The sequence below is a fragment of the Amyelois transitella genome, chromosome 14 (genome assembly GCF_032362555.1).
Source record: "Amyelois transitella isolate CPQ chromosome 14, ilAmyTran1.1, whole genome shotgun sequence".
Classification (NCBI taxonomy): Eukaryota; Metazoa; Arthropoda; class Insecta; order Lepidoptera; family Pyralidae; genus Amyelois; species Amyelois transitella.
The window spans coordinates 10,128,129-10,189,076 of NC_083517.1; the positions used below are offsets into that span (position 1 = coordinate 10,128,129).

The 60,948-nt window shown below is 36.4% G+C and overlaps 3 protein-coding genes across 4 annotated transcripts in view; all 3 read right to left on the reverse strand.

The window, feature by feature from the left end:
- The window catches only part of LOC106132305 (uncharacterized), a 19,963-nt gene extending 18,574 nt beyond the window's left edge, over positions 1-1,389 (reverse strand). Inside the window, exon 1 of the mRNA XM_013331671.2 lies at positions 1,002-1,389. Within this exon, the coding sequence (XP_013187125.1) occupies positions 1,002-1,373 (372 nt within the window). The 5' untranslated portion in view covers positions 1,374-1,389. The remainder of the gene's footprint in view (positions 1-1,001) is intronic.
- Positions 1,390-12,980: 11,591 nt separating this feature from the next.
- Positions 12,981-21,036, reverse strand: LOC106132318 (protein FAM151B). 2 transcript variants are annotated; one of them, XM_013331684.2, is made up of 5 exons: positions 20,862-21,036; positions 18,318-18,422; positions 16,612-16,856; positions 14,066-14,308; positions 12,981-13,255 (listed from the first exon to the last, which is right to left on the reverse strand). In XM_013331684.2, the coding sequence occupies exons 1-5, from the start codon at positions 20,890-20,892 to the stop codon at positions 13,025-13,027; spliced, it is 855 nt and encodes a 284-aa protein (XP_013187138.1). In that variant the 5' UTR covers positions 20,893-21,036; the 3' UTR covers positions 12,981-13,024. The 2 variants fall into 2 exon arrangements, with proteins under 2 accessions (XP_013187138.1, XP_013187139.1); XM_013331685.2 differs by lacking the exon at positions 20,862-21,036 and adding an exon at positions 18,779-18,858.
- A 2,193-nt stretch (positions 21,037-23,229) lies between these two features.
- On the reverse strand, positions 23,230-57,671 carry LOC106132351 (protein peste). The gene is made up of 11 exons (XM_013331722.2): positions 57,514-57,671; positions 43,331-43,467; positions 34,230-34,368; positions 33,616-33,773; positions 31,274-31,492; positions 30,214-30,345; positions 28,362-28,533; positions 27,837-27,915; positions 27,432-27,555; positions 26,507-26,574; positions 23,230-26,176 (listed from the first exon to the last, which is right to left on the reverse strand). The coding sequence occupies exons 2-11, from the start codon at positions 43,451-43,453 to the stop codon at positions 25,903-25,905; spliced, it is 1,488 nt and encodes a 495-aa protein (XP_013187176.1). The 5' UTR covers positions 43,454-43,467; positions 57,514-57,671; the 3' UTR covers positions 23,230-25,902.
- Positions 57,672-60,948: the final 3,277 nt, after the last annotated feature.

Sequence of the window (60,948 nt, forward strand, 5' to 3'; positions counted from 1 at the left end):
TACATATAGTCACGTCTATATCTCTTGCGGGGTAGACAGAGCCAACGGTCTTGAAAAGACTGATAGGCCACGCTCAGCTTCTTGGCTTTATGATAGAATTGAGATTCAAATGGTGACAGGTTGCTAGCCCATCGCCTAAAAAAGAGTCCCAAGTTTGTAAGCATATCCCGTAGTCGCCTTTTACGACATCCATGGGAAAGAGATGGAGTGGTCCTATTCTTTTTTATTGGTGCCGGGAACCACACGGCACTTTTTGGTGTTGGGAACCACACGGCACATAATTATTTATTATTATTTCGTACAGCAAATAATCGACTATAAACAAAATGTTAAACTTAATATTATACATTGTTTACCTTACCTAAACCAGAGTTTAGTTTAAGCCGTGTGCTATACAAAGTAAACAACAAAAACATAGAAACTTTTGTTTACATAATTCAACTTCATATGCCGTATGCATGTCGTAAGAGGCGATTCGGGGACCAAAACAACAATGACTGGTGGATCAGCAAGCGCTGAGGCATGTAGATGTGAATCTAGCAGCCTACCGTAAAAATTTAGTTTTTTGGTAAGGTGTACAGTGAAGAGCCGTGTGGTTCCCGGCACCAATGGAAAAAAGAATAGGACCACTCCATCTCTTTCCCATGGATGTCGTAAATGGCGTTTAAGGGGTAGGCTATTAAATTTGGGATTCTTCTTTTAGGCGATGGGCTAGCAACCCGACACTATTTGAATCTCAATTCTATCATTGAGCCAATTAGCTGAACGTGGCCTACCAGTCTTTTCAAGACTGTTCGTTCTGTCTGCCTCGCAAGGGATATAGACGTGACTATATGTATGTTTGTACAAATAAAACGTAGCATCAGGCTAAAAGAATCCTCATAAAGCAAATTAGGAACAAAGTTAAAAAATAAATTACAGATGTTTCTTAAACTTCACCAAAGAGCCTACATCTCAATAAGTTTTTTTTATAAAAAAAACAAAGTATTCTGCCGACTCACCTCTTCACTCCAATCACCATCACCGTACGGCGAGTACATCATCACAATCCTGTCGTCCTCCTCCCTAACGCTCTGAAGGTCCTTCACCACCCCATCCAGCTGTTCAGCGTTCAGCTTCCCCCAATACTGAATACTGGAAATGAGCTCTTCATCGTCAGCACTAAACCCACCAGGAGTCAAAGAATTCAACTTATCCAATTTCTCATACAACTTTTCACGAGGAGATTTGGTCACTTCGACCGGTGTTACTGTGAATTTCTCCAATTTCTCATAGATTTGGTCCAGTCTATCGGCGAACGACGGCCGGTCCGTCACGTACGCGGTCCGGATACGGTTCGTGAGTAGTATTAGGAGTACGTAGGAACGCAACATGTTGTCTACGCGGCCGGCGGGCGACTGAATCGGCTTGTCAGGCCGCATGGGTGAGACGCGCGTTTATCCCGTTTTTAGTCGTGTGCAAATTATAGAGGCTCACAGATGTGGGACTAGAATAATGTGGGTAGAAAGAATTACCTAAATTAATAAAGATTTTATTCTTATTTTAATTTAATAACAGGATCATTCCATCTTTTTATAAGAACTAACTCATGCAACTTTTAACTTACCTAAAGGATCACCTGACCTTTTTTATTATAAGTGATTCATAACCCTCTTTCATCCGTTTATTAATTATAAATACTTATGTGTCATCACATCCCGCTCTTCCTAGAGGGGTAGACACATTTGTCCGATTTCCTACGACCCCTGTATTCCCCTTTCACTACATCCACATTCATTGCTCCCTTCAAGGGAAGTCATCGGTTTGACCTGACCTTTCATCAGGATGACCTGTCCATTCTTATAAGGGCCATCTTGTTAATTTTATATAATATCTGCATATCGTGAAACTATATTTCTTTATTCCCTCTTTCCACTTTCCTTAACTCATTTAGCCCGTTTTAAACCCCTAAAATAATTTGACCTAAGTACTTCGCTCAAAATTACCATAATGTTATAATCCAAATCCGATTTTTTTTTATAATTAATTGCCAATTATATATAAATTTTTTGATAGCGAATAAGCTAAAATCTAGGTATTGTATTTGGAAAAAATTAATACTCGACTCGACGAAGTCGCGGGCACAGCTAGTAGGTAATATGTTTAGAAAATTTTATAAATAAATAATAACAACGAAATAAATTGCCGTGTAATTCCACGCGGACGAAGTCGCGGGCACAGCTAGTCGTTAATAAATAAGCTCTATTTTGGGTTAATTGTGTAAAATTACACATATTCCTTCATACTTCCATTCCGGCGTGAGCTGAGTCCTATAAATATCGTGGACGTTCCTCGCGACCCATTCATACCCCGCGTCTGCATATTTAGGGTTCCCTGGTGCATTTTACCTGAACATACTGGTTGACTCTTCTTACTCTAGATACGTACATACATATAATCACGTCTATATCCCTTGCAGTGTAGACAAAGCTAATAGTCCCGAAAAGACTAAATGACCACGTTCAGCTGCTCGGCTTAATGATTGAATTAAGATTCAAATAGTGACAGGTTGCATACATACGTATGTATGTGTATTAGTTAAAGAACAGTTGTTCACCCTTGCCTCAATTTTTGTATATGATCCTCTTATTGTCAGGTTGGCTGGAAGAGATCCCACTTAGGGATAAGCCCGCCTTTGTAAATGTACTCCTTTAGTGAACAATAAAGCATTTATTTACTTACTTACTTACATATAATCACGTCTATATCCCTTGCGGGGAAGATAGAGCCAACAGTCTTGAAAAGACTGATACGCCACATTGAGCTATTTGGCTTAATGATAGAATTGAGATTCAAATAATGACAGGTTGCTAGCCCGTCGCCTAATAGAAGAATCCCAAGTTTATTAGCCTCTTACTCTAGATGCTAATAATTAAATAAAATTTATTGCTATTTATAAATTAAACATGGTTTAACCTCACTTTTATTTCGGACATTTAGACCGACAGTCTAAATTTATTACAAAACAATAATTTTTATATTACAAAAATTACAAAACTAACAAAATATTACAATAAATTCATACGGAACCCTTCACAACATATCTCTAGAACGTACCTAAATGTTATTAAATTGATAGGTATTTAAGAATGCGGTTTCTCTGCAAATATTGAGGTCACACACGTCAGTTTTTAATTCCGCTGGGGTTTGTCGTCATCACTCATCATTATTTCTGATTTTTACATCATTAAATAAATTATTGTAAATGCTTCAGGATTTAGGAAGTCTGTTCAGCTCTCTCGTTTACGCGAGTTATTTATCTAAGCTTTTGTTAAATTAATTATATCATAGGTAATTGCTGAAAGGATATTTTTAAAGTATAAACATAACACTTCTATTTACTGTTTTTTTTATTAATTTTATTTAAATATCACCTCGTTCCCACCACCACCACCGTTCGTACCATCTCGTTCCCATGGATGTCGTAAAAGGCGACCAAGGGATAGGCTTTTAAACTTGGGATTCTCCTTTTGGGCGATGGGCTAGCGACCTGTCACTATTTGGGTCTCAATTCTATCATCAAGCCAAAAAGCTGAACGTGGCCTATCAGTCTTTTCGGGACTGTTAGCTCTGTACCCCGCAAGGGATATAGACGTGACTATATCTATGTTGGTATGTTAGATTAATTTCTGATCAAAAATATAGGTAAGTAACTAAGTAATTACGTATGTAAATAAAATAATCAATTGACAATTTATCACAATTAAAGTTCAACATACTACTTTGAAGCGCCGCTTTCAATGCAATCGAGAAATTGGTATGATAAGCGGGATTCTTAGTAATAATGAGTAACATAGTATACTTATTTTAAGATTAATCTGTTATCCATACACCTTATCTTATCTGTACCGTGGAAACCGCAACCAGGTCAGTAAGCTTCAGAGACTCAGATCATTTCAAAATAACGCTATAGTAGGTATATCTATACACTAGCGACCCGCCCCGGCTCCGCACGGATGCACAGCCGATACAAAATATATCTCTATTTAAACTAACTAAAAGACCGCCCGCAAAGCGGCTAAGTCTTGCTCACTTCGCAACGGGCCGTGCAGCAGAAATTGTAATATTTTAATTTTACCACAACTTCAAAACCAAACATCCAATTTTAATCATTCAAAGATATCTACATATTAAACAAATATTATCTACATAAACTGTACTTATTAATGAAATTATTTATTTTGATAAGGATTAATAGCATGAGTAAAAAACGCGTTTAAATGTAGACCAAAAAAAATTCAAGATTTTTAAATAAAAATGTGGTTGTTGTGCCTCACTCGACATAGATAGGTATAGTGTGTCGCGGACTTTTTTGTAGATATTTATAAGATCTACAATTAATTAAAACATTATATGATTCTATCTTTTGTAGTTTAGGCAGCGTACGCAAAATAAGTAACTTTTTGGTTGATTTTTTTCAGTTTGTGTCCGAAAAATCCAAATATATTACGGAACCCTATTTTATTCCAAAATAAAATATAGTCTATGTTACTCGTGGATAATGTAGCTTTCGAATGGTGAAAGAATTTTTAAAATCGGTCCAGTAGTTTTTGAGCCTATTCATTACAACCAAACAAACAAACAAACAAAGTTTTCCTCTTTATAATATTAGTGTAGATATAATAAAACATTAAAAATATTTTGTTTGTACATTAAGTATTTTTGACTGAAATGAATAGAGGGACACTAAGAATGAATAATAGAAAGCAAAAATGTTTTTTTTTTTGTCTGTATGTCTGTATGTATGATCACGCTTATCTCCGAAAGTACTGAACCGATTTACTTAAAACTTTCACTATTTGCTTTGTTTTAACTCAGAAAAACATTTAAAGTTTGTTTCATCAAAATCGGTTCACTAAAAAAGTTATCGTCATTTGAATGAACTCAAGGCATGAGTTTGCCTGCAAATTAGTTACGAAATTTAAAATTCAATATCTTTGTACGACAGCATTATACCTATAACATCTATACTAATATTATAAAGCTGAAGAATTTGTTTGTTTGTTTGAACGCGCTAATCTCAGGAACTACTGGCTCGAATTGAAATATTATTGTTGAGCAGACCATTTATCGGAGAAGGCTTTAGGCTATATTTAACATCACGCTGCAACTATAAGGTGCGAAGAAATAATGGAAAATGTGAAAAAAAAAAACGGGGGAAATTATTCATCCTTGTGGGCTTCAATGATGCTCAAAATAATTATTCCACTCGGACAAAGTCGCGGGCACAGCTAGTAGGTAATATGTGTAGAAAAGTGTATAAATAAATAATAATGACGAAATTAATTACCGTGTGGTTCCCGGCACCAGCAGAAAAATAAAAGGATCACTCCATCTATTTCCCATGGATGTCGTAAAAAGCGACTAAAGGATAAACTTGGAACTTGTCTTTTAGGCGATAGGCTGGCAACCTGTCACTATTTGAATCTCAATTCTATCATTGAGTTAAACAACAGCTGAGTGTGGTATTCCCCGGCTTACGCTCCTAACTTTCACGGCTATGCAGAGTCAGGCATCAGGTCTGCAAAATTCCATATAAAACGTAATATGGGCGACACATACCTCATATTCGAAGAGCTGTCTACCCCATTCCGCCCAGCGTCGACAGCGAGTCCTTTCACTGTTGGCTCTGTCTACCCCGCAAGAGATATAGACGTGACCATATGTATGTATTTATGGGCGACACACACCTCATCTTCGAAGAGCTGTCTACCCCATTCTGCCCACCGTTGACAGCGAGTCTTATCACTGTTGGCTCTGTCTACCCCGCAAGGGATATAGACGTGACCATATGTAGGTATGTATTTATGGGCGACACACACCTCATCTTCGAAGATCTGTCTACCCCATTTCGCCCAGCGTCGACAGCGAGTCTTATCGCTGTTGGCTCTGTCTACCCCGCAAGGGATATAGACGTGACCATATGTATGTATGGGCGGCACACACCGTTCACACACGTCGCCCAGCGTCGACAGCGAGTCTATTCACTGTTGGCTCTGTCTACCCCGCAAGGGATATAAAGGTGATTATATGTATGTATGTAGGTATGTGATAAAACTTTTTTTTTCTTTACTACATATAAAGCATATTTTTAAAGTTCCACTTGATAGAACGCTAGTATTAAATAGGTCGGTATTTTACGAAATCATAACTACTTCCGGAGCTAAGTCGGTTAAACCAATATGTGCCAATAATGTGGCACGGCTAGCTCCTGGTTCCGTGACGTCCAAAAATAATATACGACTCATAGGCCCCTTTGGCAAAGCGGACTGCGAATTCAATTAATTAAATACCGAATCAATTAATTTAGTACAAACTAAAAATTATGATGATCTAGTCGTCAAAAAAGGGGAAGAATAATTTCATAATAATCAGATGAATTTATAGTTTGATTACATGAAATGATTATTTGTTGCATTCAAAGGGTATAATTTTTTGTTTTCCGGTACAAAAACAAAAAAGAATAGGAACACACCATCTGTTTTCCATGGATGTCTTAAAAGGCGACTAAGAGATAAGCTTATAAACTTGAGATTCGTTTTTTGGCGACCTGTCACTATTTGAATCTTAATTCATTTACATTAAACCAAACAGCTGAGCGTAGCCTATCAGCCTATTTTTTTAAGACTATTGGCTCTGTCTACCCTGCAAGGGGTATAGACGTGACAATATGTATGTAATGTATGTATGCCTGCCATGTAAAGTTTATCCACAAGTTTATCACCTGTCTTAGGTGCAAGAAACGTGGTTATTTCGAAAGTACTTCCAAAAAATTAAAAAAAAAAAGGGTTATGTATAATTATTTTTATAGCATAGATTTTGGTCAGCTGAGCGTGGCGTTTCAGTTTTTTGATGACTGTGGTCACTGTCTGCCCCGCAGGGGATATCGTGGGGGGGGGGGGGGGGTCGTGATGATATGTTATGTTATTATAGATTAAGTATTTTCTTTCACATCTTCAATACTATAAATACGTAATTTAATTAGAAAAGTAAACTTAAAGAACACAGTGACGCCTATTTTGTGACTGTTTTTTTTTTGTTTAAGTTCAACACATAAACTTGATAATTTCAAGTACATATTTATTTTTAAACTACCTTATGCTCTGTCCTTAAAACTTTTTTATGAAGAAAACCCAACTTAATTTCGTCCAAAGCCGAATGGCGGCTATCTTCATTCCACTTTGCAAAAGGGCTAGTTAAGTTCCTTCATTTCATAAATACACGACTTTACGTCTACCGGGCGTGTAATAAGGAATTATTAGGTAGTTGAGGAAACAGTAAAATTAACCGGGGTAAGCTAAATTCAGACGTCAAATCGTTTTGCTACGGCCAACTGGCACTTCATTAACCTTAATTAACGTTTGTAAGCAAAGCTAATAAAACCTGAAATAATTTAATGACTTCGAATAATAGATATTATCCATAATACATACAATCACGTCTATATCCCTTGCGGGGTAGACTGAGCCAACAGTCTTGATAAGAAGAATCTCAAGTTTGAAAGCCTATCCCTTAGTCGCCTTTAACGACATCCATGGGAATGAGATGGAGTGGTCCTATTCTTTTTTCTATTCGTGCCGGGAACCACACGTTTTAAGTATAATCATTTTGCGAATATAGTTTCATTAATTTTGATAATTCCCATAACATTTTGTTCATAACTCATTGTATAACGATCTCAGGTATGCAGGTTATAGGCCAAAAGTACATTAATCATGTCATGAGTTCACGAAGCAAGCAATTGTTGGTTGTATTGGTTTTGTATCTTAATTTATGCGGCAAAGGGAATTAACGTTAGTATTACATACTAGCATAATAACTTCTTCCTCCTGACTTTAGTCCCGGTTGCATGCCGTAAAAGGCGACTAAGGGATAGGCTTGTAAGCTTGGGACTCTTCTCGGCGACGGGCTAGCAACCTGTCACTATTTCAATATCAATTCTATCATTAAACCAAACAGCTGAACTTGGCCTAATGGTCTTTACGAGACTGTTGGCTATGTCTACCCCGCAAGGGTTATAGACGTGATTATGTGTATGTAAGTATGTTTCAAGTACTTACTAGCGTCTGCCCGCGACTTCGGCCGCTTAATTTCTTTTTCTTTCTATAAAAATTCTTTCTAAGTGTCAACTCTGTCTCGGTACCGAAATTCATGAAGGTGAGTAAGGCTAGCCCATCGCCTAAAAGAAATCCTAAGTTTATAACCCTATTCCTCAGTCGTCTTTCACGACATCCATGGGAAAGAGGTGGAGTGGTCCTATTCTTTCTTTCCTATTTCAATTGGTGCCGGGAACCACACGGCACTAAGTAGAAACTTACTTGATAAATACGTAAAACATTGTAAGTGCAAAACACTTAAGTGAAAGTAAGTAAGTAGGTATGTAACATTGTTTATACTTACTCAGAAGTGCATATTCCGGGAATAACACAAGAGTTGCAAGTTGCACAAGCCGTGTTTTATTTGTGTAATACTTAGAATCTACTTACCAGTAATGTTTTTGTGCAGACGAACAACTAAAAAAAATTGTCAAAAAAATATAACGTAGGTAATTATATAATATAACAATTAAGCGTCGGCGATCGGATCGAACGCCGTGTGGTTCCCGGCACCAATACAAAAAAGAATAGGACCACTTTATCTCTTTCCCATGGATGTCGTAAAAGGCGACTAAGGGATAGGCTTACAAACTTGGGATTCTTTTTTAAGCGATGAGCTAGCAACCTGTCAATATTTGAATATCAATTCTATCATTAAGCCAAATAGCTGAGCGTGGCCTATCAGTCTTTTCAAGACTGTTGGCTCTGTCTACCCCGCAAGGAATATAGACGTGACCATATGTACGTATAATTCAGAGTCTGGAGAAGTACATGTGATACAATGCATCCCAATAAAAACTGAAACTTCTGTGGAATTTGTGGGGAAAACCTGCATTCTTTTGTAAGTGGCCGCCAAATTTGCGCGGGCGAATCTGCGGATAAAAGTTAGTATTGCAATAAAACCCAGAAAGAAGACAGAAAACACAATCACGAAATCTCATCACACTGTAGAAAGAGACAGGGCTACAACCATTAAATTAATTAGTACGTACGTACAAATTTTTTATGAACTCAAAAAATTTTAGCGTTGCAAAATAGATTTCAGACGCGCCGCGGGTGTCGAATGTCTGTCTGTCGGTGTGTTTGTACAGCTGTAGACATTTTATTAGTAGACATATATATCTATTACATCGGGCTGCCATCTGGTGGAACCCATGGGAATTCGTCTGTCTGCGTTGGGAGCGTACGGGCGAATAATTTGTGCGCGAGTGCCGTGTGGTTCCCGGGACCATGACAAAAAAGAATACGACCTCTCCATCTCTTTCCCATGGACGTCGTAAAAGGCGACTAAGGGATAGGCTTACAAACTTGGGGTTATTATTTTAAGGCGATGGGCTAGTGACCTGTCACTATTTGAATCTCAATTCTATTATTAAGTCAAATAGCTGAACGTGGCCTATCAGACTGTTGGCTCTGTGTGCCCCACGACGGATATAGACGTGACCATATGTATGTGTATGTATTAGACCAAAACGCCTTTACAAAACGCTTCTTAATTATGACGTCACATCTTACCTGAGTTTCTCATTCACGTCATGAACCTATTTGTTGGGCAGCTACCATAATTATCGCGCTTGTGGATATCGTCTTAATAAAAGTTGTTTTACATGTATATTTTTTTAATAACTATGCTATCAGTGAATAAAAAAATATAATACACACATACATATAGTGCCTTGCGGGAAAGACAGAGCCAACAGTCTTGAAAAAACTGATAGGCCTCGTTCAGCTATGAATAATTTTGATTTACGTTTATTATGTATGAATGAATAAATTTTTTTTTAATAAAACTTTCGTATTTTGTATGAATGAATAAAAATTTTAGTAAAAAAAATATGGCGTCAAAATTAAAACTAAAAATTCACGTTATGTAAGTATTCAATTGTTCCATTGTTATTCTATCATGCTTTTACTAATTTATACATATTATTTTCAGACATTGTCATATCCATGTTGGCGTCGTGATTTCTAACCGTATGTTTTCACCGTTACATCATCATTATAACTTGCTGCCCTGTCGTGTCATCCTATGGATAGACAGACTTGCAGTTAATTGTTTTAATATCAAGTATTTACATACATATATTTATTATGTACAGTGACGTGTGGTTCCCGGCACCATTGAAAATAGAATACGACCACTCCATACTCCATATCTATCTCATGGGATGCCGTTAAAGGGGCTGAGGGATAGGCTTATATATACTTAGGATTCTACCTTTAGGCGATAGACTAGCAACCTATCATTATTTGAATCTCAATTATATCATTAATCCAAACAGTCTTTTCAGTTTTAATAGTCTTTTCAAGACCGTTGACTTGCAGTGAATTGTTTCAATATCAAGTATTTACATACATATACAAGGTAAATAGCTGAAGGTGGCCATTCAGTCTTTTCAAGACTGTTGGCTCTGTCCACCCCTCAAGGGATATAGACGTGACCATATGTATGTATGTATTTACATACATATGATCACGTCTGTGTCGAACGGGGTATACAGAGCCAACAGTCTCGAAGAGACTTAAAGGTCGCGTTCAGCTGTATGGTTTTATGATGGAACTGAGATTCAAATAGTGACAGGTTGCTAGCCAATCGCCTACAAGAAGAATCCCTAGTTCATAAGTCTCTCCCTACATGAATGTGCGCATATTCCCTTAGTCGCCTTTTACTACATCCATGGGATAGAGATAAAATGCGGTCGTATTATAAAATGCAGGGACCTCACACGGCAATTAATTTTCAATTGTTTTATTATCACTTTTTTAGGTATACTTATTTCAAAAGCTTAACCCATAATCGACAAGCGTTATTGGCTAAGGTTATGAATTATCAGAGGCAATAAAAAAACATACTTGTCAAATCAAGTGTGCCCTAAATAGAGCTTATATATCTTATCAATATGTACCCAAGCCAATTCCTTTCTATATTTTTTTCCGTCGTGGGCCTACTGGAAGAAATTTCTTTAAATATATGTATGTAGCGCCCTGTACAACATTTCTCCTTAGTCTAAGTTCTGGTTGTATTTTTTATTATTTAATGATGTACAAAATATATACATTAATAAAGGTAAAGTCAAGTATACTAAACATACTGTATAAATTAACCTTAACTGTTGAGCTTGCATGGAGATTTTAAAATATAGATGAAAAAAGAAGTATTATAGTAAAGGATAGTGTCGCAAATGGAACAACAACACCTTACTCGTATTAGGTAAATTGAGAACCGACGCTTTTAAATTTGTAAATGATTTCATTCATTAAAAAATGATACAAATCAATACAGCGGTGACGTTGTTAAGCTGCGCCTGCGCCGATGCAGATCACTGAATGTCAATGCGCATGCGCACGTGTAACACATGTGGCGGGTCGACACCCTCCGCAGACCTGACTTCCTTCTTTATAGATTTACTACAGAGCGTTCAGGGCTCCGTCTGAATGTAACAAAAATTCCCGATAAGTTGCATTCTCGCGGGAATTACAGAAAAATCCTCTCTTAGTACAACCCTAGACTACATAATTATACCTAACCATAGACTATATAGGGCACTGTTCAAAATTTCTTCTTAAACAATTTATATATTATTTATGATACATAAAGAATAAATACATATATATATTCTTTATGTATGGTGACGTGTGGTTCCCGGCACCATAGAAAATAGAATAGGACTACTCCATATCTTTCCCATGGGATGTCGTAAAGGCGACTAAGGGATAAGCTTATATACTTGGGATTCTTCCTTTAGGCGATAGGCCAGCAACCTATCACCATTTCAATCTCAATTCTTTTATTAATCCAAACAGCTGAACGTGGCCTATAACTCTTTTGATAACTGTTGGCTCTGTCTACCCCGCAAGGGAAATAGACGTGATTATATGTTTGTATAATGTATGTATATATTTTTGAAAATCAAAACCTATTAACATACTGTCCCTTGACCTACAGTCATGAGATTTGGCACAAAGTGAGGACATATACCTACCTACTTGCGCTCGGCTTGTTATCTCTGAATTTCTACATTTCCTATTACACACAGATTGTCAATAGCAATAATCGTCGTAAGATTTATTTGCAGTAACACAGAAAGTTTATTCAATTAGCTATCTGCCGTGATAACCAGCGGACCTGTGACCTTTGACCTTATTCACTAGAATGTTAACTGTCCAACTTCATATGCCTACACCGGAATACTCAGAAGGACATTAGTTCCCTTTATTTCGGAGAGATGACAACTCTTATGGGATGTAACTAAGGTTAAGGAAAGGTTTTTTGTACAGAGCACCTATTAATAGATAAATAAAAATTGTGCAATACCAGGTTTAAACAAGTCTAGTTAGATTTAAAATTATAATGTGATACTAAGTAGGTACCTTTATGTATAGGGTAGTATGGCTTGTACTTCGTTTTGACGAATACATACATAATTGTAACACTTACTTACACGTACTGTCTAAGGTGTAGACAGAGCCAATAATCACAGAAAATCTCTATATGGCTAATTTCAGTCATGATTGCTGTATAAAATGAATATCTAAAGCCTTAGATAAAACCAAAAAAATATGTACACCTGGCAAATTACACGGATTGAGTTAGCCTCGAAGCAAGTTCGAAACTTGTGTTACGAGATACTAACTCAACGATACTATATTTTATGATAAATACTTATATACATAGATAAACATCCAAGACCAATCAGAGAAAGTTCGTGTCTCGTCATGCCCTGACCGGGATTCGAACCTGGGACCTCCGGTGTCACAGACAAGCGTCTACCACTGCGCCACAAAGGCCGTCAAAAAGGAGATATAGTGATCTTACACGTGCGACCAAATAACATAAACACAACATCGAAAAACCATCAGATTTATTTAAATAACGAGTCTAAAGTACATCAATTCTTAACCTTATCAGCGGGCGGCAGGTGCAGCCTCGTGGACAGCTCCTCGGGGACGTCCAGGTATGTTCTCTCCAGACCCACGGTCAGGATCAGCGCCCGGAGGCGGTCGGTCTCCACGGCGTCGCCCTCGCTAGACCACACTGTCATTGAGGAGTTGAGGGAGGAAGTCTCCCGAAGGAGGTCTAGCAGGACTGGCTGGCTGTTGGATGCGAGGCCGGCGCGGACCTGGAATATTGATAACATGATGTTATCCCGAATAAGGTATAGAAAAAGACTGGTGACTGATTAATTTCGAGAGAGAGACTCTACCTAATAGCGTCAGAAGTCATAGTACTAACACTATTTACTAAGTACTTACACTAGCACTATTCGACCTAGTGCTCTCCGAGGTCAATGACCTCACATATGACACTACCCATAGCAACATTGACACCAAATTAGTGGAACTTTATAGGCATTTGGAATGAGAGTTGATGACCTCATTTATCCAAAACACACCACATCGGAGGATTCTTTGATGGCCTCACTGCCGCAATCGCCGACGACTAATCCCAGCGGACTCTTACTGGACGTCGGGGCTCCCTGTGAAGAAAAAGGGAGGCAAGGGGGGGCAGGAGCCTGATCAGGTCATACTGTCACTTCGACCCGCAACAATAGGTATCAAATACCCTCGCGACTCAAGAAATACCTGTATACCCGTGATATGAAACTAGATCGATATTATATCGATGTATAGGTATATCTTTGGGGTAAAACTGTTATCACATTGATGTGCCGTGTGGTTCCCGGCACCAATACAAAAAAGAATAGGAGCACTCCATCTCTATCCCTTGGATGCCGTGAAAGGCGACTTAGGGATAGGCTTACAAACTTGGGATTCTTTTTTAGGCGATGGGCTAGCAACCTATTTTTTATTAAGCCAAATAGCTGAACGTGGCCATTCAGTCTTTTCAAGACTGTTGGCTCTGTCTACCCCGCATGGGATATAGACGTGATCATATGTACGTATGTATGCACATTGATGCATTTACTTACAGGAAAAGTGACAGTCTGGTTGACATGGTTCTCGTGTATCATTCTCAGCATTGTCCCTATGTGCTCTCTGCTGTATTCTCCCTCCGTGATGTTCCCCCCAAACCTCGTAGTCCAGCCTATGGACAGCACGGTCCTGGGATGAGTGGCTCCAAGCTTGAGAAACCTCTCGGCGTCTACCGGCTTGGTGGTTGCTTCCACAGGCCCGGGTAAGATGTCGGCGTTCAGCCATATTGGGAAGTTGACCTGGAGAATGAAACAATTGGATACATACATACATATGGTTACGTCTATATCACTTGCGGGGTAGACAGAGCCAACAGTAATTAAAAGACAAACCACGTTTAATCACCAAACCACGAATTGAGATTCAAATAGTGACAGGTTGCTAGTCCATCGCCTAAAAAAAGAATCCCTAGTTGATAAGCCGATCCCTTAGTCGCCTTTTACGACTTCCACGGGAAATAGATGGAGTGGTCCTATCCTTTTTTTGTATTGGTGCCGAAAAATATAACGTTTCGAAAAAAGTCTGTAATGCTCTTTCGCTTGGCGATAAATTATCACCTTTGAAATACTTAATTAAACATACATACATATAATCACGTCTATATCCCTTGCGGGGTAGACAGAGCCAACAGTCCTGAGCGGACTGATAGGCCACGTTCAGCTATTTGGCTTTAAGATAGAATTGAGATTCGAATAGTGACAAGTTGCTAGCCTATCGCCTAAAAAAAGAATCTCAAGTTTGTAAGCCTATCCCTTAGTCGCCTTTTACGACATCCATGGGAAAGAGATGGAGTGGTCCTATTCTTTTTTGTATTGGTGCCGGGAACCACACGGCATTAAACTCAATAAAAATATCATTTTTACCGATCCCGAACACATTAATGCAAATTGCAAATAATGGACGTGTCAGACTGAATGTATTCATTCAAAGATAAGTGCACTTTTGTATTGACAATGTTTTTTACGTTATTGTTATTCGTGCCCGGTACCTCTCGCTTAAAAGTCTGGCAATTTAACCACTGATCCACCTACGCTCTCGAAGAAAGTACTCGTACTATGCATAATTAAAAATCAGTCTATCGTGCCGTGTGGTTCCCGGCGCCAATACAAAAAAAGAATAGGACCACTCCATCTCTTTCCCATGGATGTCGTAAAAGGCGACTAGAAATAGGCTTACAAACTTGGGATTCTTTTTTTAGGCGATGTGCTAGCAACCTATCACTACTTGAATCTCAATTCTATCATTAAACCAAATAGCTGAACGTGGCCATTCAGTCTTTACAAGACTGGTGGCTCTGTCGACCCCGCATGGATAGACGTGACCATATGTATGTATGTTTGTAGTATAAATCTGTATGAGCCATAATGCAATTACGAATGTATCGAGAATGACCAACAATAAGCTGTTTATTTTACTGAAAGCTTAATTCAAACGAAGATTATTCATTAAATTCATTGGCTGACTCAATTAAAGTGATCGTTACACTAAATACCATATGCAAACCACCTATCAATCGATTTTAAACCCTAAATTCGTTATCAATATGGTTAAAATTGTTATTAAAAGGCCTCGTGGAACTCTTCCTGGTTCATTATGTGAGATTGAACTTTCTTTATACAAATGAAGTATTCCTTATTATTATTATTTATTATTAACGGCCTCTGTGGTGCAGTGGTAGTACGCTTGTCTGTGACACCGGAGGTACCGGGTTCGAATCCCGACCGGGGCATGATGAGAACTTTTTCTGATTGGCCTGGCCCTTGGATGTTTATCTATATAAGTATTTATTATAAAATAAAGTATAGTTGAGTAACGTACCTAACACAAGTCTCGAACTTACTTCGAGACTAACTCAGTCTGTGTAATTTGTCCCGTATATATTTATTTTATATTTAATATACATTTAGCAGCCTGTTTGTGGCGCAGTGGTCGGATTCTCGCCTCTGTACCAAAATGTCCCGGGTTCTATACCCGGTCAGGTCAGGGTGGTAAACGAACTTTTTCTGATTGGCCTGGGTCTTAGATGTTTAGCTATATAAGTATTTATTATAGAATATAGCATCGTTGATTTAGTATCTCGTTACACAAGTCTCGAACTTAATTTGACGCTAGCTCAATCTTTGTGATATCACTACATACCTAGTATAAAACGAAGTCGCTATTTTAGTCTGTTTGTCTGTATGCTTAAATCTTAAAAATTACGCAACGGATTTTGATGCGGTTTTTTGTAACAGGTAGAGTGATTCAAGAGGAAGGTTTTACGTATAATAACATTTATAATTTTGCACCCGTGCAAAGCCGGGGCGGGTCGCTAGTCGTACATAAACGATTGGAGTACATTCGCCTATAAGAAGAATCCCAAGTTTATAAGCCTATCCCTTAGTCTTTTTCGACATCCAGTGACACGAAACGAGATGGAGGGATCCTATTCTTTTTTTTTAATGGTGCCGGGAACCGCACGGCTCCAGCCCGCCGGAACAGCATGGTAATTTCAACCGAAGAATAAAATTATCAAGATATCCTGATACTAAAGAACCATCACCTCAGGTTTAGTGTACTGCCCGATAAGCTCCTGAGACTTCTCAAACGCTTCTATCGACTTGAAGTCCAGTTTGACCCCCTTAGGCTTTGACTTCCCCCTGTTGGCTTCCTGGACTGTTGACAGGAACTCTGCCAGAGACAGGTCTGATGAGGTGGCCGGGGGGTGCGCCATGATCGGGATCGGTGGACCTTCAGACCCTGACACATGGCCCAGGACTATGTCCGCTTCCAACATGGAGACGTTGCCTGAAAGAATATAGAAACGAAGAGTTGATACCTACAATCGGAAAATGTTTAGATGCCTAAAGTGTGGGTAAATATCGTGAGGAAATCTCAGCCGTGTGGGGATTCCGGCACAAATAATAAAGAATAGGACCACTCCATCTCTTTCCCGTGGATGTCGTAAAAGGCGACTAAGGGATGCCTATCCCTTATTACAAACTTGGGATTCTCTTTTTGGGCGATGGGCTAGCAACCTGTCGCTATTTGAATCTCAATTCTATCATTAAGGCAAATAGCTAAACGCGGCCGATCAGTCTTTTCAAGACTGTTGGCTCTGTATTGTGTGCTGATACTAGAAAGGAGTTTATAATCTATATATAATGTCACTGAATGTTTTGTCATTAAATCAATCCTTGAATAAAAAGATGTACATTGCACTGCATGTTTATAATATATAGGGAAGAAGTTAATACTACTAACAAACTTCACTCTGTCTACCCCACAAGGGATATAGACGTGACCATATGTATGTATAATTCTATACGTCAAGTTCCAGTACAAAGATGTAGTTCAGTCGGGGTTCGCTATACGTTTTTACTGCCTCACCTAATCAAGATTCATGGTAAAAAACAAACTCTTTACTCTTGAACTGTCTTTTCGAACTGTAGTCGTGGTATTGTGCAAGGCAAGAGACCAATTTTCAGAATTAATATGCACTAGTTGTCGCCTCTTACGCCGATCCTAAATCCGTCAGTGCAATAATTGATATTAATGGCTATTTCTAGGAATGCACATGTTCGCGAACTCGTAATAATTAAGATTGAAGTTTATCGCGCAAATTTATTTTGTAGAAGCTATTATCCGCGGTTAAGCCAGCTATACATACATACATATAATCACGTCTATATCCCTTGCGGGGTAGACAGAGCCAACAGTCTTGAAAAGACTGATAGGCCACGTTCAGCTGTTTGGCTTTATGATGGAATTGAGATTCAAATAGTGACAGGTTGCTAGCCCATCTCCTAAAAGAAGAATCCCAAGTTTTTAAGCCTATCCCTTGGCCGCCTTTTACGACATCCATGGGAACGAGATGGAGTAGTCCTATTCTTTTTTTTTATTGGTGCCGGGAACCACATGGCATCTAGCCAGACAGCTATATACTGAATAACACTAAGTTTAATGCCAAATTATAATTAAAAAAGAAAAAAAATCAGATAAATTAAGTATAACTTTTGAAATATGGCAATACAGATTTTGTAAGGCTTATAGCAGTGGACAGGTTACAAAAAGGAATTTAGAGAAGATAGAAACGTGTGGACTCGCCTTTTACGACATCCGTGGAAAAGAGATGGAGTGATACTATTCTAAAGTTTAGATCAACAGTTAATGAAATCTTAAAACGGGAAATCGTTTTACGGGAATTAAATCTTAAAAAATCCTTGGCTTACAATAATAGGTCGCTGAGTTTTAAATGTGTATGCTTACTAGCTAAAGCTGCCTGTAGATATGTCTTGTTGTTCACGGCATGCGCCCATGTTACTGTGGTTAGATTTTTCATAAGTATATCTTCCTCGCTTCTAACAGCGAACGCTGAAACAAAAAAAAACGAAACAGTAAAATTAAATGGTTAACATTCAATTAATATCGTAATTTTATTGACGTAAATTTAAGTACCCCTACAGATTTTTAACTATAAATTGTACATGTAGTAGAAATCAACTTTACATGGCAACACCTCTATTGTCAAAAAAAATGTCAGTGAATGAACGTCAAACTTAGCTGTCAAAAATGCGTCGGTCACGTCAGGAGTATTGTTTACTATTCAGCTTTATAATAACTAGAAATCTAAGAATTACAGCTAAACAAGGCAATTGAAGATCGAACTATCCATTTATGTCATAACTCATTGGATTTTTACTTAGTAACATTAAATAATAATAACTTACATTTCACGAAGAGAATCTTTGTTTACCACCTGTACTAAAAATAACTTTGACATTGTCAGAACGTTTACGACGAACGCTAGATATTTATGTAAGTTGTTTGTGTGGTTAGCTAATGATAAAAGTTAAAAATTCTGCTTAGTTCCTACCTAACGTAAAGATTTATTTCAACCGTGAACTAAAATGAGTAAACTTTAATTGGATTTGGTTCTTTGATGTTTAATGGTTTTATAGAATTGCATCTTTCAAGGTCAAATCAATTGCGCCTTCTACACTTTAATAGCAATAACGCGCAGATGCACAAAGTTACTTTTAACTACGTAGGAACGAGATAAAATTATATACATTACATGTGGTCACGTCTTTATCCTTCACGGGGTAGAAAGAGCCTTGAAAAAACTGATAGCTCACGTTCCGCTGTTCGGCTAAGTGATAGAATTGAGATTCAAATAGTGACAGGTTGCTAGCCCATCGCCTAAAAGCAGAATTCCTAGTTATCCCTTAATCGCTTTTTACGACATCTGTGGGAGAAAGATGGAGGACCATAATCTTTTTTCTATTGGTGCCGGGAACCACACGGCACTACTATTTATTTATAAGGCTTCTTATCCTTTAATTACATGTGTAATTTGTCCCTAAAAAAAAAATTACCGCCTAAAATATTAACAGAAATATAACATACCTACTAGCTCTCACCCACGGCTCTGCCCTGATATAAAGTAGCATTTGTGTTATTCTGGGTCTTCAGCTACCTACATTCCAAATTCCATCGTAATCGGGTCAGCAGTATACGTATCCATACATAATTACATACTTTTACATTTATAATTAAACTTAAATATACTCACAATTTATTTTTGGACCTAAGGCTTCGTATGCTATGTCCATTTCTAAGGCCTAACCTTATTTTATACTAAGATAACGCTCCTAAATTAATTTATAGGTATTTGAAAATAAAATGAGTGAAATAAATAGTTGGAACTGAGTATTATTACTGCGGCATAATAGATTACAGCTATCTATATAATTAACTAAAATATTTCCTTAATACCTACATTTAAACTAAAGAAACACTCTTTAAATGCTTGTATTTTATTTTTATCAGTCTTAAAAAGATTGAAGGGCCACGTTTTACTGTATAGCTTAGGTAATCTCAATTTCATATTGTGATTCAAATACTGACAGGTTTGCTAGCAGCTCATAAGATCAATATTATGATTATTTGCCCTTCCCTTTATTGTATTTTACGACACCCATCAGATATTCCATGAAATGGTCCTATTCTTAAGTGTTAGGGATCACACGGCACATGTTTTAATTAAACTTAAATAATTAAGCATTAAAAATATTAAAAAATCACGAATAGTGTTGTAGCAAATAAATTGACTTTTTTTACAAATTTTTATAAACTTTTACATGGTAACATTTTAAATTATCACAAAATCAAAAAAAGAATTGAGAATAATATAAGACCATAGATGTGTGTTTTTTTTTGTTAATATTGGCCAATTATTCGTTTCGCCACCATGGGTGATCGAATTTTTTAAATCTTGATTTTAATTTGACAGTTGCACAGAAAACTGCGTGTGTTGGAAGAAGACGACACATTAATTTTTATAATTTTCAATTACAAACATATCGTTTGTCGTATACATTCCTATTTCTTTGTTTGAAAAACATTTATTTACGGCCTCTGTGGCTCAGCGGTAGTACGCTTGTCTGTGACACCGGAGGTCCCGGGTTCGAATCCCGGTCAGGGCATGATGAGAAAAGAACTTTTTCTGATTGTCCTGGGTCTTGGATGTTTATCTATATAAGTATTTATTATAAAATATAGTATCGTTGAGTTAGTATCTCGTAACACAAGTGTCGAACTTACTTCGAGGCTAACTCAATCAGTGTAATTTGTCCCGTATATATTTATTTATTTATATTTATTTATTGGGTAATTTAAATCACATGAAATTAATCAAATTCAGAATTTTCTATCAAATCCATCCTCTGATACTGGCACAAAACAAAATATATTTTTTAATTTGTCTATCCACTGGTAAGGGCAATTTTTTTTTTAAATTTGTTAACATACCTGCAACTGCGATTAACAGAATCCACCGCATATCCGAATACAATTAGGCACGTCTTCCAGTGACGCCGGCCACAGCTCTCTGGCAATAAAGGCAGTGTCCACCTGCAATTGGTAAATTGGCCAATTGCCCTCTCAGGTTTTATTGCAGCAATGAGGATTGTTAGAATCAAGGATAGCGTTTGCAAGTCTGTGTTGCTGGGAGTGCGGGAAACGGGGATATTGGAAAATAACGGCCATTTTTTTTCGCCGCATTTTTTATGTAGTCCATTTTTTAAGGCACTAAAGTAAAGGTTGTCTTCAATCTTGACAAAGCATTTGTGTCGAAAATACATTCATATTAATAATACACACACATAAAATCACGTTTATATCCCTTGCGGGGTAGAGAACCCACTTTCTTGAATAGACTGATAGGCCACGTTCAGCTGTTTGGCTTATAGATAGAATTGATATTGAAATGTTCCTTGTATATGCATAAATCTAAAGCTTACTAACTACCCAGTGACTGACTTATTGACGTGCAACGACTGAGCTTAAGGAGCTAAAAATCAATCCAAATATTCAAGGACTTGATCCAACCGGAGAGAGACGTTTTGGTGGTAAAATAAATTTTTCAAGACTGCTGGCTCTGCCCACCTCGCAAGGAACATAGACGTGATTACATATATGTACAAAAATCTGAAGAATTCAAGCAATAATTATGAACACACTCATAAAATCGTATGTACTCGCGGGCTAGTAATATATAAAATTCTCTGATACAACATATTACTACAACATAAACTTACAATAACAATAAAATCTTCGGATAACGTATGTTTGACGTTATCAACCCAATATTTATATTTTATCCACATGTCTAAGATTATTGGATGCTACAGGTACCTAAGCATTGGATTATTATTGTCATGGAGATAAATCGATTTTTAGGGTTCCGTACCTAAATGATAAAAACGGGACCCTATTAATAAGTCTCCGCTGTCTGTCTGTCCGTCTGTTACTCACCAGGCTGCATCTCATGAACAGTAGGAGCGAGGAAGTTGAAATTTTCACAAATTATGTATTTTCATTGCTGCTATTGTTATAGCAAATTGTTGTTACAAATACTATTAAAAGAACAATAAATTAATAACAGGTAGACGCTTAAATTTTTTACAGAATATATACATGTAATTTTACATTACCTTTCAAAATAAATAATTAAATAATAGGTAATTATTACCATATAACGAAACGTAATTTTTGATCGATTTTTATTAAACAGGTAGAAACGGCAATATAAAAATGAACAATTTAAGTCTTAGTAACAAACGTGACGATGGTATGGAACCCTTCGTGCGCAAGACCGACTCACACTTGGCCGATTTTGTTTTATCAGCTGTAGGTCGTTGGCAAATTCAGTTACATTTGGGGAAAAGTTATTGAAAATTAAGTGTACAATTCCCATGGATGTCAAAAAAGGCGACTCAGGGATAGGCTTATAAACTTGGGATTCTTCTTTTAGGCGATGTGCTAGCAACCTGTCACTATTTGAATCTCAATTTAATCTTACAGTGGCATTTCAGTCTTTGCGAGACTTTTAGCTCTGTCCTCTCCGTAAGGGATAAAGACGTGACTTTATAAATATAGGTATGAATGCATTAAAGAATTTCAAATGTTTTGCATAAATCCATAAATTCCAGATTATCGAGGTAATAAAAGCGTTCACTATTGTAATGAGTGACTTTCGTTCATAAAGGTAGCATATCAGATCTTCTGATCATTCGGGCTCATACCTCAGTGCGATTTCCTTATCAAAGGCGAGACATTAACATATACTATACTGTACTGAAAGGAAACACCCAAGATTGTCACGTTCCCGGCTAAAATGCAGATGGCACAGGATGCCGCGGGAATTGCGCGCGCGCCGACGTCCGGCGGTCCCGTCTCCCCGGCTGTTAGTTGGTTTTTTATAGGAACTATATGTATGTATGTGTCTAGATTTAGCTAGAACTAGGATGCACTGAAAACGCACTAGGAGTAGCTTTGGTTTAGGGAAATACATTGTGGGTAGGAACATGTTTTCTAGCTATTGCTATGCTGTTCTATACGCTTTGCTTTGAAAGAACTAACTTTGGGCACAAAATACACATTCATAGATAGATACATATAATCTATCGTCTAAAAGAGGAATCCCAAGTCTTAGTCGTCGTTTACGATTTTCAAGGGAAAGCGAGGGAGTGATCCTTTTCTTTTTCTTTTCTTTAACACTTTCTACTTTAGGGGTTAAATTTCACAAAATCCTTTTTTATTTCAGCACTACGTGGTAACATAAAGCTACAACGTTATAGGCCTTACCGTATTGTGGAATGGAAAAGAAACAAATCAATATTTTAAGTATATTATTAGTTATTTATTGTCAATACAAAATTAAAAATATATTACACAATACAGGAATGTAATCTTATGAAAATATAATTAAATACAGGAGCTTAATAAGCGGATGAGCGTCATTTTGATTGTACCTAAATGTGATCCGGTAAAAATAAATCTGACTCGTAAGTCGGTAGCGAGCTTAGATATGTAGCTCACTGTACACAAATTTTCATACTGACCGTATAATCTCATTCCCCATTCATTACCATAAGTGCATAACGTCTTTGGTCTTATTAAACTTAATAATACGTAATAACTAATTACTAAATTACCTACCTATAATTATTTTTACATTTTATACCAGGTGACTTTTTAAACGGCCAAATTTTCTGAGCAAAACATTCAAAGGTTTTAATGTTAATTATTTTTCTTTTTTCTAATTTCAAATATAGAAATTAAGCGGTCAGCTGATTCCAATACACTGGAATTCTCTTTTCAAAAACGAATTAAAATTTCTATCGGACATTTTTGGTATGAAAATTTGACTGGTATTTAAAAAGCCATCAGGTGTATTAAATGGTGACCACTTTGTGGACGTAGAGTATTTAGTGATAATGCACAATGATGTACCATGTTTGATCCGATTAAAAAAAATCTAAAAGTTAAAATTATTTTATACAAATTTCTTAATTATTAATGCCATTGTTTTATATCATTTTTATCGGCTTCCTGGTGTTGGTCACGGTGCGTCCTCACCTCTCTGGAGAGGAACCCGAGGTCCGCCTGTCAGTGGGAAATTAGATTTTTAAATAAAGCGAACATTAACGTTTTAGGTAATCTAACTCATATTCGGTATATAGTTTTGCAAAAGTAATTGAAATATATATTGAATATGGTATTGGTACAAACAACCTTTAAAATTATAAGACTTATTTTTATTACTCACTTATTAATTTTTTTTTTAAATACCATAAACATTAATTTATCACATGAAATATAAGACCACATTTAATTTACATATTAAAAAAATATTTTATTACTTCAAATTTACGAATACTCTATTTATATTATGATATACAATCATTTCTATGTATTATTTTTGAAAAACATTTGTTCTGCTTCATTACGTTTATTTAAATAGATATGGTTGTTTTATATTTCCTATTTGTTAAATTTCTTAACTAAGTATATAAAATTTGGATCATAACATTGGCCCCGAGCAAATATTTTTTAAATAAATAAGATGTATAAAAAAATATGACACGTATTTAAATTAACTTATTGCTAATTATATACAATTACTATGTTAAATGTTTTAAATACGAAGTTTGGCAGGAATTTTCACGCGAATGAAAATAATATTATCGTTAATTGAAATAAAATTGTACATATTTATTTTATAACGGGTTAATAATATAAAAATAGTAACTTGAAATTTTTGAAAGAAAAAAAAAAAGAAAAAAATTTAGAATATATTAAATTTCCTGCCATTTTTCGACAAAATTTCCGTCATATGGTTGTTCATTATTTTCAATGTCTAATTATGATAAGTTGGTAACTGTTTACATTAACAAACCTATTTACAAATGAGATTTTTTTTAACAGCCAGATACGAACGACCATCCAATACATACATACTCATTCAACTATTTAGTCATGGAATTTTTTATAGATGTAATACCTTGTTTACTAGACTATTTTTAAGAATATGATAATTGCAACACTGGAATTACACATAGAGACATTGTTTTGTTCCATCAACTTTCGATTCATTCAAACATTCGTTTTGTACAAAAATAATGTATTATTTCGTTTAATAAAAACAGTATTATAATGTACAGTTACGTACATAACGGACACTAGCACCCTCTTTTATACTTTCAGATGCTCCAACGCTTTTTTGTTATAATTATACCATAGACGTAGAAAAAAAGGCAGACGTGGTATGACTTGAAAAAAAGTGAGGCATCGTAATGGCGGCATTGTACGTATGTGTGAGTGAAAGAAACCGAGTTAATCTATGACGCATCTATGACATAATATCGGCCGACTGTTACACTATAGGTGAGAGTGTGTACGTGAGGCTCATACATACATACACATACATATCATCACGTCTATATCCCTTACGGGATAAACAGAGCCAACAGCCTTAAAAAGACTGAAAGGCCACGTTCAGCCATTTGGCTTAATGAAAGAATTGAGATTCAAATAGTGACAGGTTGCTAACCTGTCGCCTAAAAAGAATCCCAAGTTTGAAAACCTATCCCTCAGTCGCCTTTTACGACATCCATCGAAAAGAGATGGAGTGGTCCTATTCTTTTTTTTATTGGTGCCGGGAACCACACGGCACGTGAGGCTCATCTAAATAAAATTTATAAATTATAAATATATAAGGGTCGAATTACACACATTGAGTTAGACTCGAAGTAAGTTCGAGACTTGTGTTACGAGATACTAACTCAACGATACTATATTTTATATTAAATATTTATATAGACATATAGTATTAGTGCTTCATTTTGCCGTACAATAAAACTCCGTCCGCCTTTTTTCCTACGTCAATTTATCTATAATTACCCCCTTTTAACGCTTTAAACGAAGAAGCGACGTCCATGCAAACTATAATTATTATTGTCAAAATAAAAATAAACTATCTGCATACAATGTTCAGTTCTAACTCAAATCAAATAGGATTCAATTTTATTTCGGCATCATCTTTTAATTTCTCACACACATTCTTAGGTTTGATATAATCAGGTTTTTTTCTTCTGCAGCAGTTGCAGGTGGCTACGGCCGCCGCTATGGCGAACGCCAGCGCCGTGCCCACGCAGAAGGTGGCCCCCCAGTCCAGGATGTTGCGCACCATGGCCAGCTCGTCAGCTGTCTTCTCGTCGATCAGCACACGCTGTTGGATCCAGAACACGGGGAACAGCATCTTTGGCACGTTTAAGTACAGTCTGAAAAAAAAAATTACGTACATACATATGGTCACGACTTTATCCCTTCCGGTGTAGACAGAGCTAACAGTCTTGAAAAGACTGTATGGCCACTTTCACTTTTTTGGCTTGATGATAGAATTGAGATTCAAATAGTGACAGGTTCATAGCCTAATCCTAAAAGAAGAATCTCAAATTCAAGCCTATCCCTTAGTCACCTGTTGCGACATCCATGAGAAAGAGAAGGAGTGGTCCTATTCTTTTTTTAATGTTGCCAGGAACCACAAGACTAGTATTTGTTTCAAAACTATAGATAGGTATATCGGGTGAAAAATGAAAGAAGTAACATACCCATTGTCAGGCTCCAAATATATGTTTATTTGAAACCTGGCCGCCACGTCTACGGGAACGCCGAGTCTCTGAAATTGAATATTTTTTGTGCTTGCAGTAAGTGTAGCTATACTATGAACCGTAAACCACTGTCCTTCAACGGATAAGTGAATGAATAGATGAATTAATGAATTATTGAATGCACCTTAACCTTAAGCCAACATATTTATTGGCCTAGGTTTTGGATGTTTGTATCGTATTTGATATGTAAGAAGTTAATATTTTAGTTTTAGTTAAGTTAATAAGTGAACGAGAGCATAAGAGTGAGACGATGGTATGTTACATCAGACTAGAAGAGAGACTTATTCTACGATAACTCTTCTAAATTTATGAAACTAAATAATAAAAAGATAGTGTCCTGGGAGCCTCGGATTCAAGTCCCCACAAGATTGGTGTCAGAAGTGGGATCTTGTATTTATTGTATACTATAATATCGTTGAGTTGGTATCTCGTAACACAAGTCTCGAACTTACTTCGAGGCTAACTCGAACTGTGTTGTTTGTCCCGTATATATTTATATGTAAATTCAGCATTGACGTTTTAAAAACAGCAGTAAACTATTCAACGTCAACCAAAACAAATGATATTTTTATTTTATTTTATTTTGACGGCCTCTGTGGCTCAGCGGTAGTACGCTTGTCTGTGACACCGGAGGTCCCGGGTTCGAATCCCGGCCAGGGAATGATGAGAAAAGAACTTTTTCTGATTGTCCTGGGTCTTGGATGTTTATCTATATAAGTATTTATTATAAAATATAGTATCGTTGAGTTAGTAACACAAGTTTCGAACTTACTTCGAGGCTAACTCAATCAGTGTAATTTGTCCCGTATATATTTATATTTATATTTTTATATCTGTCTTAGGAAGGAAGGATATGGTTACTTACAGGTTCGACAGCAAAGTAGAAGGTATGTTTCTCAGGGTCAGGCTCCAATCCCGTGACCAGCTCTTTGAGACGAGGGTCAGCGTGCAGGAAGTGTGGAAGCGTCACAAATGATGGGGAGTTAAACCTGAAAGAATATCAGAGTATTTTCCTGAAGATTCAAATTCAGATTATGGAAACCTTGTTCAGTTATACGCTCCAATTGTAGCATGGCACGAGCGACGCCATTTTTATCGCTGTTTCGCTCTTTATTATGACGTGAAACGGGACGGCGATAGTTTCTGCTCTCGAAGGACATCGAGATGTTTTCGAACGGATGGCAAAGTTCTGCACGTGAGAGAAAAAGAGGAGGATAAGGAGGCCCAGTAACCTGATATCTGATAGCTTATAAAATAAACAATGTCTCACCTGCATGCAGACACGTTCATGACGCCTCCCCACTCGCAAGGTCCGTTACAGAAGCAAGAGTTATCTGATGACGCTGTCGCTGAAATGAAATGTAAAAACATTGTTGGATAAAACGTGCCGTGTGGTTCCCGGCACCAATTAAAAAAAGAATAGTATCACTCCATCCCTGTTAAAAATTTCTTCTTAAAGAATTTAAATATTCCTTATGATACATAAAGAAAAAATATATGTATATATTCTTTATGTATAGTGACGTGTGGTTCCCGGCACCATAGAAAATAGAATAGGACCACTCCATGTCTTTCCTATGGATGTCGTAAAAGGCGACTAAGGGATAGGCTTATAAACTTGGGATTCTTCTTTTTGGCAATGGGCTAGCAACCTGTCTTTTGACTATTTGAATCATCCTCTCTGACTCCCGTCAGACCTTCGCAGCCTTTGCAGGGTGACCTGACCCATACTGGAGAATCTAACAACCAGTCTTACCACGTTATCTTTCTTTCATTATCTTTATGATGAACTCACAATTATCGAAGCTGCTTGCCGACATTCCGAACTTGTGGTAGTTGAGCCCCAACACCTGGCCGCTGTGGAGGTAGGGCAGTACCACCGTTCGACACAGGTCCGGGAGGAACATCGTCAGCTCCGAATGTTCCGACAGGTTCCTGGGGAGGAACTCGCCGACGCTGCCTGATAGCTGGGGGGACATTAAAGAAAAAATGGATTAAGAAAATTGTAACTGAGGAAAATCATGTATTTTTCGTAAAAATAAACTGCAAATATTTCACTTGCCCCGAAGTAAATTTATTTCATTATATACTAGCTGTGCCCGCGACTAAGTCCGCGTGGAATAGTTATTTTGGGCATCATTGAAGCCCTCAAGGTTGGATAATTTTCCCCGTTTTTTTTCACATTTTCCATAATTTCTTCGCTCTTATAGTTGCAGCGTGATATTATATAGCCTAAAGCCTAACTCGATAAATGGTCTATTCAAAACAAAAAGAATTTTTCAATTCGAACCAGTAGTTCCTGAGATCAGTGCGTTCAAATAAACAAACAAACTCTTCAGCTTTATAATATTAGTATAGACTAGCTGTTCACAGTGAAAGTTAACTGAAAATCTTTCATGTTGCAACTCCTTTCCACTGCAATAAAGTAGCAATATGTTCTTTATTTTTTATTTCATTTATATATTTAGTTGCATCAAGAACAAAAATAAGAATAGAACTTAAACTAAAGAGACATTTAGATCTACGGCATTACTTATTTTTTAGAGAAATTTATTCCAGTAGGCCCACGATATGATAATGGTTACATTAGAAAGGTATTGTCTTGTGTATTCTTAGGTTTGACTATATCTCTGTATCAAATTTCATCAAAATTGGTTCTTAGATTTAGGCGGGAAAGCGTAACAGACAGGCAGAAATACTATCGCATTTGTAATATCAATAGAAAAGGGTATGTTAAGATGGTTCGGTCATATGGAGAAGATGAATGAAAGCAGATATACAAGGAGAGTGTGGAGGGAAAGGTCGGAGTGGGAAGGCCTAGACGAACGTATCTTGATCAAATTAAGGACGTCCTGGCAAAGGGTTAGGTAAGGTTAAGTACCTGAAACCGCCGAGCTTGCATGAAGAGAGTTATGAATGTGGATGAAGCGAAGGAAGTATGCAAAGATCGTGGCAAGTGGAAAGAGGTAGTCTCTACCTACCCATCCGGGAAAGAGGCTTGATATTATGTATATATGTTGTAATAAATAAATAAATATACACGGGACAAATTACACAGATTGAGTTAGACTCGAAGTAAGTTCGAGACTTGTGTTACGAGATACTAACTCAACGATACTATATTTAATAATAAATACTTATATAGATACACATCCAAGATCCAGGCCAATCAGACAAAGTTTGTTTCTCATCATGCCCTGACCGGGATTCGAATCCGGGACCTCCGGTGTCACAGACAAGCGTACTACCGCTGCGCCACTGAGGCCAGCCGCTAATATCATTAGTGACTAGCGGACCCGACAGACTTTGTTCTGTCAAAAAGATATGTAATATGACAGTTTTTTGTACCTATCTATTAGACCTACATTGCTTAGACAACAGTGAACTTTATACATTAGCAATAAAGCTCAAATTGACTGTACGTATTAGTTAGAAAACGTTTGTATGGGATAAAGAAAAGGACTGTTTTTAAGGTTTTTCAGGCAATTATTTGGTATTTTTTCGCCGTAAAAACCATCCTTGAGCTTCGACGAATATAAAAAAAAAAGAATTGGCCAAATTGGTCCAGGCGTTCTTGAGTTATGCGCTTACCAACACATTTAGCACATTCATTTTTATATATAAGATTATTTATACAGTCCACTTACCCGCGAACATTGTCCTTCATAATAAACCAGATGGTCTTCATGGTTCCACCTCACGATTTGTCCAGGGAGAGTACCGCTGACTTCGCCCGTGGTCACCTCCATATAACCCTCAGTCTCCAATGAGTTGTTTCTCTATAACATTAGCAGAAACTGTTGATATCGTAGAATAAGTTAACGATGGTGGAGTTCATGGATGAGTGATTAAGGTTTCCGAATGATTGGGAAAAGGTTGAGGGTTCAATTCCTATTTGGGTGAACTGTCGATGTTTTTATAAAAATACTTTGAATTTTAAATAAGTTAACGATGGTGGAGTTCGCCAAAAGCGTTTTAAAAAAGATTAGGACCACTTCATATCTTTCCCAAACAAACAAAGAAGTTACTTACAGAAACAAACAATTTGAAGAACATAATTAATTATGACCAGAGATCGGAATAGGTAGATTGAATTGGGGTCAATGAACTGAAACGTATATATTAATATGGACATGCCTCCGGGATTGCGGGATTTGTAAGATTTTTTTCGGAGTTTTTACAAGTGTGATGAAGAATATATTAGTGGTAGCTGTTTTCCCGAGTTCGTTCACGTAAATTGTAGTCCTATATTACCCACGGACAATGTAGTTTACTGTAAGTGTAGGTCAGTTCTAAAATGGAATCCCGGAAAAGAGGCTTATTCATGTTATCGTCGGGGATAGTGCAAATCCGCGACTCTACCATACGTAAAAGGTGCGTATCTGCAATAGATCCAGTTTTACAGGGAAAGGTTAAAACTTGATATCTTTATTACTTCAATTAATTTTAAGCTCATTTTTACACAAAAAGTAATGAGTAATTTGTTCTATCTCTCGGTTAAAATGAACTCGTTTCAAGTCGGTGGCAGTCTATCAAGATTTTGCGTGAATTTCCCGCGAAAACTTAAAATGGCTACATTTGTCATATACGCGGAATTATCCAATGCTAGTAACGCGGATTTGAACTATCGCCTACGTTATGGTTTCTATGGTAATTCATGATGCAAGTACATTAAATCAATCCACCTATTCTCTGATTATGAAATACCTGATAGAACCATCCAAACTTATCAAGTTTAGGTGCTCCTGAATCGTCGGGCATGACTTGGGCCAGTGTCAGCAGCCAGTCGCTGTAACCTTCGAACAGCAGCTCCCTGGCGGTCCTGGTGACAGGTACACGGTGGCCCGTGAACGTGTTCTTCAAGAAGAGACTGAACATATACTGCTCGAAGTGGCTCTGGTTGGGACGCTCGCGGTGAACGGCTGACTGGATGAACATATTATGAAAAAGTTTTAAACGACTTTAAAAAAAAAACCACTTAAACAGCTATAAATATTCATAAAATTAATATAATACATACATACCGTGCCGTGCCGTAATAGTGCCGTGTGGTTCCCGGCACCATTACAAAAAAGAATAGGACCACTCCATCTCTTTCCCATGGATGTCGTAAAAGGCGAATAAGGGATAGGTTTATAAACTTAGGATTCCTCTTTTAGGCGATGGGCTAGCAACCTGTCACTATTTGAATCTCAGTTCTATCATTAAGCCAAACAGCTGAATGTGGCCTATCAGTCTTTTTAAGACTGTTGGCTCTGTCTTCCTCGTAAGGGATAAAGACGTGATCATATGTATGTATGTAATATTTTTTCAGCAATTTTAGTTAAAAAGAAATTTAAGGGTGGACGACCCTTGTCAGTAAGGGGTATGAAAAATAGAGGTTGGCCGATTCTCAGACCTACTGAATGTGCTCACATAATTTTATGAGAATCAGTCAAGCCGTTTCGGAGGAGTACGGGAACGAACATTGTGACACGAGAATTTTATATATAAGAATTTTAACCGACTTCAAAGCTTCGTTTAATTCATATAATTAATATAATCACGTCTATATCCCTTGCGGGGTAGACAGAGCCTGCAGTCCTGATAGACACGTTCAGCTATTAGGTTCAACGATAGTATTGCGATTCAAATACTGACAGGTTGCTAGCCCATCGCCCAAAAGAAGAAACCTAAGTTTATAACACAAAATTTTTACCAAGACCTCTGAATGCTAGCTAAAAGATCTACCTATAAATCATAAATCATCTAAATATAAGCCCTTTACTTAAGTATACAAACTTATAAACCGGTAAAAAGAATGGACAAAAACTTTAATTTTATATCTGATATGGACGTAGGTTAATATCTGCTAAGTAATTGAATTATCTTGCGTGATCAAGTTATGAAGTAATTTTCTATCATTCATCCAATAAATTAAAGTGTAATGGACACGCGAGGTTAAGGAAAGGGGTTGCTCTCAACCCCTTTTTTCTATGCAATTTTTAGGGTAAAGTATTTCTGACACTTGACCAAAATTTTAACATGATATAATGATAGGTAATTTAACTTTTAATAAACTCCATGTCCCTCCTATAGATGTAACATAGTTTATGGTATTCTGGGGGGTAAATAGACACATTATAGAATAGAATAGAATAGATTTATTCTCAAAATTGGATACAAGGTATCACTTATTGACATCACTTAAATCTAATTATAAGTACTACCGCTTCCAAAGCGCATGCAGAAGAAGCGGCGGAACAAACTACACTGCAGCATTTTCACTGGACGTCAATTAACAAATATACAAATATATAGAAGAAAATAGGACCACTCCGTTTCACTCCCATGGATGTCGAAAAAGCTACTAAAGGATTGGCTTGTTAACTTTAGATTCTTCTTTTAGGCAACATGTCACTATTTGGATTACAATTCTATCATTAAACCAAACAGCTAAACGTGGACTATCAGTCTCAATATTATTGGCTCTGTCTACCCCGCAAGGAAAACGTGACTGTATGTACGTAAGGTCCAGTCCAAAAGGACAAGTCTTCTGGCTAAATAATCTACTACGAAACATCACACAATTTCCATCAGCTGACTCCAAAGTACAAAATATGGTTATTCATATAATACTAGAGGCCGCCCGCGACTTCATCCTCATAGAAACCCTATCAATCCCGCGGGAACTCCGGGATTAAAAGTAGCCTATATGTTATTCTGAGTCTTCAGCTACCTACATACCAAATTTCATCGTATACGGTTCAGTAGTTTTTGCGTGAAAGAGTAACAAACATCCATACTGTCATCCTGACATACTCACGAACTTTCGCATCACTACATAGTATAAAACAAAGTCGCTATTTTAGTCTGTTTGTCTGTATGCTTAAATCTTTAAAATTACGCAACGGATTTTGATGCGGTTTTTTGTAACAGGTAGAGTGATTCAAGAGGAAGGTTTTTATGTATAATAACATAACATTTATAATATGCACCCGTGCGAAGCCGGGGCGGGTCGCTAGTTTATAATATTAGTAGGATATGAGGATAGTTATCATTATACTTACAGCGGTGATCACATCCACTGTAGTGATGATATCATCAAGGTTTCCCTCGCTGGTCTCGTCGAACACCCAGCTCCTGAAGGTCCGGTAGCCCAGGGTGTGCTCCTCCTGGTTCCAGGTCACGTTGACGTGCTCACGATGCTCCCTGAAGCGATAAGGCCCTGTAAATATACATACATACATACATAAAATCACGCCTCTTTCCCGGAGGGGTAGGCAGAGACTACCTCTTTCCACTTGCCACGATCTCTGCATACTTCCTTCGCTTCATGATATTCATAACTCTCTTCATGCAAGCTCGGTGGTTTCGGGTACTTTTGACTTGACCCTTTACCCTGTAAATATATTGTTTACTAAATATTATTTGCTGGGTAATTTCCTTGGTTGGCAAAAAAAAGTGCAGGTTGCTTGCCCATCGACTTAGTGAAGAATCCCAAGCTTATCATCCTATATCTTTAGTCGCCTTATACGACATCCAGGAAGGAGACACAGTGGTCCAATTGTAAAGTGCCGGTAACCACACGGCTCTAGTTACATTGATTAATTTCGATTTTACGAGTTTGACACGAGCAAAGTCGGAATCCAGTAATAAAAAAACACAAAATAAAATCACTAACCCGTTTGCACCAAATGAGGTTTATCTATAGGGAATGTCTCGGAATTCGTCCAATTGAATAGGTAGATCTCGAAGTACAGGGGGACAGAGGGAGCCAGCCAAATCTGATAAGACCGTGAACCAGGTATCAGCGCCAATTGCTGAAAAAAAAATTGAAACAGATTAAAAAAATAATGGAACAGATTAAATAAAATTCACATCACTTGATCGACATTGTTTTACATGGTGCATGTAATACGCTTACATACATACATATGATCACGTCTTTATCCCTTGCGGGGTAAACAGGGTTAACAGTCTTGAAAAGACTGAAAGGCCACGTTCAGCTGTTAGGCTTAATGATGGAATTGAGATTCAACTAGTGACAGGTTGCTAGCCCATCGCGTATAAGAAGAATACCAAGTTAATAAGCCTATCTATACATTTTCATTTCATTTTCAATATTTTTATCGGTGTAAAATTACTCGTGAAATAATTCTTTTATTGCGACTTCAACTAGCTACAATCATGACACGTCATTATTGTTCTATTGCCAATGATTTGTTGAAGTGGTTATCTAACTCAGCTTAAGATCAACTCCGTGAATGATTCCAATTGTCATTGTCTAAACATTGCGCTCGCAAGAGGCCTTGTGGTTCCTGGATCTTAAAATTTCAATAGACTCTTCCAGTGTGTATGTATGTTTGTATGTACTCTTCCAGTAGACCCATAAGAGGGTGAATGAATATTAGAGTAGGTACATATATGTAATCACGTCTATTCATTGTGGGGTAAACAGGGTTAACAGTCTTTGAAAATACTGAAAGGCCACGTTCAGCTGTTAGGCTTAATGATGGAATTGAGATTCAAATAGTGACAGGTTGCTAGCTTTTTTTTAATAACGAAAAACCACATTCAGCTGAGTCTGCCTTCAATATTAACTACTGCGCAGAAAACCGCATACGATGCAAGACGGCGACAATTATTTCCTCAAGTTATATGTGACATTTAAATATATTGTCTTATATTATTCTGTTTTACATATGTAATCAGGTCTATGTCTGATAGGCTACATTCAACTGTATGACTTAATGGAATTTAGATTCAAATAGAGAAAGCCGCCAGCCAGAGTCGGCTTACAAGAAAAAATTCAAGTTTATTAGCTAGCTAGCTTAGTCGCCTTTTACAACTGTGGCGATATCTATACGCCACAAGTCACAAAAATAAAAAAAAGAATCACGCGACGCTACAGTCATAAACAGCGGAAAACCTAAATCGCGTAAGCAAAGATTTCACGGATGTGAGGCATATATACAACCTCCGACACCACATCGTCGGAGCCGCGGTTCCCCAGGCATCACACCTAGCCTGGCGGAAGATCTTCCCTTTGGTGGCGGTCGAGCCGAATTATCGCTCCCGCTACAATGACATCCAAAGGAATGGTTCATTCTATTTCTATTGGTGCCGGTAACCACAAAGCACTCATCTTAATTATTACGTTCATGACTCAATTGATATGCGCTTTACAAATTCATATTGCGTCAACCAGCTGGTCGTTTGAACCCGGGGCATCTTCGATTAAAGATGATTATCCACATCAAATAGTGCCAAGGTGATGTACTTAACAATTGCCAATCAATTTAGACCAGTTATTGGCATGTTTGATGAGAGCCGACGGCAACATTGTGCACAGAGTGTAGGTACTAGCGACCCGCCCCGGCTTTGCACGGGTAGACTTTGTTCTCCGGGTTTGTAGACTTTGTTCTCTTGAATCACTTTCTTCTTCCTCCTGACTTAATTCCGGTCCCGGTAGCATCCACAATTTTCCCCGTTTTTTTTTCGCATATTCCATTATTTCTTTGCTCCTTGTAGTTGCAGCGTGATGTTATATAGCCTTTCTCGATAAATGGTCTATTCAACGCAAAAAGAATTTTTCAACTCAAACCAGTAGTTCCTGAGATGAGCGCATTCAAACAAACAAACAAACAGAAAACTCTTCAGCTTAAGAATATTAGTATAGATTAGTTGTCGATCAAATCCACTTTTTGGATAAAATATTACATCACAAACAACATGATGTTTGTGTTCCCGCCAAGAAGTCCAATGAAGTTGACGAAAGTTAAACTAATAGGTGTATTTTCTGTTATAATTGGTGTTTTAATGTGATTGTTTAGAAAACGAATATTACGAATCGTACCTATTTTTTGTACTTAGTTGTGCTATTAGGGACATAACTGAGATAGCACAACTAGTTGTGCATATCAGTTGGTCCACGTGAAAACGTAAACGAAATAAGTATAAATTAAAAATATTATATACGTACTCTGAGCCTGCCAGATCTTACCTTGTTTGGTGACGGTTCAGGTCAAAACATCGCTGTAGTTAAATTTATGACCAATATTTATCACTTTATTCACTGTAAACAATACTTCTATTGTCCTTATTGTCTCTCATCAAACGTCGTCGAATTAAAGCTTGTTTATGTGATTAATTATTTTTTTAATAAAAGTCCTATATACAATACTTTGTGCATCATACCTGCTACATGAAATATTGTTGTCAACTGTCATCGAACCTACCAATAATTGCTCTATATTGATTGGTAATTGTTTAGTCTGTCACCTTGGCATTATATAATGTGGATAATCATCTTTAATCGAAGATGCCTCGGATTCAAACAGCAAGATGAGTTAGTAAAGTGCATATCAATTGCTGAATGTGGATTAGGATTATTAAGGTTAGGAATTGTTATTGAAATTTATTGAATAAACAGCTCAGACCACAGATAAAACTACATCTACCTAGTATATGTCATGCCAAGTACTCGAAGAAAGCATTGTTTTTTTCGAAGACTGAGTTTGAAATAAAAAATATATAAGACGTATTTTAGGACTATTCGGCGGGAAACGGAACGTCATTGATTTTTTTATTAGCACCTCGATCAGCTGATCGCGTTCCGCCATTTTCTTTGTTTACTTTCAGAATGCTAAAGGTAGGTAAATAGGTACTGACATTTAATGTATTTTAATCAGAATCCCATGTCATGCCTTCCCCTCTTGGAAAGTCGCGTGATTTTATTTATATGTATCACTCAGACCAAGGAGATACTCTATCTGTAGGATCCTAGCAAAAAGTATAATCAAATGATACAAAACGCTTCTTGTTGCAACCGATCATCAAAAAATGCACGTTTGGTTCTTTCAGTGCACATTTTAATGTACCTACTAACATATACCTATAGGTATCTAAAGGCCTAACAATTGATTGTTGACACAAAAAACGTAACATCCTAATTTAATTCAGTTTTGACAGTCATTGAATGTAATAAAAAAGCAATCCAATATATGACGTCGTTTATGATGTAGTGATGAACGTACATATCTTTATCAAATAAGAGATGTTCCGGCAAAAGGTCAGATTCAAATAGTGAAAGGTTTCTAGCCCATCGCCTAAAATAAGACTCCCACAAATCTATGCCTATCCCTTAGTCGCCTTTTACGACATCCATGAGAACTGCAGTGAACTTTGTTCCACCGCTTCTTCTACACATGCGCTTTGGAAGCGGTAGTAAGTTATAATTAGATTTAAGTAATGTGACGTCAATAAGTGATACCTTGTATCCCTTGTACATTGAAAATAAATCTATTCTTTCCTAAAAAAAAGAAATGGAGTAGTCCTTTACTTTTCTATTGTTGCCGGGAACCACACGGCATATTTAAAACTTATATAATCCACGATTCATTTGAATATTTGATAAGAGGTGTCATTCTGCCGCGCAATTTAAGAACGCAGTAAAGAACACGAGAACAGTTTCGAGAAAAACGCGGTCAAAGTTTTAAACTTATTTTAGGCTACCTAAAATATGTTATGCAAAAATTTTTAAAAATAACTATACTGACTTAAAGAGCATAACTCGAAGATTATCTTGATAGTGGCGTTTGGTGTTTAAATTATTATATAGTGTATAAAATTTAATTAAAACTGTTTATGTTATGGCTTAATTAATTTTTTCATAAGACATTATTTTCATGAATGCAGTAAAATTGATCCTTACGGCATTTATGCTAAAATTCTTTTATTTACAGCACATAGGTTACGTGAATTAATGTTATTTTACATTTTGCAACACAATATATGCGCCGTAACTTTATAATATATGTACTGCATTTATGATAATAAAAAACATGAAAGGAAATGACTTATCACAGATTATATAGCGCAGTAATATTGCATTTACATTGCATTTATCTTAAGTCAGTAACGCTTTCATTTTGAACTATACCAAAATAAAAAATAAAATGAATTAAAGATCTTCTTGGTCATTAAAAAGATATCTCCGTTTGCGTAACATAATAAAATTATAACTAATAATTAAGTATAAAATGGCACCCATTTCGAGGTTCGTAAGGTAACAATCAGTTCAAAAACTTATAAAATAAATAAAAAACCTTCTTGGTCATCAAAAAAATATCTCCACTTGCTTAACAGAATAAAATTATAACTAATAATTAAGTATAAAATGGCACCCATTTTGAGATTCGTAAGGTAACAATCAGTTCAAAAACTTATAAAATAAATTAAAAACCTTCCTGGAACATGTCCATTTGCTTAATAAATAAAATTAATAATTCGATAAGTACGAAATAATAACCTCTGAGGTTCAAAAGTTTGAATAATAATGTAAATGTTTCATTATAAGTTTTATTTAACAATTACTAATCATATTGAAAAAAATAAGAAGTAAAAGTATAAGTAAAAAATAAAAAGTGCCGTGTGGTTCCCGGCACTATTACAAAAAAGAATAGGACCACTCCATCTCTTTCCCATGGATGTCGTAAAAGGCGACTAAGGGATAGGCTTATAAACTTAGGATTCCTCTTTTAGGCGATGGGCTAGCAACCTGTCACTATTTGAATCTCGGTTCTATCATTAAGCCAAATAGCTGAACGTGGCCATTCAGTCTTTTCAAGACTGTTGGCTCTGTCTACCCCGCAAGGGATATAGACGTGATCATATGTATGTATGTATGTATTGAAAAAAATAAATCTATATTTAATTTAATCTATTAAATCTCATATAAGTAATTTTTTTTATGTACTTGAGAGAGATGATTTAACATTTTGAGCATTTTGTTTTCGATGCATTAATTCAAATTCAATTCAAATTCAAAATTTTTATTCATTACTATAGGATACTATATATCGCTTAATAATTGTCAAAACGTATGGTTTAACAACATTGGTTGACGTCAAATAAATTACTTAAAAACTAAGTTTACTGCCGCTTCCAAGGCGTCAGTGCAGAAGAAGCGGTAACAAACTGCACTGCAGCATTTTCTTCAACAACGTCAACTTCACAATATTAATTAAACTTAGAATAGAATGTGGACGAGAGAATACATTGTTCAGATTTATATATTTATGAGATTTAATATTGAAAAAAGAAAATATATATATAATATATATATATATATTATGGATTGCCAATTTTAAAAAGATTTATGTACAGAGTGTACTGAATTTTCATTTAAGTTCAAATCAAACTACAATTAATTACGAGGTTCCTGTGCCAAGCTCAAGCCAGATGTTTTTATCATTAAGGTAATCATCAGTCCTATAATAAGCCTTCTCACAAAGTACTTTCTTTACATACTCTTTGAATTTTCGGTTGGGCATATCAAGAACAGACTCCGGCAACCTATTATAAAATCGTATACAGTTCCCCATAAATTATTTACTGACTTTGCTAAGCCTATGAAACGGCATGACTAATTTATGTTTATTACGTAAATTTCTATCACTTGTGGCACTAACTTTTTGAAAAAAAAAGAGGTATTTTTCCTAACATACATTATAAGATCAAAAATGTACTGGGACGCAACTGTCTGTAGGTTTTTTTCTTAAAGAGTTGTCTTAACGAGTCTCTTGGTCCTAAACCGTAACTTGCGCGAACGGCCCTTTTCACTTAATAGTAGACGTATATTGCTGAAGCATTAATGCAGTAAGTGATCTTAAGACATTAAACTAAATATCGTTCTAGTGATAAACAAATACATGAACGTACAATAAATGCCGTAATTGTCAGTTGCCGCGTTCATGACTTGTTAAACCTAAAAACAATTCCGACGAGCTTTTCGATAAACGCAGTATAATTGTAGTTGCTGCATGAATATTATGTGAGAGTCATTTGCTTTTACCATGGCAACATATAAAAAATGACGTTATTGGTAAATACTGCACTATTGTTGTGTTGCTAATACCATTATGAAATGTTTCTACATAATACTAAATAAGTAAGTGTTTTTACTGCAGTTATATTATGAAAGTGAAATTAAAATCTGCTCATTACTGCATTTATGTTATAACGTATTTCCGTTTCTAAACGAGATAGAAGAAAACGGGTCTTTGATTCTTGTAGATCGCAATGTCAGCATCTCCTACATATAGGACAACCATAAACGCAGTAAGTGGTACTTACTGCGTTCTTAAATTGCGCGGCAGCATTGTACAGATATACGGAGTAACCTGATTGATAAGAGAGGCGATAATGGCATCTTGCTATAGAAATATAATGATGTTCTTTTGAGATTTCTTTTACAATTTACACTCAATCTGTGTGACTGGCCCGTGTAGTATATTTAACTATATTTATATTTAAGATGAAAATAATGTCGTTTTTATTTATGAATAATACAGGTTTTTTATAATTTTATCTCGGACGATCGGACGTTTAAATAGAACGTATAATGCAACGCGAAAGTTTAAAATCAGATGTCGTGTTAATACAGATTTTATTAAGTAAAATAAACAAATGGATTTTTTTTATATGCTTAAGCATTCTGATGGCTATATTTTTCCAAGATTCGGTTTTCATGATTTAAATAAAGTTTAATTAAACTTAAAATAATTTTAGGTTTTCATGGTTTTCATGATTTAAACACAAGTTGCGCCGATGGGCACCTGCTATTTGATACAGGTGAAACAAATAGATTAAAAAAAGCATACATAGGTACGTGTTGCAGTTTTCAAAATCACTAATCACTAATATATATACAGATGTCAGTCTGTATCCCTTGTGGGATAGACAGAGCCAACAGTCTTGAAAATACTGAATGGCCACGTTCAGCTATTTGGCTTAACGATAGAATTGAAATTCAACTAGTGACAGGTTGCTAGCCCATCGCCTAAAAAGAATCCCAAGTTTGTAAGCCTATCCCTTAGTGGCCTTTTACGACATCCATGGGAAAGAGATGGAGTGGTACTAATCTTTTTTGTATTATATATATATTGTAAAATGTCGAAATTATTATTAATATAGTGGTAGTAGTGTAGTTCAAAAACACATGTGCAGCCTTTCGCCATTTTGATTCAACTCATGTTTTAGCTATTGTAATTTCGATAAATTACAAATTCATAGTCACCTAGGTAGATATGTATATAGATATATACGTAAAAACATACGTACACCAACAAGAATTTTTATTATTGATATTGCATAGTTTATTGAAAATTCGCAGTAAATTATATCTTATCGTTTTATCAGATTAGGTAAACTACAATATTATATTAGTGCTGGAAACATGTTTTTTTGTATGTTTTGTATGTTGGTAGGCGGTAGTTTCTTTGTGCTTCCTATTATTCCTCCCGGGGTATGCCCTTGACCAAGGTGGTCAAGGGCATGGAGCCTGGATTTAATTCAGACTTTTACACGAACCGATTCCCGTGTGGTCTCCACAAGCTTTACAGTTTGAAGGAACACGGTTACACATCCAGTCGAGCACGAAATAAATGGACGGTAAAAACCCAAGGGAAAAGTGAAATAATTTAACTAAATGGATTTAGAGAACGACTAAGCAAGCAAGAGTAGTAGAAATTAATAAATTGTATACATCGCAGTTTCGTTTTCTTTTTGATACATACATATAATCGTCTCGTGTACACGTCTATATCCCTTGCGGGGTAGTCAGAGCCAACAGACTTGAAAAGACTGAATGGCCACGTTCAGCTGTATGTCTTACTGATATTGAGATTCAAAGAGCGACAGGTTGCTAGCCCATCGCCTATATTAGGAATCCCATATTTATAGACCTATCCCTTAGTCGCCTTTTACGAAAATCATGGGAAAGATATGGAATAGTTCTATTTTAAAGCGCCGGAAATTACACGACACATTGACCACTGTCTACTCAGGCACAAATAGAGACGTGCGTAATTCTGATAAATTCTTCCTTCCTGGCGTTAATAAATAATTACTTCTTTACCTCTTTTAGCCCTGACCTGGGTGCGCCTTTGACCCTGACCCTAGATTGGGTTAGTCAGGTTTTTACACCAAAAGATGTAGCGGGAGCGATAGTTCGGCTCGACCGACACCAAAGGGAAGATCTTCCGCCAGGCTAGGCGTGATGCCTGGGGAACCGCGCGACAGACGATGATGAGTCGGAAATTGTATTTATGGCAATCTCCAATCCGTGAAATTGTTAGCGCGATTTAGACTCTTCGCTGCGATTGGCTGAGCACGTCAGTTTCTTCATTTTAATTGAAAGTTGGTGTGTGACAAGCGATTTATGTATAACTCTGACGATATTCACACCAAAATGTCCAATCCGATTTATTCACTGGACTTTATAAGGCTTCGTGGCTCAGTGGACGAAGTTTTAACGATTTTCGTGCGTGATGGATTATAGCGATGAAAATGTACATACATACATACATATGGTCACGTCTATATCCCTTGCGGGGTAGACGGAGCCAACAGTCCTGAAAATACTGGATTACCACGTTCAGCTAATTTGGCTTAATGATAGAATTGAGACTCAAATAGTGACACGTTGCTAGCGCATCGACTAAAAAAGAATCCCAAGTTTGTAAGCCTATCCCTTAGTCGCCTTTTACGACATCCATGGGAAAGAGATGGAGTGGCCCTATTCTTTTTTGTATTGGTGCCGGGAACCACGCGGCAGCTTAGCAGCCCACAAAAGTCCACTGGTAGACTAAGGGCTCTCCAGAAATAGGTAAACTTTACAGTCAGCACGCTGGGTAGGCAGTATTAATTTATCGTTCACATTTCTATTCTAAGTTTGGTAAATTGTGAAGTTCACGTTATTGAAGAAGTAAAAAGACTTGCCGACTGCAGTATGGAGTCGAAGATGACGCTCCATAGCAGGGCCGATGCGAGAGTCCCCACTGCCATCATGGCGCTGCCGATGGCGACGAACCAGCGCCATTTCGGTGAGCTGCTCTGCATCATCAGGCCTGGTCACGCTGTAACAAGATGGATGGCAATTTTGATATATATGTTCAAAGAAGTTTGAATTCTATCATTAAGCCAAATAGCTGAACGTGGTCATTCAGTCTTTTCAAGACTATTGGCTCTGTCTACCCCGCAAGGGATATAGACGTGACCATTTGTATGTATGTATGTAAGTTTGAAATGTTATACAAACTCTTTCTTGTTATGTTCTTGTTTATCTGTGGCGCGGCGTCCCATGCGCGCGCATCTTAAATACATGGCATTCGTGTCCAAGCTATCCTGTGGTTTTATTGCATGATTATTTATAAATATATCAAATTCGTGAATTTTTAAAATGCATACATAATTGTCACGTCTATATCCCTTGCGAGGTAGACAGAGCCAACAGTCTTGAAAAGACTGATGATGAACGTGGCCCGTTCAGCTTTTTAGCTTGATGATAGAATTGTGATTCGCATAGTGACAGGTTGCTAGCCCATCGCCTAAAAGAAGAATCCCAAGTTTATAAGCCTACCCCTTAGTCGCCTTTTACGACATCCATGGGAACGAGATGGAGTGGTACTATTCTTTTTTTTTTTATTTAGTGCCGGGAACCACACGGCTATTAAATTTAAATACATAACCAAAATTGTGCCGTGTGGTTAAGAGCACTTTAGAATTGGACCACTTGTGGTGGAATTGGATATTTTTCCCCTTATAAACTTGAGATTCCTTTTGTTGCCCATGGACTAGCAACCACTAATTGACTATTTGAATCTCAATTCCATCATGAAGCCCTATTTATTTCTTTTGGCTCCGCCTACCCCGCAAGGGATATAGATGTGACTATATTATGTATAAGAAAATGATAACAATGCAACTAAGAACTAAAAAAATTAAACCGTGTGGTTCCCGGCACCAATATAAAAAATAATAGGGCCACTCCATCTCATTTCCCGAGGATATCGTAAGAGGCGACAAAGAGAAAGGCTTTTAAACTTGGGATTCTTATTATAGCCGATGGGCTAGCAACCTGTCACTATTTGAATCTCAATTCTATCATAAAGCCAAACAGCTGAACGTGGCCTGTCAGTCTCTTTAGGACTGTTGTCTCTGTCTACCCCGCAAGGGATATAGACGTGACCATATGTATGTATGTATGTAAGAACTAAAACAAAAAATTAAACAATGCCAAATTCATTTAATAATTGACTTTGCCTCCGAATCAGTCAGGTGGCGTTATCAGCGATATCAATATGTTTGGAGGTTATCAGACCATCGCCTGATAAGCTGGTTTCTGTGGGCCACTGTGTGTGAGACACATTGTCGTGACTTATTCCTGGTTGGGTAGGCAGAACCTTGAGTTAACACAGAGACAATATTCAAATAACACCAATGGTTCTGACATCATCATCATCATCTCTTTTTGTTTATCTTAATCATGTTCTTTCTCGTGCATTTTCTCTCTGACAGCACTAACTTTCTTGACTCCCTCCAAAATGTTAGACCTTTTTAGTATACCTAATTCTTAATTACTCACCCCTTATTCTAGGGGATAGTGAAGGAAAACATATTATGTGCGAGCTTCTTTTGTTTCAACGCCGATCTTAAATGTCAATCAAGGGTAAGTAGATATAATTAGATTTAAGTGATGTGATGTCAATAAGTGATACCTTGTATCCATTTTTGAAAGTAAATCTTTTCTATTCTATAGGTAAACTTACAATTCTTATTTTTTATATAGAAATTTATGTGGAGCTTGGTCGCAACTTGTTTTGATAGAAATTAAAACTGCACTTTCATAAATAACTCACTGAACTTATATTTTTAGTATTTTGTTTATACATTAGGTATTAAATTAACATTAATAAAATGAAAATATATATGTGTAATAAATTAGATATGTACCTACCCACATTCAACATTGAAAATGCGCGCTTCGTGATATTTAAATAGTTTCTTAATATTCTATTTTAGTGACTTTTTTTTCTCAGTGGCCAGCAGTACTACTTACAAATTATAGTAGACTTCCTCTGTGGGCGATGGGCTTATAGGGATTCCTTTCATTCGACTAATGTTTTTTGTCCTATTTTTGTTTGGCATAACGAGTTACGCATACCTACTATTATTTGTCATATAGTTTTTTGGCATAATTGGTTTTGGCATAGGTACTATTTAAATAGGCATAAATATAGTTTAGACTAATTCAGTGCATATTCAGTGTAATGCGCTATAAGGCGAGTACTTTTTAGGTAAGGCTTGGTTATGCTTATAGTAGGTATGCTTAAAGGAATATGCCTAAAAAAGTAACCATTATTAGGCTAAACAAAGGTATGCCATGTAAAATTATGACACAAAATTTTATGCTTATAGATAGAGAACCGGGCTTATACACCTGTCAATAAAAGAATCTCACTACCATCATTGAGCTATTCAACTGGACGTGGCATTATCGAGGCTGCTATCTTTTGCCCTGGAAAAAGTTAAGTTAAAACGTGATATTAATTTATCAAAAGTAATCCTCTGCTTTCTATTGCTGATTAGCTGATAGATGTGATATGACTCATAGATTGACGTGCATAGCCAATGGGCGCGGAATTGAGCTGATTATTATAATTTCAACTGTTTAAGGATAATATTCTAGTTCCACGCATATCCATAAAAAAAAACAATTGGGTAACTCATCAAAGCTTATGTATGGTTTTCCAAAGATGACGTTACAGATATAATCTCGAATAATTTGAAAATTCTGATAAAACAAACAAACGAAGCAGATTTCAGTTGGGATATTCTTTTGTAAGAAGAAAGTTTATTGTAATATTAATATAACTTTTATACATATCACCTTTGTTTATTTTCTATTAAATTGACACCTAATTCCTAAACTGCAAAATAAATAAAATAAATATTTTAGTTTGGACCGGACCCATCACGTAGGTAAGTATGTTTGGTACATAAGATTATTTGCATGCCTTTATGAGCGGTCAGAAGTTGTCCGAAAAGGCTCATCTGACGTTACATAGAGGCGCTTAAATCCCAAAATAATGGGAGTGAAGGTTGGGTTAGGCAGAAGAAGCACAAAAGCAGAATAAACACGATGGAAATAAGAGAATTACGGAGCAAAATCTGTGTTAAATCCAGTGACAGTTCAAGGGATAATGTAATAAGGAAATGCTGTGATTTTCCTCACTTATTTTAAGTGAACTGTCGCTTTATTTTACAAAAAAAGAAAGATGATTTGCTGTTTTATATAATGTCTTACATAACGGGTCTCCAACTCTTATTTTAATAGCAATAAGGTGTTATTTATTATTGTTCAATTGGAATTTTCGATAAAATGCCGATAAATTCAGAATCCCGTGTCAGAGGTGGCGAAAGATTCGACAAGCGGCTTGGGTACAGATTATTTTGTTTTTTATTATGTAATTAAGTTTAATGTCACTATATGAATCTCAATTATATCTTTTCAAGACTGTTGGCTACTACCCCGCAAGGGATATAGACGTGACCATATGTATATCATAAGCCTATCCCTTAGTCGCCTTTTACGACATCCATGAGAAAGAGATGGAATGGTCCTATTCTTTTTTGTATTGGTGCCGGGAACCACACGGCACTATAAATCCTACTAATATTATAAATGCGAAAGTTTGTGAGTATGACATTGTCAGTATGGATGTTTGTTACTCTCACGCAAAAACTACTGAACCGATTACGATGAAATATAATAATACTGAAATTTGGTACGTAGATAGCTGAAGACCTAGAATAACATATAGGCTACTTTTTATCCCGGAGTTCCCGCGGGATTGAATCCACGCGGACGAAGTCGCGGGCGGCGTCTAGTCAATAATATAATTATACTACAAGAGTACGTTCGTGGCTCTCCCACAAAATGGGATTATCCCATCAAATAAATGTCTTTACGAGTATGTATCCCGAGACCAAAAAAGACACATACCTACATGTCTAATATCAAATCTCTTGACCTAGCTGTTTAGGGGCTGTGCGTTGATAGGAAGTTATGTCAGTCAGTCAATTAGTGTCCTCTTTTATGTTTTAATTTCAGGCACGCTATGTGCCCGAATCTAAGCTGTATAAAACTGAATGCATACAAAATAGAGAAAAGTTTACACGCGAAAGCAGCACAGATTTCCTTTCTGATTTATAATCGTTAACTAACTTTTATTATGTTGCTCGTCAAATTAAGAAATCGAATTTTACTTTGTTTTAATTATTTTTTTCTAAATGAAAATAGTAAACAAATTGATATGTAAGAACATAAAAAAAAAGCCGCCATTAAAAAATTTAATGTTGTCGTATCATCATTATTGGTAGGTATTTTTTGTATGAAAACTTGACCGATAACTTGAAACATTTGTAACTAGTCAGATTTAAACACTTACCTACGTTCATTCCATCTTTTGTTTTTTTTTGTTTGTAATATCTTTATTGCCCATAAATTAATACAGTCATAATTGTACAAAGAAAAGAAATTAATCACTTGCAATGGCGGACTTATCCCATGAAGGGATCTTTTCCAGTGGACTTAGTAGAGGCGGCGCTAACATCAATGAAAAAATAAAAGTATCTGTGGATTACACAAGCGAAGATGAGAAAGTACCTATTTTAGTTACAAATTATTCAATAATTTTATCTAGTGCCCATAACAACTATGTAAGTACTTAGTTCATTATTTTTAATAAATAATCAGCTAACCTATAACCCTATATTAATGATAAATAATACTTAACAGTATTACAACAAATTGATCAAAAGAAAACTCATAAACACAATTATCTGAAACATATTAAGTGCTTTTTTATAGTAATTCTAAAGAGATATTTCTGTCTTAAACTACATAAAATATGTAATAATTGATATTTTTATTGCTACTTATTACTTCCTGTTTTTTTTAAATAGAAAGAAAATTTATTTGTCTGTAAGTAAGTAAGTAACAGCTTTATTTTTCACTAAAGGAGTACATTACAAAAACAGTAGTACAGTACAAAGGCGGGCTTATCCCTAAGTGGGATCTCTTCCAGCCAACCTGACAATAAGAGGATCGCATACAAAATTGAGGCAAGGGTGAACAACAGTTCATTAACGAGGTATGTCTGTCTGTCTGTTAGCAGCAAGAAGATGGTTATAGTCGAACTTAGTCCTGTTTTAAATAAGAAACCCAATTTTGTAAGTCGTTTGACATTTGCTTTGTTGATTTTTTTTTATTTGCAATTAGAACACATTTTTTTTTGTTATGTACCAGCATGGAAGTAAACTAAGAAACAGATTATTAATATTATTAAATTCACATATTATCGATACCAAAATTATATTTTTTTTACTAGACTATCTTATTAGACTACCTTAAATCAGATATTAATGTGGCTGACATTATAATCAGATCTAAGATACTCTAACGTAGGTAACCTTTTCCCAGAACACACTTGATTTTTGTAACTAAAAAATAAATAAATAAATGCCGTGTTTAAATTTGCCGTAATATAAAAAAGAAAAGGACCACTCCATTTCTTTCCCATGGATGTCGTAAAAGGGAAATAAGGCTAGCAACATTTCACTATTTAAATCTCAATTCTATCATTAATCCTAACAGCTGAACGTGACCTATCAGTCTTTCAAGACTCTGTCTACCCCCGCAAGAGTTCTTTTCTCATCATGCCCTGGCCGGGATTCGAACCCGGGAACTCCAGTGTCACAGAAAAGCGTACCACCGCTGCGCCAAAGAGGCCGTTATGTAAAACTAAATAAAATAAGGTCCTAGTAAGATTGCGAATATCCTTCGGCCTTGATCCGTTATGTACTGAAACCTTACCCTTGCCCTCGGAGGGATACCGATCTTTGCGGTTATTATAGAAATATAGTTGTTGCCCGCGGATTCGCCCTCATTAAAAGTTAGTTGGTCCATATGGGAAACATTAGGAAAACTAACACAAGTTTATCCATAAGTTTTAATAAGAGTAGGAGTGGATATACATATGTCAATTTTGACCTCAAAATTACAAATTGTTTCTCAAATTATTAGCAAGAATGTATAAAAAAAAACTATATTAATACCTAGGTCTACTTTCGTGAGTTCACAAAGGTACATATTTTTTTAACAAAATAAGAAGTTTCTTAATTGAAAATGCGGGGTAGACAGAGCCAACAGTCTTGATAAATCTGAATGGCCACGTTCAGCTATTTGGCTTAATGATAGAATTGAGATTCAAATAGTGACATGTTGCTAGCCCATCGCCTTAAAGAAGAATCCCAAGTTAAAAGCTTATCCCTTAGTCGCCTTTTACGACACCCAAGGGAAAGAGATGGAGTGATCCTTTTCCTTTTTCTATTGATGCCGGGAACGGCAATATAATTTGATTTTTATATTTTTTTTAAACTACGCACTATATTGACACCTTAAGTCACAGATTATATAAAACTATTAGTCTAGATCTAATGAAATTATATGACTCCATACAATGTAGTCGTAGTAACCTTGGCATACAGACTACACGTGTTTGTGAATCATCAATGACTTTAATGAGCACGAATATCAGTGGACAACAACTTGAATCGAAAGTGCCGTTGTTTTTATCATCATCATCATCATCCTAATAGACATATTGTCCTCTGCGGGGTGAACAGAGCCAATTGTCATAGTACTAGAAGGTCTCACTTAACTGAACTGCTTAATGATGGAATTGGAATTCAAATATTGTGAAAAGTTGATAGACCATCGCCTAAATGAATGAATGGAAATATTTTTTATACTGGATGTCGTAAATGGCGATTAAGGTAAAGGGTCCTTGTAGGCGATGGGCAAGCAACCTGTCAATATTTCAATCACAATTCCGTTTTAAACGGAGCAGCTGAAGCTGTCTTTTTGAGACCGTTTGCTCTGTCTACCCCGCGTGGGATATAGACGATAATTCTCTTTTCCTTGACGGTTTTAGAACGCTTTACTTCACTTTCAAAGTTAGCTTTTAAAGGCTCAGTATGTAGTACATATACTTAATATTTTCGTTTATAAATAGGTATAACGTAGTAGTATACACGTGGTGGTGACGTCACAACTCGTGCATAATTGCATATGCATACGCCGGCTCCATAACTTTGTAGCTATTGATTCATAGAATTGATAAGTTTATTTATCCAAACTAATAATAAAGAGTGGTGGTTCCCGGCACCAATAAAATTAAGAATAGGACCACTCCGTCTCATAACCATGGATGTTGTAAAAGGCGACTAAGTGATAGGCTTATAAACTTGGTATTCATCTTTTAGGCGATGGGCCAGCAACCTGTCACTATTTGAATCTCAATTCTATCATTAAACCAAACAGCTGAATGTGGCCTTTTCAAGATTGCTGGCTCCGTCTACCCCGCAAGGGATATAGACGTGATTATATGTATGTAATAATAAAGAGAAAAGATTTGTTCTTTTGTATGTTTGTAACGAATTAACTCAAAAACTACTGCACGAAATGGATGTATATGGATATGGTCAACTGAGAAACAGTTTTTCTTCAAAACATATATTTTTTTAATTAATGTATGTATCTACTTGAGATAATTCAAGTTGGAATGTACCACAGGTCCTATCAGTATATTTGAGATGGTTGAATTAATTACTCGTATCAAAATACTCATATTTCAATTCTATCATTAAGGCTAACAGCTGAACGTGGACTGTCCGTCTTTCAAGACTGCTGGCTCTGTCTACTTCGTAAGGGATAAAGATGTGATAATATGAATAAGAATGATGAATATTCGTATCAGAATACACCAAGATACCGGTGCTTTTGAAAATCTCAAGAGAAAGTTTAATGTTTTGGGAAATTTAGATAGAAAAGGCTTAGAAAAGCCAAAAAAAAACAAAAAAAGGTTGTGTTGTTATGTTATTAAATGTACAATAACCTTTATATTATGGTAATAACGTTTGATGAGATCCCAAAGCCCTGGGTTATCTATTAGGTTTACCTGCGAAGGTGGCGGAGGTCAGAAGGGAGGAGGTTCGTGTAATTACCTAACTCACCCAATCCAGGGGTATGTATGCTTTCGACCATGGGTCAAATACCCCGGACTCCTCTCCAGAGTGGCGAGGATGCAATCGGAACTTAAGCCAGGAGGAAGAAAGAATAATCGTTCGAATTGTTGTCTCACACATTCATTAGACGGGCTCTGTGGCGCAGCGGTAGTGCGGTTGTCTGTGACACCGGAGGTCCCGGGTTCGAATCCCGGTCAGGGCATGATGAGAAAAGAACTTTTTCTGATTGGCCTGGGTCTTGGATGTTTATCTATCTATATAAGTATTTATTATAAAATATAGTATCGTTGAGTTAGTATCTCGTAACACAAGTCTCGAACTTACTTCGAGGCTAACTCAATCTGTGTAATTTGTCCCGTAGGTACCTATGTAATTATTAATTTATTCAACAAACACAGTTTAACTTTCAATTATTACCATTTTAAGTAGATTAAGTAAGATGCGATTCATCAACGTACTTGAACGAATTAACAATATTCACAAATAGATTGTTCGCGAGGTCAAGCCATCTAAATGAACAGACGTTTTAAGACAGTTTTAATTAGATGTTAATTTTGTGTAATAGCTGTCTGCAACACAGCGATAAGTTCGGGTTTTACTCGACTACGCTGAAGCAAAAAGAAGAGTTATGTTATTGACCTGTAACTGACTGTGCTTAGTGAAACATACATTTTTATATTTTCATTTGTATATTCTTTAAGCTGTAACGTCGTGCCATTGCGGAGCCTCCCCAGAGGCCCTCTTCACAGCCCGGGAGCCCTATAATAAATGCGCGCATGCGCCCCGACGTCGTCGCGGCAGACGACGCCGCCGCCGATAGGAACTCCCAGTGAAGACGTGAAGACCCAGGCCGCCACGGCCGCCCCATCGACCTGCCTACAGTCGTAGGCAGCGATGATGCCATTGAAGAAGGCCCAAAGCCCTGACCAATCTACTCCGACTCCCCTCAGGGAGTATGGGAAGACCCGACGACTACTACAACACTCACCATGTTGAGAAGCTCGCTATTCTCTGGCAGCTACTTGCTGGATCTCGTGTCCATAGATAAACCAACGCCATCTTAAATATTGTGACCCATCACCGCAAATCTTTCGACAATAAAATGTAGAAAAACTTATCATGGAAATTTATTGCCTACAAAACACATTAGCATTTATAGTCTACATACATATAGTCACGTCTATATCCCTTGCGGGGTAGACAGAGCCAACAGTCTTGAAAAGTCTGATAGGCCACGTTCAGCTATTATTAAGATTATTTTTAGTATGTTTTCCAAATTGCTAACGGAACTCAAAAAACATTTTTTTATTGAATTTTAAAAATAAATGTATCGTAAGTAACAGTTCAAATTTTAGTTGTGACGAAATCATTCGTGGAAAGTTCAAGTCGAAAAGTATTTGTTATGCTTCTGTAACTTACACCCTTCACCGCATTTGAAGGGTTACCGTAAATTTCGGCTAGAGGAAAAATTTAATTTAAAAATAAACAGAAATAAACGTTTGAAATTACTTTTCGAAAAAAAAAACGAAGCCATTTTTTTTGTTATAAATTTTTCACTTAATTTCGAGATTTTCAAAAAATCTCGAATCACTTGCAATATGACTTGTGACTCGACTAGTTAATTTAAACACAGCATAAATTTTCCACTTTGTACCAAGTAACTTTCTGCATCAGTTCATTAGCCTTTCCCTTAGTCTTTTACGACATCACAAAGATATAAAGTGGTCCTTAAGCGCCGGGAACTACACGGCACGTTGAATAAACTTGCTTTATTTTTTGCTAAATTCCCGCGTGATTGAAATCCCTGGGTCAAATAATTATAGGGTTTTCCTTTTGGGGTCACCGTGTGACCACTCCTGACCAGTGCAGACGCACCGGTCTAAACTGATCTTAAGTAAGTAATGACCCTATCCGGTCCGGAATATGATGACCCCGGCCTGCCGAGATTATAGATATAGAATGCGTCTAGAAAGTACTTGATACATACATAACATACATACATATGGTCACGTCTATATCCCTTGCTGGGTAGACAGAGCCACCAGTCTTGAAAGGACTGAATGGCCACGTTCAGCTGTTTGGCTTAATAATAGAATTGAGATTCAAATAGTGACAGGTTGGAAGACCATCGCCTAAAAAAGAATCCCAAGTTTGTAAGCCTATCCCTTAGTCGCCTTTTACGACATCCATGGGAGAGAGATGGAGTGGTCCTATTCTTTTTTGTATTGGTGCCGGGAACCACACGGTAAAGAACTTGATCTTTGATTTGACAGCCTCTGTGGCGCAGCGGTAGTACGCTTGTCTGTGACACCAGAGGTCCCGGGTTCGAATCCCGGCCAGGGCATGATGAGTAAAGAACTTTTTCTGATTGGCCTGGGTCTTGGATGTTTATCTATATAAGTATTTATTATAAAATATAGTATCGTTGAGTTAGTATGTCATAACACAAGTCTCGAACTTACTTCGAGGCTAACCCAATCTGTGTAATTTGTCCCGTATATATTGATTTATTTATTTAAAACGTAACTGAAGGGTTAGTGTGAGATTTACACGATCGCACGCGCCGAACAAGTGAACGCGAATTTGTATGTGATTTGATCAGATGGCACACGTTTCGGGACCTCCTCGCCCAATCCAGGATCCATTCCCGCGTCTTTCCTTATGTCTGTATGTGTGTATGCTTAGATCTGTAAAACTATATTGTAGAACCGATCTGTAAAACTGTGCCGTGTGTTTCCCGGTAAAAGACGAGTAAGGGATTGGCTAACTTGGGATTCTTCTTTTAGACGACGGCTTAGCAACCTGTCACTATTTTTCAATTCGAACTAGTAGTTCCAGACATTAGCGCGTTCAAACAAAAAAACTCTTCTGCATTATAATATTAGTATATATAAATACTACCCATGCGAACCGGGGGCGAATCGCTAGTTTATTTATATTCAGTTGGTTTATAAGGAAAAGAAATACTTAAAAAAAATATTCTTTGAAGCGAATTCTTATTATCTGAAGTTAATAGACACTAAGATGACAGTTGTTGTGGTTATTTGGCATTATGAAAGCAATTTTATTATGCCGTGTGGTTCCCGGCACCGATAGAAAAAAGAATAAGACCACTCCATCTCGTTCCTATCGATGTCAGGGCGACTAAGGGATAGACTTATAAACTTGGGATTCTTCTTTTAGGTGAAGGGCTAGCAACCTGTCACTATTTGAATCTCAATTCTATCATTAAGCCAAACAGCTGAACGTGGCCTATCTGTCTTTTCAAGACTATTGACTGTGTTTATATATGGATATAAACGTAATTGTACGTATGTATATATCCTAAATATAAGTATTTTTGAATGGAAGTATGGATTATGTGGAAAGCATATACTTTGTTAGCTGGAGTAGGATGTAATGAAGAACACAATATGTCATTTGGATCGCACCCGTCGTATGATACTACATAAACATATGAGTAAAACGTTACAGGGTTATCATAAGCTTATCAGATTTCTTATCTCTAGACAATAACAGCCGGCGTTTCGTTACGAATGTCAGGATTATTACATGTGAACACTGAAACAATGAAGGGACAAGTTCCTTACATACATACACGTCTTTATCCTTTACGGTGTAGACAGAGCCAAACAGTCTTGAAAAGACTGGAAAGCCACGTTCGGCTGTTTGGCCTAATGATGGAATTGAGATCTAAGTAGTGACAGGTAAATAAGTATTTATTACAAAATATAGTATCGTTGAGTTAGTATCTCGTAACACAAGTCTCGAACTTACATCGGGGCTAACTCAATTTGTGTAATTGTCCCGTGTATATTTATTTATTTACAAGTAAAAGACTGAATTTATAGGTTTCCTAAAGATATTTTTCTTTCGCCGTAAATACCTACATCGGTTGACAATTAAACTAATGTAGGTACGCAAGATACAAAACCGCGGTAGAATTGAAGGACACATATTTTTTTTCCTTTCTTTTTGCAATAATTTGTCATAGAGATATATTTGCGACGTGAAAGTTGATTAGATTTATCGTAACATAAGATATATGTATGTATATATAAGATATGAATATATGTATTTGCGAAACGTCTAAGTATTATCAAAAGATAAACGTTGAATATTTAAGAGAATTATGCTTAGACACATTTTTAATGCCCAAAATGTTTTTAATTCTTACATTTGACCACTATTAAACTACGTTACGACGAAGGCAGGAACAAACATTATTATTACTAATTACAATGCTTATCTTATGTTTAAGCGTCACGTTAGTTTATTGTCAATATCATTAACCTAGACAAAAGACTACGCGCCGTGTGGTTCCCGGCACCAATGGGACAAAGAATAAGACCACTCCATCTCTTTCCCATAGATGTTGTAAAAGGCGACTAAGGGATAGGCTAATAAACTTGGGTTTCTTCCTTTAGGCGACAGGCTAGCAACCTTTCACTATTTGAATCTCAATTCTATCATTAAACCAAGCAGCTGAACGTGGTCTATTAGTCTTTTTAAGACTGTCGGCTCTGTCTACCCCGCAAGGGAAAAAGACGTAATTATATGTATGTATGTAAGAGACCAAACGGATTATTTTACTGAGCAGCCGCACTTTTCTGCAGTTAAGTAAAAAACTAATTTTTATTTTTTGCATTTTTTGTTAAACACATTCACATTTATCTATACTAATATTATAAAGCTGAAGAGTCTGTTTGTTTGTTCGAACGCGCTAATCTCAGGAACTAATTGAGAAATTATTTTTGTGTTGAATAGACGATTTATCGAGGAAGGCTATATAACATCATGTTGCAACTATTAGGAGCGAAGAAATAATAAGGGAAATTGTTAAAAAAAGGGGAAAATTATTCATGCTTGAGGGCTTCAATGATGCCCAAAATAACTATTTCACGTGGACGAAGTCGCGGGCACAGCTAGTACATACAAATCCATACATGTAATAAAATAGTAACTGACTGATTTCTTAAGTCTCCTTAACAATAGGGACATCATTCTTAAGTTATAGTTTAATTTCATGTAAATTTGGAAATCTCAACTTACTTAACTTAGCTATTAGCTACTTAACTTGAAAATACATATAGTATACATATATGTAGTGATAGTTATACTGAAATGGTAGTGTTATCAGCAAAAAGTGAACGTCATGACTAGCACTTTATAAGGAAAAATTACTTTATGACTGTGACTTAGGACATTAGGACCTAATCTTACTCGTAGGACTTAAAGGGCATGGTTTTATGAGGGACGAAACAATTTTTTAATAAGACATCTGAGCAATATTCTTAGTTTTTATATTTCATTTCTTTTTTTATTGGCATAATACAGCTGCTCTTCTACATACGCACGTAATTCGTCTGAGAAATGATTAAAAAAATACTTTTTGACCGAATTGTTCGGTCAGATTTACCTACAGGGTTTTCGCAAATCCCACGGGAACTATAGTATCTACCGGGATAAAAGACAATGCCTTACACACTCTTAATTCCATAAGTTAATTCAAAATTTCAAGAAGATTGTTTCAGTTGATAAAAACAAATTAACTTACTTTTGCAGTAGTTCTTAGGTATGTTTAAAAACGGCTGATTTATACTTAAAGCTTCATCCAAATAAGTTCAGTACATTTTACGTTAAAAAAATAACAAACGCAAGTAGTTAAATGTTTTGCATTTTTTCTATAAGTGATATTTATCCAGTTTTCATTACTTTGTAAAAAAAAACGCGATGTTTTCATTGTGTACATATCTAATCAAGATCCCCTATTATTTCCCTTATCACAACTTATTCACAAACAACTTAAGCCCGTTTAAACGCACTTAATTTTACATGAAATACTAACTTTTACCCGCGACTTACCGCGAGTTTTATTTTTTTCACAATAAAAAGCCATGTTCTGCCTCAGCATCAACTCTATCACTGTACAAAATATCATCAAAATCTTTTCAGTGGTTTACGCGTGAAAATGTAAAAGACAGTCAGAGTTACTTTCGCGTTATAGATAAAGATACCTAATCAAAACTTACCTAAAACAACACACGATCAACAATGAACAATCACTCAAATACACCGCATTATTTCACAGTACAAACTTTATTCACTCACACACGTGTATATTATATATATACAATTCCGAACGGCCGTGCGTTCTGTAACGATAATGATACAAGACTGATTCGGTATGCTTGTCTTTTGATAAAACTCTGCTGTCGGAATAGGGTTGGCACTTGGATTTTATAGACTTCTCAGATACAATACATATGTAAATAGAATAAAATGAATAAATATATATGTATATATATCTACGGGACAAATTACACAGATTGAGTTAGCCTCGAATTAAGTTCGAGACTTGTGTTAGGTACGAGATACTAACTCAACGATAATATATTTTATAATAAATAGGTACTTATATAGGTAAACATCCCAGACCCAGGCCAATCAGAAAAAGTTCTTTTCTCATCATGCCGTGGCCGGGATTCGAACTCGGGACCTCCTCCTCCACAGAGGCCGTCAATATACTACTCTGTCAAGAAAGTAGCAGGAAAAGATCAATAATACACAAACTGTTTGTTATTCATCCAAATTTATTTTATCACCTTCAAAATATGCTCCTTTAGAAACGATACACTTACGCCAACGAATAATCCAATCATCAAAAAATTTTTTAAACGCTGTTTCCGGAATTGAGGTCAGTTCTCGCCGCGAATTCTCTTTTATGTCTTCTACCGATTGAAAACGGGTGCCACGAAGTGGTAATTTGAGTTTAGGAAAAAGAAAAAAGTCGGCTGGAGCCATATCTGGTGAATATGGTGGTTGCTCGATGGTATTTGTTGAGTGTTTGGTTAAAAATTCGTTCACAATGATGGCCTTGTGCGAACGTGCATTATCATGGTGCAAAATCCAAGAATTTTCTTTCCACAAATCTGGCCTTTTTCGTCGGATTTGCTCTCTTAAACGCCGCATAACACTCAAATAATATTCCTTATTTACCGTTTGACCTTCCGGCAAGAATTCCGAGTGCACAACACCGCGATAGTCAAAGAAAACAGTCAACATGACTTTGACTTTTGAACGACTTTGGCGTGGTTTTTTCGGTTTCGGTTCAGTTGGAAGGCGCCACTCCGAAGCTTGTTGACTAGTTTGCATGTCAAACTCGTAAACCCACGTCTCGTCACCAGTAACAATGCGTTTCATGAATGTTGGGTCGGAATTGACTCGTTCTAGCATGTCCTCAGCGACTCTCATGCGATTGAGTTTTTGAAAAAAATTCAGGTCTTTTGGGACTAGCCGAGCGGCAACATGTTTCATACCCAAATTATTAGTTAAAATGGTACGGATCGACTCGTGAGATACAGAAAGTTCGGTGGCTATCTCTCTCAAAGTTGAATGAGGATTTTCAGTCACTATTTCCTTCACTTTTGCGATGTTAACTTCAGTTGCAGACGTTGATGGCCTACCAGAGCGAGGCAAATCTTCCATCACATCTCGACCGCTTTTGAACGCTTTGTACCACTCATAAGCACGAGTTTTTGATAAAGTCGATTCACCGTAAGCCTTCTGTAACATTTTCAGTGACTCCGAACACGATATTCCATTGGCAATGCAAAATTTAAGACAAACTCTTTGTTCGATGTTTTTATCCATTATGAAATTAGCAATACACACTAGATATGATATAACTAAAAATAGCACTGTATTTAATGTAAACAACAGATGCAACTCAAACTCCGCGCCAAAATGGAAAACAGTTGTGCCAATCTAACAACAACAAAAAAAACAAAAATTTTAATTTGGAACCATATATAAATAATCCATTCCCGATACTTTTTTGACTGAATGTATACATAGGTACATATAATCATGTCAGTTCGCCTTGTGGGTAGACAGAGTCAACGTCTTGAAATATTGGAAGGCCATGGCTCTGTTAAACACGCAGAGAGATGTTGGCAATAAACTCCCCCTGGGTGTGGTGTAACACCAAGGGGAAAATTATAAAAAAAAACATATTGGAAGGTCACGTTCAGCGCAGCTGTATTTCAAATAGTTAACACTACTAGTTAATAAGCCCATTAATAAGATTGGAACATTTAAAATATATATTTTTTTTTTTTAAGTTGTAAAGACATTGACAGATGTAGATCTGTTTTTAAGGTTCTGCTTGTCTTTTTGAAGTACGGTAGGTATCCTAAGGAGGCTATATTTTGACAAACCATTTGTTTAATAATGGTATAAAATTAGGTGCTAATTTTGTGCCCTCATGACATTGCATTGTCATCCAATCAAATGTCTTTAAAATAATTTCAATCAAGCAATGAAATGTACCAATGTCAAATTGACTTCTTTAAAATTAAATGTTTATTGTACCAAATGTGATAATTACAAAGTATTATCTATACAGATCTATAAAAAAACAGTGAAAATAGTTTGTCTCTATATTTAGTATTTTTGACTGGATAGAGGGACACTTAGAATGAATAATAGAAAGCAAAAAAATTTTTTTTTTTCATTTTCGTCTGTCTGTGTTATGTATGATCACGCTTATCTCCGAAAGTATTGAAACGATTTACTTAAAACTTTCACCAATTGCTTTGTTTTAACTTAGCAAAACATTAAAGATTGTTTCATTAAAATCGGTTCATTACAAAAAAAGTTATCGTCATTTGAATGAACTCAAAGCATGAGTTTGCCTGCAAATAAGTTACGAAATTTAAAATCAAAGTCATTACATTGTACGACAGCACTATACCTATAACATATAAAGAAGTGAAAATCATTTTGATAATATCCTGATTTTGCCGCACATTACATGCGTAATTCTCACATAAAAAGATTTTTGGTTTGTTAGTCTACTTTTATTTCGACACCACTGCAGCGGCCAACGGTCCAGTGGTTGGCGCGTGAGACTGTGAAGTTGGCGGGCCAAGTTCGAACCTCAACAAAAACAATACAGCTATATATTTTTTTATATATGTATATATATATATATAAAATGTTTATATGTTAGTAAAATGTATGTAAAATCTAAAATGGTTCTGCCAGGGAGCATCACATTGAAAATTCAATTAGATTAGTACCTATGTGATTTAGAAGACCCCCCAGCAAATGTAATACTTAGTTAGGAGTGAACTAAGGACTCGTTTGTGAAAACAGACATTTAGCTACATACCAATATGGGTAACACTGGAACTATTAGTAAAAATAAAGAAAACAACAAACAGACGGCGATAAACAAACATTTTTATGACGTATTTAATTAGAAATAAGTAATTATTGACGTCATTACTAATTACCAACGAAAGGGTTTGACTGCGAGGAAAATGTGTGGGAAGGAGTGAGGAAATGCATAGATAAGAATAAGTACGGAGTACTTACATAAAAGTACCAAGTACGGACTGAGATACTACAGGTAGGTACTAAGTTCATGTCAGAAATATGCATGTTAAACCGATCTTAAAACG

Bases quoted from the DNA above. Each gene is read 5' to 3' on its own strand.
- LOC106132351 (XM_013331722.2), bottom strand. From the start codon at position 43,453: ATGATGCAGAGCAGCTCACCGAAATGGCGCTGGTTCGTCGCCATCGGC. The intron at 33,774-34,229 runs GTTAGTGATTTT...GTATATTTACAG, and splicing joins ACCTCATTTGGTGCAAACGG to GGCCTTATCGCTTCAGGGAG. The intron at 31,493-33,615 runs GTAAGTATAATG...ATGTTCATCCAG, and splicing joins CAGTGGATGTGATCACCGCT to TCAGCCGTTCACCGCGAGCG.
- LOC106132318 (XM_013331684.2), bottom strand. From the start codon at position 20,892: ATGCGGTGGATTCTGTTAATCGCAGTTGCAG. The intron at 14,309-16,611 runs GTGATGGTTCTT...TTCATTCTCCAG, and splicing joins GGCAGTACACTAAACCTGAG to GTCAACTTCCCAATATGGCT. The intron at 13,256-14,065 runs GTAAGTAAATGC...TCAATATTCCAG, and splicing joins ACCAGACTGTCACTTTTCCT to GTCCGCGCCGGCCTCGCATC.